General features: G+C 40.6%; 1 long non-coding RNA gene and 1 pseudogene across 1 annotated transcript; one reads left to right on the forward strand and one right to left on the reverse strand.

Annotated features, from left to right (window-relative positions):
* Positions 1-15,375: 15,375 nt before the first annotated feature.
* Positions 15,376-47,201, reverse strand: LOC134761530 (uncharacterized). Its single transcript, XR_010140231.1, has 3 exons — positions 47,126-47,201; positions 32,263-32,405; positions 15,376-15,563 (listed from the first exon to the last, which is right to left on the reverse strand). It is a non-coding gene; the product is annotated as an uncharacterized LOC134761530 (long non-coding RNA).
* On the forward strand, positions 29,386-32,165 carry LOC100440323 (leucine-rich repeat-containing protein 59-like; annotated as a pseudogene).
* Positions 47,202-67,541: the final 20,340 nt, after the last annotated feature.

A 67,541-nucleotide genomic window follows, 5' to 3' on the forward strand; every position in this document is an offset into this window, starting at 1 on the left:
CAAGACCAGCCTGGCCAACATGGTGAAACCCCATCTCTACAAAAATACAAAAATTAGCCGGGCGTGGTGGTGGGTGCCTGTAATCCCAGCTATTCGGGAGGCTAAAGCAGGGAGAACTGCTTGAACCCAGGAGGCAGAGGTTGCAGTGAGCCAAGATAGTGCTACTGCACTTCAGCCTGGGCAACAGAGCAAGACTCCATCTAAAAAAAATAAAAATAAAATAAAATAATAAGGTATTACCTCATCTATAAAATAGTACCTGTCTCTTAATATGGCTATGAAGATATAATGACATAAAATATTTAAAATGATTTAGAATAGTACCTGGCACTCAATGCATGTTAACCTTTATAATGTTCACAAAAACGGGTACAGGTTTGACACATATAAAGTTTCATAATATTGGTGGCTATAAGTCTTTTTTCCTATTATCTATAATTGGGCCATTCTAAACTCAGTAAAGTGTACATATATGTCAAAATGTTTTGACTTTTTGTAGACATTCATTTAATCAAAAGTGGGACTCTATAATATTATAAAATTGAGTAAAGTCTTTATGGAATGTTTATATTAATTTTTAGTTAAGACTCTGAAATGAGATACCTGAGATCATTTGTTTTTCAAACTTTATTTAGCAGCAGAACTTTTTTCAAATAAAATCTTATTCAGAAGATCAATATATAAATATATATCAACTGTATAAAGCCAATAAAAGTTTTTCAGTTGAACTGTAAACCCACAAGGCTAACACAATTTGGGCGTTTATTATGTGCTAGGTGCAATTCTAAAATTACACTAACCCCAGTATTGCCTCTGGGGCTTCTCTCTTGGAACCATAAAGTGCAATGAATACAGTTTAAAACCTGCTCCTTGGAAACTGTTAAGCTATTCAAGGACAAGAACCTATGACATGTGTTTTAACCAAGTATTTAGTATGTTATTGGGCACTTAATAGGTGTTGAAAAAATTTTGGTGGACTTGGGTAGCACAGAAAAAGCTAATGAAATCTTAATGACCCCACATGCTGATAAATCGTTGCTGCCTCATGCTCCAAACATACCACTTCCTCAGGGAAAAACCAGTTTTTTTCCAATTCCTAAGCAATGAGGTTTGGCATAAAGCTAGGCCAGAAATGTCAGTCCAGACTATTTCTTGGGGATATTTAGAGACACCTACTGAGTTAGTAGGAAATGTAAATTGTGCCTAAATTTATCAGGATTATTTCTCAGACACACAACTATAGTTCATCTCATCTCCAAAGTAGCCTCAGGACTCCAGAATTACTCCAAGGGCCTCTTCCTAAAATTGACTAGAAATTTTGCCAGCTCTCTAAAGAATAATACTGACTGTCCCAAAGATCTCTTGGTCAAAGTCTATATTCGTGATTTGGAATTTTCCCAAGCACCAGGAATTACGCTGTGAGCTAACATTTACGCAGACACTCTCCCAGTTACTTTCAGTTTTTGGTTTTGTTAGTTATCAAGTAAAGGAAATAGCAGGTAAGGAGAAAGTAGGCAGAGGCATCAGAGATAAGTTACACTAGGACATAGCCTTGGCTTGTGTGTCATCTTCTTTCTAAATGCCATATCTCCTCCATTACTGAATTTTAAGATCTGTCCTTGAAGACAGAGACTTGATCTATAGTTCTATTGCACTGCTCACACTATTAATGGTAATAATAATAAAATTAATTTTTATTGAGGCCTTATGAAGTGCTTAATATTGTGCTAAGGCCAGGCGTGGTGGCTCACACCTGTAATCCCAGTACTTTGGGAGGCCGAGAAGGGAAGATCCTTTGAGCCCAGGAGTTTGAGCTAACCAAGGCAACATGGTCAGACTCTGAGTCTACAAAAAATAAAAAATATTAGCTGGATGTGGTGGTATGCTCCTGTAGTCCCAGCTACTCAGGATGCTGAAGCACAAGAATCTCTTGGGCCCAGGTTGAGGTTGGTTGGGGCTGCAGTGAGTCATGACGGTCCCCCTGCACTCCAGCCTGGGTGACAGAGTGAGACTCTGTCTCAAAAAAGAAAAAAAAAATGTGCTAAAATACTTAAGCACTATCAAATGTGCAAGTATTCAATGAACATTTGGCAATTAAAAACTCTAAAATAAAATATCTTATGTAGAAATATTTCTGGGTAAGCAAACAAAACAAGTAGAAATAAAATGAGTTTTTATTTCTTCTTATACTAAAGGTAAAGAGAAAAACTTAAAATAGTGAATTTTCAGGATTATTTTTAGAGACTTGAAATGAGGGCAGGTCGGGCGAAATGGCTTACGCCTGTAATCCCAGCACTTTGGGAAGCTGAGGTGGGCAGATCACTTGAGGTCAGGAGTTCGAGACCAGCATGGCCAACACGGCAAAACCCTGTCTCTTCTAAAAATACAAAAATGAGCCGGACATGGTGGCAGAAGCCTGTAATCCCAGTTACTCAGGCAGCTGAGGCAGGAGAATCAGTTGAACCCAGGAGGCAGAGGTTGCAGTGAACTGAGATTGCCCCACTGCACAGCCTGGGCAACAGAGCAAGAGTCCGTCAAGAAAGAAAGAAAGAAAGGAAGGAAGGAAGGAAGGAAGGAAGGAAGGAAGGAAGGAAGGAAGGAGGGAAAGAAAGAAGGAAGGAAGGAAGGAGAGAAAGAGAGGAAGGAAGGAAGGAAGGGAGAGAGAGAGGAAGGAAGGAAGGAAGGAAAGAAGAAAGGAAGAGAGAAGGAAAGAAAGAGAAAAGAAAAGAAATGAGGGCAAGTTAGAAAGAAGAAATTGATCATAAAATCTTGTGCTAAAATAAGTCAATAAGGTGAGAACAATACAGAAGGTATCATAATCCCTATAAACCATTATACAAATCCTGAAAAAGTAAAAACGGTTTCTGAATTAAACTACCAGTGTTGAACACTCATATTAATAAAATATAAAGCAACACCATACATTACAGAGGTTATGGATTATCATGGAGATCTGTATAATTAATAATAATCTATTATTATTTGACATCTAATTTTAGAGACACCATTGAAGCTTTACAAAATGAACTCTAAATGCAATTTCATTTCAACCAAGGAAACTGATAATCAAGAATAGTTATATTATTTTCCTAAATTTATAAAACTTTTCTTCTAAGAAATGGATACACAATATTATGAAATTAGTTTAAAAAGAAAGATTGGCTGACATTTATTATATAAATGGTTGTTTCTCCTAATATCTAATTTTTACTCCTCTCTTACTTAACTAGATTTGTGACTGATGACATTGCTTTATGAATAGCATAAGCCCTGTTTTAACTAAGTGGATCATTGGGCTAGAAATAGAGATTCCTGTGCTGTATTTCTAGCTCTGAGTAGTTCTATGACCTTAGGCAAACTTCTCAACAGGAATCTCAAATTATCCTAATTAAAACTAAAATGTCATTTTCCACCCACTGTATGTATTGCATAAAGGTTGTGACATGATTATCCCTCTTTTTACAAATAATTGAGTTACTTCATATAGAGGTAAAATGCCATAAAATTTTTTCTACATTAATGTCGTATTTAATAATCTGAAATGATTTTGCCTTAATAAGATAGTAAGTGCAAACAGAATAGAGTTCTGATTATTCTTTAAAGTTAGCAATTATTGTTAGAATATATACTAGCTTTCATGTGTATATATATAATTCATTTATATTCAACTAAATCACCATGGCTATCTTGAACATTAGAGGCAAGAGGATTCATTATTATATTCACCAATATATTCAGTATTGGTGGCTGTTATTAAGGTCTTGTAATTAATATAAGGGGGCCAGTCAAGAAGAGTGGCCACTGGAATCACAAACACTGTACTTCCTCTCCCATGTTCTGCTTCATAACTATGATCAAGTCACAACATCTTAGCCTCAAGACATGAAGATAATAATACTGTCTTAATTTTGTTTCAGGAGAGCTAAATGAGCTGCTGGGTATAAACTATCTGGCACAGGGCCTGACACACCTGAGGTGCCAAAAAAAAAAAGTTAGTCTTTATTCTTTCAAGAAATCCTATGAGATCCTTGATCTTTTTGTTGTCACATATATCTGTAAAATATCCCCCCATTTCCTTGAGAACCTGTCGTTCAATCGGTATAAAGTTTCAGTTATGTTAGATGAAAAAGTGCTATATATCATAATGTATATAATATTGTAGTCTTCAAAATTCTTAAGCGAGTAGATATTCTTTAGAAAAAAACCCAAAGGGACACAATGAAACTTTGGGAGGTGTTGATTATATCTATTACCTTGATTATGGTAATGCTATTACCAGTGTTTGCATATGCACAAACTAATAAAATTGTACACATTAAATATGTGCAGCTTTTCATATATCAATTATACCTTAATAAAGCTTAATATAGCTTAATAAAGCTTTTCATATATCAATTATACCTTAATAAAGGTATATCAATTATACCTTAATAAAGCTGTAATCCCAACACTTTCAGAGGCAGTTCACTTGAGCTCAGGAATACAAGACCAGCCTGGGCAACATGGCCAAATCTCATTTCTACAAAATATACAAAAATTAGCCTTGTGTGGTGGTGTGGGCCTATAGTCCCAGCTACTCACGAGGCTGAGGTGGAAGGATTGCTTGAGCCTGGGAGGCAGAGGTTGCAGTGAGCCAAGGTCATGCCACTACACTCCAGCTTGGGCGACAGAGCCAGACCCCCTTTAAAAAAAAAAATTAAATTAAAAATGAAAACTTTAAAAATTTAAAAATGGAGACTTTTTAAAATAAAGAATAAAATAAAATATCCCCCTCTATTAGTTCATTTTCATACTGCTATAAAGAACTGCCCACAGGACACAGTGGGACACGCCTGTAATTCCAACACTTTGGGAGGCTGAGGCAGGTGGATCACCTATGTGGTCAGGAGTTCGAGATCAGCCTGAGCAGCATGGAGAAACCCTGTCTCTAATAAAAACACAAAAATTGCCAGGCATGCTAGTATGCACTTGTAATCCCAGCTACTCAGGAGGCTGAGGTAGGGGAATCTCTTGAACCCTTGAGGCAGAGGTTGCAGTGAGCTGAGATTGCGACACTGTACTCCAGCCTGGGAAACAGAGGGAGACTCCATTTCAAAAAATAAAAAATAAAAATAACTGCCCAAGACTGGGTAATTTATAAAGGAAAAAAGTTTAATTGACTCACAGTTCAGCATGGCTGGAGAGGTCTTAGGAAACTTACAATTATAGTGGAAGGCAAAGGGGAAGCGAGGCACCTTCTTCACAAGGCAGCAGGAAGGAGAAGTGCCAAGGGAAGGGGAAAGAGCCCCTGATAAAACCATCAAATCTTATAAGAACTCACTATCATGAGAACGGCATGGGCGAAAGCGCTCTCATGATCCAATTATTTCTACCTGGTCTCTCCCTTCACTCGTGGGAATTATGGGGATTATGAGGACCATAATTCAAGGTGAGGTTTGGGTGGGGACAGAAAGCCTAACCATATCAACCCCCATTTCTTGAGATAGCTAGAGTGACTTCCACTGCCTAAAAGTCAAGAGAGCTTCACCAATCATTATGCTTTGCTACTTCATGAAGTTCTAAATTGTTGATGCATTTTACTTTGCACATTTTCATTCCGTACTCCCATAGATGTTGAGTAAGTAGTGTTATGTGAACTCTCTTTCTTTAGATTCACCTGGGCATTTATTATTCTTTCATCTAATACCATCAAATACATGGAGAATGCATGCATTGGGAGGAGGCCATTCATTTGATCTAATAGATTAAATAAAATAAAACATCCAAAATGAAGCAAAAGGTCCTTATTCCCTGTTTTCCTGACCATTGAGAAGAAAGCTCATAAACCTAGATTATTTCATCTTTATCTCAGATTTCATCTTTCCCTTCCATTTCCAAGGGAGATGCTTTTCTTTTTCTTTTTGTTTTTTTCAGAATATTCAGCTAAGGGTTGGCTCCATGGCTCATCTATGAAAAAAAATTACTTAGAGGCAGCATGATTCATTGCTACTGTCTCAAATGCTCCTAAGACAAAGAATCTTCTGCCAACATGGGCATACATGTTTGAATTAAGCTTTCCCTATAGAAGTGAGCAGTTAATGGTCCAAGGAAACATCAGATGGCATTGAGGGCCAAACTGAGAAACAATGAATATGTAGATATATCTTTGATATCCTGTATCGCATCCTCCCTCAAGTAACTCAATCTTTCTTTGCACTCCTTACTCCCTTCAGGCTGCCACTAATAAATGAAATTTAAAATTCTTAGAGTAGCTGAATATGGGTTAAAATAAACTGAATCTGCTCATAAATAGAGTGGTTTATGTATTTTGTATACACAATTTATAAAATACGTAGTTTTTTTTGTTTGTTTGTTTTGTTTTTTTTGAGACGGAGTTTCATTCTTGTTGCCTGGGCTGGAGTGCAATGACTCACTGCAGTGAGTCCTGGCTCACTGCAACCTCCACCTCAGCAATTCTCCCGCCCCAGCCTCCCAAACAGCTGGGATTATAGGCACCTACCACCACGCCCGGCTAATTTTTGTATTTTTAGTAGAGACGGGGTTTCACCATGTTGGCCAACCTGGTCTTGAATTCCTGACCTCAAATGATCTGCCCACCTCGGCCTCCCAAAGTGCTGGGATTGCAGGCATGAGTCACCGCACCTGGCCTAAGTAGATATTTAAAAGAAATATATATATACACTTTAAAAGTGTATGTACTTACGTATATATGTACACACACACACACACTTTAACGGAAGTTGAACTTACGGAAAAGAAATAAAATACACAGTCCTTATAAAAAACAGATGTGAAACAACATGAAAATCCCTCTTCTTTAACCTGTTTTGTGATGCTGCACCTGGCACCCTGCAAACCACAGTTCTGCTTTGCCAGCTGACCCTTGAAGGCACTGAAGGGAGACTACAGGCTGGAGGAAGAAGAGACGTACTTCTTTTTGTCTTTTTCCCATTCCTATGAGAATCATCCTATTAATACTTCTTCCCCCCAGCTGCAGCAATTCCTTTCCATGGCTGCAGCTGAAACTTGTGTGCAATTTTTCTAACATTCACAAAACCAGGCTCATCACACCCACACCCCCACCCCACAACACACCAGCACCAGTGCCCTCAACTCTGAAGTTTGAGTTTCAGCTTTTCAGGGCCCTTCCTCTAAGTTTCTAAGTTTTACTAATTCTCCTATCTTCTCTTTATTCTCTCAGTCCTAAGGGTAATAGCTGCTTCCTATAGTTGCTACCTCCTTGATGACTAGAATTCACTTTTTACCCTTTCAGTTACCTGATTAATAACTTTACATTTTGTTACTAATTCTACTGATTCTGTCTGTTTAAATAGCAGATGTGATTTCTGTCTCCTATCTGGACCCTAACTATAAGATGGCTTAACACATACAAACTGATATCATATAAACCGAGTACACCAAGATTGCTTTAAAATAAAACTATGTAAAAGTGTGGCAGGGAAAAGAGTAAAGTAAATGTGTAGCTGTTAGAGGTTGTCAGATGAAGGGAGGAGGAAAATGCTGGTAGAAAGGAAAGGAGGACTCAGAGTACTTAGTGTGAAGACCCATCCATGTATAGATACAGTGACAGTGTGACTATAACTTGATGTTACACAGGTAAACCATAGAACTGAAGATTAATGATATATGCCAATAAGATTGAGAGAAGAATAAAGAGGACTATGCAACCAAATTAAATTATTTTGTAACACAACAGAATAATGTTTAGAGGTTATAAATTTTAAAATAATGAATAAGTGCATTACCATATTCAACTATATGGAGATAAACTCCCAAATAACTGGAAACACATGATTACAGTGTTCTTCTTTAAGAAACAATACTGGAGGTATGCAGAAGTGAGATAAGGGTAATTGCCTTTCCCATAAATGTTTCCATTTAATTTTTAGTATTTTATTAATTTGATTGTTTAAATTTTAAAAATGCAAAGAAAAAGATGTTGACTTCTGGAATTATGTAGTAGACACTTTCTCATATTCCTCACACTAATGTCAACTAAAAACCCTTAATATTATATATAAAACAAACAGGCCAGGTGCAGTGGCTCACACCTGTAATCCCAGCACTTTGGGAGGCCGAGGCAGGTGGATCACAAGGTCAAGAGATCGAGACCATCCTGGCCAACATGGTGAAACCCCATCTCTACTAAAAATACAAAAATTATCTGGGCATGTTGGTGTGCTCCTGTAGTCCCAGCTACTTGGGAGGCTGAGGCAGAAGAATCTCTTGAACCCGGGAGGCGGAGGTTGCAGTGAGCCCAGACTGTGCCACTGCACTCCAGCCTGGCAGCAGAGCAAGACTCCATCTCAAATAAAAAATAAAAATAAAAATAAAATGAAACAAATATAAAACTCTGGGAAGTAGAAAGAAGGCTGACTGGCTAGGAACCTCAGGACTCAAGGGGAAATACAGTGATGTCATCCCTGGATTTTCTTTTTGTCTCATGTATTCCAGATTTAGAGCTGAAGAAGTCAGTAACTGGGAAACACCAAAGTGTATAGACTAAAAAGCCCCCACAAAAGCCAGCTACTTCTAGCCAAAAGACCAGGAAAGCGGCAGCCTAGCAGGGCAGAAACCTTATAGACAATAGCTACTCTAAACAAACCCATAGAAAAAGCTGTGCCCCGCCCCCGCTGTGCCAGCAAAGAAAGCTAGACTTCCCTCTTCACAGCGTGAGGGGAATTTTGACTCCCAGCCTAGCAGTAATGAAGCAACCTTCCTTTCCCCACTGGGGTGGTGCCAGAGGATGCCCAGCAGAGTGTCAGGGCTTTCACTATCACCCACAGGTAATGAGGCCACCCTCGCCATGGTGTCAGTAGAAGCCAAGTGAGGAGCACTGACTTCTTCAGCTCTAAATCTGGGATACATGAGACAAAAAGAAAATCCAGGGATCTTATCACCCTATTTTCCTGAGTCCTGAGGTTCCTAGTCAGTCAGCCTTCTTATTTCTACCTTCCAGAGTTTTATGTTTGTTTTATATATAATGGTCAGGGTTTTTAGTTGTCACTAGTGTGAGGAATATGGAAAAGTATCTACTATAATAAAGCACTAAGGCGTCTGGTTGCAGCCCAAATCCTATGTGTGATTTTTTTCGGCACAACCATAAACGATTACGAAGGCTTTACCTAGCAGGCCTCAAGGAGGAAAGATGGTCTCCACACACCAGATTTGGTGCACAACCAGTACACTACAAACTCTGAAGGGAATTAGAGCCAAGGATTCAATCCTCCCTGACGAGCCATACTTTTATGTATATCTGCATTCTTAGCCCGGGCTCCTCCATTTTGAGGTCTCCTTACCAAGGAAGCTTGAAGACACTTTCCTGCACTCTGCCTTAAGTACTTGATAATTTTTCGGCCTGGCATGGTGGCTCACGCCTGTAATCCTAGCACTTTGGGAAGCCAAAGCGGGCAGATTGCCCCAGCTCAGGAGTTCGAGACCAGCCTGGTCAACATGGTGAAACCCGTCTCTACTAAAAATACAAAAATTAGCGGGCCGTGTTGGTGGACGCCTATAATCCCAGCTACTCAGGAGGCTGAGGCAGGGGAATTGCTTGAACCTGGGGGGCAGAGGTTGCAGTGATGGTGCCACTTCACTCTAGCCTGGGCGAAAGAGCAAAACTCCCTCTCAAAAAACAACAACAACAACAACAACAAAAAGCCGGGCATGGTGGCTCACACCTGTAATCCCAGCACTTTGGGAGGCCGAGGCAGGCAGATCACGAGGTCAGGAGATCGAGACCATGGCTAACACGGTGAAACCCCGTCCCTACTAAAAATACAAAAAAATTAGCTGGGCATGGTGGCGGGCACCTGTAGTCCCAGCTACTTGGGAGGCTGAGGCAGGAGAATGTCGTGAACCCGGGAGGCGGAGCTTGCAGTGAGCCGAGATTGCACCACTGCACTCCAGCCGAGGCGACAGAGCGAGACTGCGTCTCAAAAAAAAAAAAAAAAGTACTTGGTACTTTTTCACTCCTAGACCTTTCCCTTCTGCATCCCCCCGGCCCCCTGGGCCCATAAAGTACAGTAGCCTTTTGTTTGGCAGTGAGACAACACCACCTCTGTGCTGATCCACCTGGCCCTCAACTGATGTGCCATTCCATGGGGCAAAACAGCCAGAGGAGGCAGCACTTTCCCCTTAACCTCTTGCATATTACTAACACAGGAAGTGATTAAAAGGCTTGACTGTTACTTTCATTTTGGCTCTTTGCTTTAATTGGCTACTCTAACACCTGTAAGTTCAGCACTCTCCAGCTCAGCTGGGCCTCTGATAGGTACTAATACTCCTTCCAGTGTGGGACGTATCATTAGAGGCCTAGTTAGGAGCCAGAATTCACAGACTACCTGGCAGTAAAAAGGTGGTATCGCCTTCCTTTGCTGCAGTGTTATCAGCAAAAGCCAATTAAAACATAGGTTTAAATAAAATCCAGAGTCTCAAAACACAATATTCAACATGTCCAGGTTTCCATTGAAAATAACTCATCATACCAAGAACCAGGAAGATCTCAAAAGGAATGTAAAAAAAAGATGTCATAGATAATGAAACTACCTAACACAGATTGTAAAGCAGTTGTCATAAAAATGTTTCAATGAGCAATTGTGAACATGCTTGAACAAATTTTTTTTAATCTCAGCAAAGAAATCAAAAGTCTTGGTAAAGAAATAGAAGATAAAGAAAATGAAGAAAAATCAAATTAAAATTTTAGAATTAAAAAATACAGTAATTGAAACAAAAAGCTCAGTGGATGAACTCAACAGCAGAATGTGGCTTGGTGAGTCAGGTAAAAAAATGATTAAAAAGAAAACAACAGAATAAAGGGAACAAAGGAAAGAATAAGTAAACCGGAGGATAAAACAATAGAAATTATTCCGTCTGGCCAGGCACAGTGGCTCATGCCTGTAATCCCAGCATTTTGGGAGGCTGAAGCGGGTGGTTCACTTGAAGTCAGGAGTTTGAGACCAGCCTGGCCAACATGGCAAAAACCCACCTCTACTCTTAGTAGAGGTATTTGTATTCTTAATACAAAAATTAGCCAGGCGTGATGGCACACACCTGTAATCCCAGCTACTCGGGAGGCTGAGGCACAAGAATCACTTGAACCTGGGAGGTAGAGGTTTCAGTGAGCCAAGATCATCGTGCCACTGCACTCCAGCCTGGGCGACAGAGCAAGATTCTGTCTGAAAAAAAAAATTATTCAGTCGGGGCCAGGCGCGGTGGCTCATGCCTGTAATCCCAGCACTTTGGGAGGCCGAGGCAGGCAGATCACCAGGTCAAGAAATCGAGGCCATCCTGGCCAACATGGTGAAACCCCATCTCTACTAAAAATACAAAAGTTAGCTGGGTGTGGTGGCAAGTACCTGTAGTCCCAGCTACTCAGGAGGCTGAGGCAGAAGAATCGCTTAAACCCGGGAGACAGAGGTTGCAATGAGCCAAGATTGCGCCACTGCACCCCAGCCTGGCGACAGAGTGAGACTCCATCTCAAAAAAAGAAAGAAAGAAAAAAAAGAAATTATTCAATATGAACAATAGAGAGAAAGTAGGGAAGAAAATGAACAAGTCCTTAGGGACCTGTGAGACTATAACAAAAGTTCTAACATTCTTGTCCTCACAGTTCTGGAGGGAAAGAAAAAAGAAGGCGTGAATGAAAAAGTAGTTGAATAAATAAATAGTAGCTGAAAACTTCCCAACTTTGACAAAAAAGATATAAACATACAAATTCAAGAAGCTGAGTGAATCCCAAATGGTACAAACCCAAAGAAATCCACAGGAAGATATATATAATAGTCAAACTTCTGCAAATTAAAGACCAAAAAAAATTTTTGTTTTTTTGTTTTTGAGACAGGGTCTTGCTCTGTCTGTCACCCAGGCTGGAGTTCAGTGGCGCGATCTCAGCTCACTGCAACCTCTACCTCCTGGGTTCAAGCGATCCTCCCACCTCAACCTCCCTAGTAGTTGGGACTATAGGCATGTGCCACCACACCTGGCTAATTTTTGTATTTTTAGTAGAGACAGGGTTTCACCATGTTGGCCAGGCTGGTCTCAAACTCCTGACCTCAGGTTATCTGCCCACCTCGACCTCCCAAAGTGCTGGGATTACAGGTGTAAGCCACTGTGCCTGGCCCCCCAAAAAATCTTAAAACAGTAAGAGATGTAACAAAATATACCATTCTCATGTTCAATGTTGATAATGGGTAGGCTGTATATATGCAGTATATATGAGAATGGGTTATATGAAAACTCTGTGCTTTCTGCTTAATTTTGCTATGAACCTATAAATTATCTAAAAAATAAATTCTGTTAAAAAAAAGAGATACCCATTTACCTATAGGAGTAAACAATTTGCATGATGACATTAGTAGACTGAGATAAGTTATGTATATATAACATATTACCTTTCTCTCAAAGGTCTATACAAAGAGATACACACGAAAATACTATATATACAGAAAAGTAAAACTTAGAAATAAAAATAAGAAATAAATACTATAGATAATCAAAATAAAATTCTAAAAATTGTTCAAGTAACCCCCAGGAAGACAGGGAAAAGAAAAATAGAGAAACAAAAAACAGAAAATACAAACAGAAAATCAAAAAACAAAATGGCAGACTTCACTCCTAATGTATCAATAGTTATATTAAATGTAATTGGTTTAAATACCCCAATTAAAAGACAGAGATTGGCATAGTGGATTAAGAAAACATAAACCAACTATATCCTATTTATAAGAATAAATAGTTTCAAAGGAAAATGATAGAAAAAATAGCATGCTAGCATTAATCAAAAGAAGAGTGGCTAAACTAATATCATTTAAAGTAGGCTTCAATCGGATACAGTGGCTCACTCCTGTAATCCCAACACTTTGGGAGGTCAAGGTGGGAGGATTGCTTGATTTTAGGAGTTGAAGACCAGCTTGAGCAACACAATGAGATCCTGTCTCTACAAAAAATGAAAAATGAGCCAGGAGCAGTGGTGCCCATCCGTAGTCCCAGCTACTCAGTAGGCTGAGGTGAGGGGATTGCTCCAGCCAGGAGGTCGAGCAGCAGTGACCTGTGATTGTGTCACTGCACTCCAGCCTGGGTGACAGAGTGAGACCCTGTCTCAAAAAAATAATAATAATCTGGGCGAAGTGGCTCACGCCTGTAAAATCCCAGCACTGCAGGAGGCAGGCAGATTTCATGAGTCCAGGAGTTTGAGATGTGCCTATGCACATGGCAAAACTCTGTCTCTACCAAAAAAAAAAAAAAAATAGCTGAGCATGTAGTCCTAGCTACACAGGAGGCTGAGGTGGGAGGATCACCTGAACCCCAGAGGCAGAGGTTGCAGTCAACCAAGATTGCACCACTGTACTCCATTCTGGGTGACAAAGCGAGACCCTGTATAAAAAGTAAAAAATAAAATAAAAATAAATTATGTAATAATAAAAAAGTAATCCACCAAGAAGAAATAATCCCAAATGTGCATATATCAAACAACAAAGTAGCAAAATACTTGAAGAAAAAAACTGATAGAACTGACCAGGCATGATGGCTCACACCTACAATCCCAGCACTTTGGGAGACCGAGTGAGGCAGATCATTTGGTGTTAGGAGTTCGAGACCATCCTGGCCAACATGGTGAAACCCCATCTCTACTAAAAATACAAAAAAATTAGCCGGGCATGGTGGCACATGCCTGTAATCCCAGCTACTCAGGAAGCCAAGGCAGGAGAATCACTTGAACCTGGGAGGCGGAGGTTGCAATGAGCCAAGATCATGCCACTACACTGCAGCCTGGGCAACAGAGCAAAACTGTGTGTCAAAAGCAAAAAGAAAGAAAGAAAGAAAAACTGAGTAAAATTCTAGCAATACTGACAAAGAAAATAAGAAAGAAGGCACATATTACCAATTTCAGAAATAGGGGATATCACTACAGACATCAAAACTATAATAGGGAGCACTACAAACAACTGTATACATATAAATTTGAAATCTAGATAAAATGAATAAATTCCTCAAAAATAAAATAAATTAACTACCAAAACTCATCCAATATGAAAAGGATCATTTGAGTCTCCCTATAACTATTAAGGAAATTGAATTCATAATTTTAAGACTCTCATAAAAAGAAATCTCCAGGCCTGGATATTTTCACTGGAGAATTCTACCAAATATTTCAAGAAGAATTTACACTGATTCTACACAATATCTTCCAGAAAATCAAAGAGTAAGGAACCCTTCCCAGTTTATTTTATAATGCTAGTATTATCCTGAAACCAAAACCAGACACACACACACACACATACAAAACAATGAAATCTATAAACTAGTACTTGCAGAATACATATCCAAGAAAGGACTAATATCTAGAATATAAAAAGAGCTCTCAAAATTCACCAGTAAAGGCCAGGCACAGTGGCTCACACTTATAATTCCAGAACTTTAGAATGAGGATTTCTTGAGGCCATGAGTTGAAGACCACCTAGGCAATATAGTGAAACCCATCTCTACAAAAAGTTTAAAAATTAGCTAGGCATGGTGCTGCGTGCCTGTAGTCCTAGTTATTTAGGAGGCTGAGGTGGGAAGATCACTTGAGTGCAGGAGTTCAAGGCTGCAGTGAGCTATGATGTGCCACTGCACTCCAGCCTGAGCAAAAGAGTTAGGCCCTATCTCCATAAAAAAGAAAAAGAAAAAAAAAATTCACCAGTAGAAAAATAAACAATCCAATTCCAGAATGGAAAAAAGACATAAGACATTCTACTGATGGCTATAAGCACATGAAAAGATGTTCAACATGATTACCAATCAGGGAATTACAGATTAAAGCACAATGAGATATCACTGCATACCTATCAGAATGGCTACAACAAAAAATCATGACACTAAATGCCAGCAAGAATATGGAGAAACTGTATCACTCACAGATGGCTATTGAGAATGTTAAATGGTACAGTCTCTGCAGAAGTAGTTTGACAGTTTCTTAAAAAGCTAAACATGCAACTACTGTACAATCCAGCAACTGTATCCCTAGGCACTTATCCCAAAGACATAAAGACCAATGTTCATGCAAAAACCTGCACATGAATGCTTATAGTAGCTTTAATTCATTATAGCTAAAATCTGGAAACAATCCAGCTACCTTTACTGGGTGAATGGATTAAACAAACTGGTACGTTCATGCCATGGAATACTACTCTGAAATAAAAAAAAGAATGGACATTCATACATGCCACAACTTAAATGAATCTCCAGATAATACTACTTAGTGGGGAAAAAAGCTAATCCCAAAAGGTTACATACTGATTCCATTCATATAACATTCTTGAAATGAAAAAACTATAGAAATGGAGAATAAATCAGTTGTTGAAGTTAGGGAGGAGGGGAAGGGAAAAGGGAAGTAGGTATCGACATAAAAGGCAACACAAGAGATCCTGGTGGTGATAGAAATATACTGGATCTTGGTGGGTGGCTGATGGCTGTAACCCAGCACTTTGGGAGGCTGGGGCAGGAGGATTGCTTCAGTCCAGAAATTCAAGACAAGCCTGGGCAACATAGTGAGACCCCACCTGTACAAAAATAAAAACAATAAAAAGAAATATACTGTATCTTGACTATATTAATGCCAATATCTCAGTTGTATTATATCTCAGTTATATTTTATATATATATATACTCAGTTATATTATATATATATATATACTCAGTTATATTATATATATATATATACTCAGTTATATTACAGTTTTGCAAGGCATTACCATTGGAGGAAACTGGGTAAAGGGTACACAAGATCTGTCTCTTATTATTCCTTACAACTGCAGGTGAATCTAAAATTACTCAATATTAAAAATGGAATTTAAAAACTTTTTTTTTAATGCAAGGGAAAGGACCACAATTCTCAGCAACTTGACATGATAAGAAAATACTTGAAAAGGTGGCAGTGCCTTCAGGTCATTGACTGTGATAGCACACATTTTTCCAAATTACGAAGAGTGGTTGTTTCACATCGTATTTCATAAAAGATCTTAACTTCCTAGCATCCAAGTTTTATGATCCTTAGAGATTTGCTTCTCCCTTTGGAATTCTGCAATTCTAATGTAAATTAAATTTAAGCTGATCCAACTGGGAGTTGCTAAACTCCATAAACGCAATTATAGTCTAAAGAGATGCTATAAAATTGATATTAGAACTAGGCAACCCTCAACTACTTCCCGCCCTCTACCAACTTCATATACACACACAAACGAAGTGTTTGCCATTTTTCCTTGTGCCTGAGTGTAACCCAGGTAACTGTAGGCTGCATAAAGTTATTTAGTTTTATTTATTTATTTATTTATTTATTTATTTTTGAGACAGAGTCTCACTCTGTTGCCCAGACTAGAGTGTGATGGCACAATCCCAGCTCACTGCAACCTCCACCTCCCAGGTTCAAGTAATTCTCATGTCTCAGCCTCCTGAGTAACTGGGACTACAGGCGTGGTGACAATATGCCTGGCTAATTTTTGTATTTCAGTAAATACAGGATTTTGCCATGTTAGCCAGGCTGGTCTTGAACTCTTAGCCTCAAGTAATCAACCCGCCTTTGCCTCCCAAAGCACTGGGATTACAGGTGTGAGCCACCACACTTGGCCCAGGTATTGGTTTTAAATTTTCCTTTATTAAGTGTATGTCAAGAACAAACTATTATCTTGACATTCTGAATGACTGTGGCATAAAACAGCTCATAAAATCAATGTGTCCTGTCTTTTCATCCTTGATATCTTGGACACAACTAATGTCCTTTTATATTCATATGGCGATTCAGGACAATCAAATAAATAATTAACTAATGACTGACACCCAGAAATTTACAGACATTTCCCTTTTTTCTTTTTTTTTTTTTCTGAGACAGAGTTTCCGTTCTTGTTGCCCAGGAGTACAATGGCGCAATCTCGGCTCACTGCAACCACCACCTCCCAGGTTCAGCAGTTCTCCTGCCTCAGCCTCCCAAGTAGCTGGGATTACAGCCATGTGCCACCACACCTGGCTAATTTTGTATTTTTAGTAGACCATGTTGGCCAGGCTGGTCTTGATCTCTTGACCTCAGGTGATCCACCCACATCATCCTCCCAAAGTGCTGGGATTACAGGCATGAGCCACCATGCCCGGCCTCCCTTTTTTTCATAGTTACTTTTTCCACCCAAGATAATAAACATCACCGTCATTGTTATACTTCAAACTTGTATTTTTCCTTACTCAGGTGCTGGAAAACTAAAAATATAAGCCGAGGCAGATTATAGGGGTAAAAATAGGCTATTCCTGATCTGCCCTCACAATATAAAGTGTCTCAGTACAGATTCTCAATATTTTAATGTGCTAATTTGAAATGTTTGGAAAACAAATATAGCATAAAAATAGTTCACAGTAGTTTGCCAGTCAAATCAGTTCTCTTCAGTTTATACTCTCTAAGCCTTTTCCCAGCAATTCAGAGGTTTTTTGGTGACTAAATTATTATAAATCTGTTTTCTCTTTGTGGGTAGCTTAGTTAAAATAAGATTATGAACAGGGACTCTGTCTTCTTGTGACCAGAGAACTATTATCATAATCAAATTACCAAAATGTTAAATATACTCTGGCTCCCTCAAAACTCTGCTCACATCTAAGAATCAATCTAAGATAATCAGTTTACATAAAATTGTAGCCAACACTAGAAACCCATTTTCTTCAAGTTATTGATTTAAAAAAAAAAAATCTATTAACAGGCACCTAATTATCTATATATCCCAGTATTCAAAAAAAACACAATAAATCTAGTATAATTATTTTAATTCAATATATAAATTATGCTGTTTTTATCACAAAAGTAAATTGTCATTAAAAAATAAAACAGCTATATTTGTGATTTTCCTCATGCTGAGAGCAACATTCCGGTTGCTGTAGGTGTTTATTTTCTTCTAACCAAACACTACTATTAATAACACCTCATAAAAATAAAATGTTTGCACAACAAAGCAGGTTCCCCAACCTACCTTCTTCCCTAATAAAATGCTGCTTGTGTTCCAGTTTGCATCCTCCTCCTTATTTAAGTAAAGCTACTTTTAGTTTTGTGGCTGGAATATAAGGTATTTATTTTCAGAACTGGACAAATGAATGAATACAGGCATAATTATTTATTATTTATTTATTTTTGAGATGGGGTCTCACTCTGTCACCCAGGCTGGAGTGCAATGGCATGATCTTGGCTCACTGCAACCTCCGCCTCCTGGGTTCAAGCAACTCTCCTGCCTCAGCCTCCCGAGTAGCTGGGACTATAGGCATGCACCACCATGCCCAGCTAATTTTGTATTTTTAGTAGAGATGGGGTTTCACCACATTGGCCAGGCTGGTCTCGAACTCCTGACCTCAAGTGATCCACCCGCCTTGGCCTCCCAACATGTTGGGATAACAGGCATGAGCCACCGCACCTGACCAGGCATAATTCTTTTAAATGAGCAGGACATTCCAGCACAGCCTTCACAACAACTTCTAGATAGACAATCCTGTGACCCAGAACTAGCTTGCAAATTAGCTGCTCCCATTTCTTCATTTACATCCAAAGAAATGTCCTCAAAGATTCATGGCTTATAGAGAAATCAAGATCCCTGATGTTTCAGCTCTCATAAGATGAAATTTTCTCTAAGAAACTATGATGGAGAAAATTGTTCATTAAGAAAATTATAGCAGCTGGGCATGGTGGTGCACACCTATAGTCCCAGCTACTCAGGAGGCTGAGGTATTCCTGAGCTACCCAGGAGTTTGAGGCCAGCCTGGGCAGCATAGCAAGACCCCATCTCTTAAAAAGAAAAAATTACAGCAAATTCTTGACCTTGAAACCAACTCTTTGCTAGACATTACATGAGGCTCCAGCAGTTAAGCAGTCAGAGAAAAGCATGGTCCCATTAGCACAAAGTCTGCAGTCTAACTGAAGACAATTAACAAGTAGGTATTACAAGTGGGAAAAGTGTGACAAAATTAGTAACAATAAGGTATTTGGATGTAAGTCTCACTTTTTTAAATATTGGGACTATATGAACCCAGATGCCATATTTTTACTTCTTTCATTGAGAAAATCCTTTCCTCTCACTATTTTGGCTATTTTTTAATAAGAGATTTTATTGTATCTCCTCAGACCAAATATAAACAATATCTATGAAAGAACTATGTTATATTATATATGAATTGGACCAGCCAAAAGTATATAGACTCAAAAAAATCAAGAAATCTGGGCCAGGAATGGTGGCTCACGCCTGTAATCCCAGCACTTTGGGAGGCTGAGGAAGGCGAATCACGTGAGGTCAGGAGGTCGAGACAAGCCTGGCCAACATTGTGAAACCCCATCTCTACTAAAAACACAAAAATTAGCCGAGTATGGTGGCGGGCGCCTGTAATCCCAGCTACTCAGGCGGCTGAGGCAGGAGAATCGCTTGAACCCAGTAGGTAGAGGTAGTGGTTGCAGTGAGCTGAGATTGTGCCACTGAACTCCATCGACAGAGCAAGACTCCATCTCAAAAAAAAAAAAAAAATCTGAAGACAGGGATTACAGGAGCTGACTCAGCTGCTCAACAAGGCCACTAGAGACCCAAGCTCCTCCTATCATTCTGCTCCAACACACTTGGCATGTTGTCCTTTGCCTTCATGCCTATTGCCTCATGATCGCAATATAGTTGCTGTTCAGGTCATCACATCCTCATTCATGGACAGAAGGAAAGGAGGAATAAAGGGAACTGTTCATCCATACCTGACAGCTTTCAACAGCAAAGCCAAAATTTCCCAGAAATGCCTACAACAGACTTCTCCCTCCATCTTATTGATCAGAATGATGTCAGATGGTGAGCTTCTTTGCCTTATGGCTTCTGGTCAGGTCAAACAAGAGACGTGAAAAGAGATTAGAGGATGTGTGTTGAGTGAAATCAGGGAATTTCTTCCTTGTTCCTTCCCATTGTCCCATTTCAGCAGAATTCTGGGACTGGTCATGTCCTCCATCACTACAGCTTCTTCTTCTAGACACCTTTCTCCAAAGCTCCAGCCTCTCTGGGCTCTGGTAACATTCCATCTCTTGCTTTGTCAGGCCTTGGGGTGGGAACAGCTGGTCTCTGGGTGCTTCATTGATATCTTTAACCCTGCCACATCTCCATAAGTGGATTCATCATTAAAATCTTTTATTTTATTTTATTTATTTTAGACAGAATCTTGCTCTGTCTCTCAAGCTGAAGTGAAGTGGTACAATCTTGGCTCACTGCAACCTCCGTCTCGTAGGTTCAAGCAATTCTTCTGCCTCAGACTCCTGAGTGGCTGGGATTACAGGCACGCACCACCACACCTGGTCAATTGTTGTATTTTTAGTAGAGATGGGATTTCACCATGTGGCTAGGCTGGTCTCAAACTCCTGGCCTCAAGTGATTCGCCTGCCATGGCCTCCGAAAGTGTTGGGATTACAGGCATGAACCACTGCATCCAGCCTAAAATCGTTTAAATTTATCATCGGAGTGAAATTGTGTTCCCTGCCAAGAGTCCAACAAATACATAAAGAATTTTAACTGCAAAGGAGTTAGAAAATCAGACAACAGGGGAGCCATGTCAATGTGAACGAATTATGATCCACTGCCTGAGGTCAGACACATTGCCATCCTGAACAAATGTATGATTAAGTTAAAGATATGGATATTTGGTGGGTGCCTTACCATTGTCTACCACATATGATTTATAATTAAGAGCCGTTTAAAAAGCAACCTGAATGATCATGTATTATTCATTTTGTTATTGCCTTCAACTAACTCAGTGCCTGGCAAAATATGTCTACTAGTCAGTAAATAATACCTTACTCTTCTAAAACTGTGTAGTCTACAAAATGCTTTGATGTACATTATCCCATTTGATCTTCACAAATAACCCTGTGAGCCCTGTGAGTAAGGCAACCCCAGCATTTTCATCCCCATTTTACAGATTCATAACCCCAGCATTTTCATCCCCATTTTACAGATTCATTTTCATCCCCATTTTACAGATTTCATCCCCATTTTACAGATTCATTTTACAGATTCATTTTACAGAAGTTGAGAGACAATAACCACCTTGCCTTGAGTCACCAAATTATTAAGTAGTAGAACTAGAAAGTAAAGCCAGGTTTTCTGACTCCAAATTCAGTCCATTCAAAGCCAAGCCTTGGCCAATGTACCTGACTGGGTTCAGTACACAAAGCCAAAACCTGAGTGTTGGGTGGGGCCAGGCAGAAGAGAAAGAGCATTGTATTTCACAGTACCTCTGATCCCCAGATGTTGACATCTATCAGCAGAGAGAATGGAGGACTTCTACGCATTTACCATTGAAGAAACAAATTCTGCTTCCAACTGCAGCAGTTCAGAGCATGAGTTTTGAAGTTGTATAAACATGAAGTGGAATTCTAGCTTTACCACTTACTAGTTGTATGACCTTGGCAAATTACTTAATCCCCATGAGCTTTATTTTTCCATTCTGTAAAATATAGATATGAAGTATCTCTCTTATGAAATTGCCAAAAGTTTTAAATTAGATCATTTATGTTAAGTGATTAGTTTTAACTAATTAAATGTAACATCTTACATTCCTGATTATTATGACTGTAAATTATCTTGGATTCTGCAACAAACTTTCAGAAGTTTTGAATTTCATTAAGAAACAGCATTGGCCGGGCGCAGTGGCTCACGCCTATAATCCCAACACTTTGGGAGGCTGAGGCAGGTGAATCACTTGAGGTCAGGATTTCAAGACCAGCCAGCCCGACATGGTATAAACCCGACTCTACTGAAAAAAAAAAAAAAAATGCAAAAATTAGCTGGGCATGGTGGTGGGCACCTATGGTCCCAGCTACTCGGGAGGCTGAGGCAGGAGAATCGCTTGAACCCAGGAGGGGGAGGTTGCAGTGAGCGAAGATCATGCCACTGCACTCCAGCCTGGGTGACAGAGCAAAACTCCATCAAAAAAAAAAAAAGAAAGAAAGAAAGAAAAGAAACAGCATTAATGCAGCACACAGAATGCCAGTAAGTTTATCAAACAACTCCCAGATAGAAATAAACTTCAAAAGTTACCTGCAATTTCCAATTTCCATGCCTTCTGTTCATTCACAAGATTCTGGTAACTAACATTTATATAGGGCTGCTATGTGTCAGGTGTCAGAAACAAATTTTTCTAGGCTGGGCATGGTGGCTCATGCCTGTAATCCCAGCACTTGGGGAGGCAGAGGCGGGTGGATCACCAGATCAGGAGATTGAGACCATCCTGGCTAACATAGTGAAACCCCAACTCTACTAAAAATGTCAAAAAATTAGCCAGGGGTGGTGGTGGGCGCCTGTAGTCCCAGCTATTCGGGAGGCTGGGGCAGGAGAATGGCGTGAACCCGGGAGACGGAGCTTGCAGTGAGCTGAGATCGCACCACTGCACTGGAGCCTGGGCAACAGAGCAAAACTCCATCTCAAAAAAAAAAAAAGAAAAAGAAATAAATTTTTCTCCACAGAGTTTTCTAGAAAAATTTTACTGGAACTTAGGTTAAAGAACAGCCTTAAACCCAAAAGATTACTGAATAGATAGTAAAAGATTTACCTCCCCAGAGGTATGTGTTTACACTTCTAGGAAAAGATGAGACCCAAAGCCATAATGACATTCCAGGAGTTGTAAACCTAAAGACATTTGTCTTATCTTCCCTTGGAGACGGGTACTTAACATTTTAAAAGATAAAAATCTATGCTCTTTACCCTTCTATTCCCAAAGAGAACTTCTTTATTGTAAGGAGCAAAAGTATCTCTCCCTTTCTCAAATAATGAAGGGACATCTCTTTCCTTTATAAGCTCCAAGATTCATACTTCTAGGGCTTCTCTCCTATGGTAAAACCCAAACACCCCCATGTATAAGCCTGTCCATCTGGCTCTTTTATCATCACAGAAGGGGGAAAGTTGGGGGGGTGGTAAATAACAAATAAAATTATTGCTCTAAATAATAATAATCAGCCTCTGTCCCAGAAACTTCTTGTCTACTTTCAGGATAATACAAATAGAGTAATCAAATACTTAGCAACAGACAATATCTTAAGGGTTTTAGATGAATTAACTCATTTATTTCTTATAGCTATACTATGTTAATTACTTCTATTTTTCTTCTTTTAAGACAGGGACACTGAAGCACAGAGATACCAAGTTGCCTAAAGTCTCCCAACTAATAAATAGCAGAGGCAGGATTTGAACCCAGGAAGTCTCACTCCAAAATCTGTGCTCTAAATATGATTGCATGCTGCCTGTAACCAGTAATCTTTCTCATTGAATATCTGATTCACAGTGAACTAGTATTCAGTGTGTCTCATAACTAGAAGTCTCTTATTCAATCACATCCAACTACTACTTTTGCCAATTGAAATAATTTTATAAGGAACTTCTGCCTAGTTGTAGATATACACAGACATTTAAGGCTTAATATAAAACACTCTCTATTCAGAGTAATTCTACCAGTTCTGCTTAGAATAAGTACATATAGACCATGAGTATTCATGTGTTGATGGCCATAGATGAACAGATAATTTGAGAATCCCCTTTTCTGCTACTTTAAGATAAAATTGTCTCTGATATTTAAACAGCTTTAAGTATTTTGAGTAAAAAAGTTGTATACTTTCCCATCCAGCTCTCCCTGTGGAGGAATCTCTGTGTATCCAGTCATGGGACTAGCAGGTACCAAATGGAACAACTGAGGAGAGTTCAATAAAACTTTTTTTTACAAAGGAGTAGGCAGTGTTAAGAGAAATAAAGGCTGGAGCAGTTCCCTGGGACCAAGAACAACTGGGAACCATTACCACACCTTAGTCTGAAAGGTCAGAGAGAGTTACTAGAATCCACCAAGAAAAGCTGTAGTTGTCACGTTGTCACAGAAGGCTGCCCCCTCAGAAGTTGTGACCTGGCTGGGCACAGTGGCTCACATCTGTAATCCCAGCATTTTGGGAGGCCAAGGTGGGCAAATCACCTGAGGTCAGGAGTCCGAGCCCAGCCTGGCCAACATGGTGAAACTCCATCCCTACTAAAAATACAAAAAATTAGCCAGACATGGTGGTGGGCGCCTATAAGCCCAGCTACTCTGGAGGCTGAGGCAGGAGAATTGCTTGAACCCAGGAGGTGGAGGTTGCAGTGAGCTGAGATCGCGCTACTGCACTCTAGCCTAAGCAACAGAACAAGACTCCATCTCAAAAAAAAAAAAAAAAAAAAAAAGTTGTGACCTTTGGGCCAGGTGCCGTGGCCCACGTCTGTAATCTCAGCACTTTGTGAGGCCAAAGCCATCAGATCACCTGAGGTCAGGAGTTCGAGAACAGCCTGGCCAACATGGTGAAACCCTGTCTCTACTAAAAATTCAAAAAAAAAAAAAAAAAAGAGAAAGAAAGAAAGAAGTTGTGACCTTTAGCAGAGAGACAAAACTAATGAGTGGCAACCCAACAAAAAGGAAGCTGGAGCAGTAAATACCCAAAACCCATTCCCCTCTCATGATCAGATCTCCACAGGTGCCTCCCATTGGCCAAGCCCAACCTGAAACCAGAGGGGAAGGGAGCCTTTGGGAAAGTTCATAGAAGTCAGCCTCTCAGGAAAACAAAGCACAGTAAAGAAAGAGGAAAAGTACATCATGAGAAAGAAACAGAAAATATCAAGCACCCTCTGGGTTAAAAGAGTTCCATAGGAGCTTTTCCCTGTTCTCTCTTCTTTGCCAAAGAAACTTTTCTCCTTAAAAAAGCAGTTTTCGCATTCATTAGCTATATGTATTCAGGAGCAAGATGTACACAATTAAGGGTTTCTCTGCTATCAGCAGCAATAACAAAATTATCATGTGCCTCGAGCCATTTTATCAAGGACAGAAAGCCCTGACCCACCACGGAGATGCCATCTGAGTCAGAGGACATTGGCTGTGCAGGTGCAGATACAAAAAGATAAGTGTGGCATCAAAGGAACACAGCCTGAGGCCAGCCAAGATTGGACAACAAAATGAGATTTATAGAGAAACTTAACTCTTTTCAGATCAACCTTGTTCAGCCAAAGAGAAGATTCCATTAAGGCTTAAGGACAGAGAAAATTGAACTTTACTGAGCACCAATTCTGTCAAGTTTTGCATGTGTTAATCCATTTTAAGACAAACTATAAAACTTCTATATAAAAGCTAGTTGTTATTTTTGTATCCTTGGCACATGTGATAAAAGATGTTTGATGAATACTAATGGTGCTAAGTAAAGTTACAGAAAGAACTGAATGGTCGCATCTCTCAGCTTCCACCTTCGCCCCTCACCCACCCACCCACAAGGTCTGTTATCCATACAACAGATGAAATAATTCTTTTAAAATATGTCAGATCATGTGACTTCTCTGCTTAAAAATATCTAATAATTCCTTATTTTATTTTCAATAAAATCCAAATCCTACCAGCTCAACAAAGCCTTATCAGAATTTTCCAAACCATGAATCATGGCTCATTTATGGGTCATGAAATTAATTTAATGGGTCACACTCAGTATCTTAAAAATAAAATAGAATTGAATATTTAATATTGAATTGAATAAAAAATATTAGAATGCATAGCAAATAAAAATAGTAAATGTTTCTCGAAAGTTTTCTTTCAGTTTTAAGAATATGTATGTGATTATAGTATAAAAAAGTATTTGAGTCATCATCCAAATTTAAAAAAAAAAAAAAGGAAAACCACTATTCCCACTTCCTAGCTTCATCACTAATCTCTGTCCTCTGGCTCACTCTGCTCCAGCCATACTGTTCTTTTTTGTGTTTTTTTAAATCCTTGACTGGAGCATTTTCCTCCAAAACCCACAAAGTTCACACCTTACTTTCTTTAAGTTCAAATGTCATATTCCCTGGAAGAACGTTGCTGACCACCTCATGTAAAGTAGCCCTACCACCATCTTCAGTCTCTTTTTTCCTTATATCACTTTATTTTTCTTCAGAGCTTTTATTAGCAAATGAAATACTATGTACTTCTGTCTCTCTACTAAACTGTAAACTTTATGAGAGCAGCCCGGCTAATTTTTGTATTTTTATAGGGACGGGTTTTCACCATGTTGGCCAGCCTGGTTTCAATCTCCCGACCTCAGGTGATCCACCCACCTCACCTCTTAAAGTGCTGGGATTATAGGCATGAGCCACTGCGCCTGGCCAAAATGTTTCTTTTCTAAAACAATCATATAGCATTGGTTATTAACAACACATTACCTCAAAACCAACTGTTTTCAAAATAAATGAATGGGTTCACTTCATTTGCAAGTACTGTGGCTGTGGTGACCAGGAAGCCTCCACCCCCAGCTTTGCTACATGTTTACCCTCCTACATTGCCTTCATAGAACCCTGCCTGTCCTTGAAAACAACAAGGCAATTGCCACCATTCCCCAGACAGCAAGGCTCAGAATTAACACAAAGGTAGAGAGTGAATCGTCCCAGATTAAGAACACACTCATTGGGTTTGGACACGCAAGAATTCCACAGAGTTTTGAAGAATAAAAAGATATTCTTAGAGACCGGGCAGAGTGGCTCACGCCTGTAATCCCAACACTTTGGGAGGCTGAGGCAGGTGGATTGCTTTAGCTCAGGAGTTTGAGACCAGCCTGAGCTAAATGGTGAAACCCCATTTCTACCAAAAATACAAAAAAATAGCTGGGCATGGTGGTATGCACCTGTAATCCCAGCTACTCAGGAGGCTGAGGCAGGAGAATCGCTTGAACTCAGGAGGTGCAGGTTGCAGTGGGCCAAGATCGCACCACTGCACTCCAGCCTGGGCAACAGAGCAAGGCTCCATCAAAAAAGAAGAAAGAAAGAAAAGGGAAGGGAGGGGAAGGGAAGGGGAGGGGAGGGGAAGGGAGGGAAGGGAGAAGGAAAAGAAAGAAAGCAGGAGAAAGAAAGAAAGAGAGAAGGAAGGGAGGGAGGGAGGGAGACAGAAAGAGAGGAAAGGGAAAGGAAAAGGAAGGAAAGGAAAGGAACTGCACCAAAATACCATTTTTTTCCCGCCAAATTGTCGGAGATCTAAACATTTGCTACCTCATTATTCATGACTGAGCCTGATACGTGTCTCCCTGCAGACTGGAGCTTCTTGCTCTCTATTGCTTTGCACTCCCCACAGTACACAATGCATAATAGGATCCTAATAAATATTTCTTTCTTTCTGGTTTTATTGTTTTTTGTTTTGTTTTTGTTTTTTTGAGACAGAGTCTCACTCTCTTGCCCAGGATGGGCCACCGTGCCGGCCTTAATAAATGTTTCTTGAATTGAGTCTAGTGAAGAAAAGGAACTCAAAGCCCTGTTAATTGTAGAAGCCATAGCAGGATTCTATAATGATTGCTGGAGTCAAAATGTATTTGTTGAAATTCCAGAAATCCTAAAAGCATTTTTCCTCTCATAAGAATTAGTACAGGCTGGGCACGGTGGTTCACGCCTATAATCCCAGTACTTTGGGAGGCTGAGGTGGGCGGATTTCAGGTCAGGAGTTCGAGACCAGCCTAGCCAACACAGTGAAACCCCGTCTCTACTAAAAATGAGCCAGGTGTGGTGGCGGGCACCTGTAATCCCAGCTACTCGGGAGGCTGAGGCAGGAAAATCCCTTGAACTCCAGAGGCAGAGGTTGCAGTGAGTCGAGATCACGCCACTGCACTCCATCCTGGGTGACAGAGTGAGACTCTCTCAAAAAAAAAAAAAAAGTACAATAACCCACTCATCTCCCCCAAATTTAGTCTCTCTCCCTACTCTAATCTCTGTCCACACTGCCATGAAAATTACTTTTTGAAATCTCACAGTTCATTAGGTCTACATTGTACCAAAGACTATTTGGCATTGCTTACACGGTATGAGTATATATGTATATAATTCAAAAGAAACTATTTTTGGCCAGGCGCGGTGGCTCACGCCTGTAATCCCCACACTTTGGGAGGCCAAGGTGGGTGGATCACTTGAGGTCAAGAGTTTGAGACCAGCCTGACCTACACGGTGAAACTGTCTCTACAAAAAACACAAAAATTAGCCAGGCGTGGTGGCACGAGCCCATAATCCCAGCTACTGGGAGGTGGAGGTTGCAGTGATCCCAGATCGTGCCACTGCACTCCGGCCTGGGCAACAGAGCGTGATTGTCTCAAAAAAAAAAAAAAAACAACTTTTTTTTTAAATTTCATGCCTGTAGAATAAAGTCTGAAGTATAGGACAGGAGGTCATTTTACATTCTTGTTCCAAACAGTCTTTCCAGGCACATCTCCTGCCACTGCCTTCCAACCACTCTTGTCCTCCACCTTTTCTCAATTCTAATTCCCCCAATCTATTTTCTTTCCCAGACTAAATATGCATGTTCACTTCTCTAATTCTTTGGAATTCCCTCTGGTAGAAAAGCTCTCCCTTTAAGTCTCACCCCAACTGCACCATTTGTCAAAGCTCTACTCTTCTTTAAGGTCCAATTCAGATATCGAACCTTCTCTCTATATACACATATTCCAATGTGGTCAGAATTTATTATCCATTCTTTTATGTTTCTATAGCCCTTCATTTATACATCTCTTCTAGCTTTGAAATCTCTGCCTTTTTGTTCATTGTGCTTATTTTTCATTTATTCAACATTCATTCAAAAAATATTTATTGTCTACTATATTCCAGGTACTGGTATCTGTTTTAAAAAGACAATAGGTTCCTCCACCACTAAAACAGTCTTCTAAGTCCTCATGGAGTTCAGATTCTACTTGTAAGTTCTGAGTTTTTTGGATGTCAGTATTGATAGGGACAGCAGATAGCCAAGGGTCCCTGGGGAAACCCTGGCTGCCTTCAAGCCTAAAACCAGACTGCTGGTCCCAGATGAAGCCTGCCGTTTCCTGACTGATTCTCCCTGCATAATGCCCACCTACACCCTGGGAGGACGGGGTGGAGCCTCGTGAAGTTCAGGCCGTTTGTAGGTGGAGGAGCCTGGTCTCCTCAGTTCCTGTGTGGTGACTGGGTATTCAATCTGTGAGGCAGGAAACCTGCTATCAGGACTCTTTCTCACTTTGCTGAGAATTCCCTTTCCTTTTTTTCTCTTCACCAAATAATCCCTGTAATGTGTCTGTCTGCCTAAATTTTCCTGATTGTGTGTCAAGAACCCGGTTTTTCTACAATAGTATCACCTTCCCCAGTACCAAACAATTTCCTTCCTGTATAGAGCAGGCACTCTACAGCTATGACTGCCTGTTTCTCCTTTCCCTAGATATGTTTCTCTGCAATTAACAAGGTGTAGGCATCGGCGGTGACGGAGGGCTCAGGTGTGGTGGGTTGGGTGGGGGCCTGCTGAACTGACCAGTGGCATTTCAGCTCCTTTACCCCCGCCCATCGAAACCTTGGAGCCAGGTTCCCTCGGCCGACCATCACCATGACCAAGGCAGACAGCGAGGGCAGAAACCTCCACCACCACCTGGACAGCAACAAACAGGACCTGAGCCTCAGCGACCTGAATGAAGACCCAGTCAAGGAGCTGGCTGCCCTTCCAAAGACCACCACACTGGATCTGTCTTGTAATAAATGACTATTCTGCTGGGCGCAGTGGCTCACGCCTGTAATCCCAGCACTTTGAGAGGCCAAGGCGGACGCATCACCTGAGGTCAGAAGTTCAAGATCAGCCTGACCAACATGGAGAAACCCCGTCTCTACTAAAATACTAAAAAAATTAGCCAGGCGTGGTGGCGCATGCCTGTAATTCCAGCTACTCAGGAGGCTGAGGCAGGAGAATCGCTCAAACCTGGGAGGCGGAGGTTGCAGTGAGCCGAGGTTGCGCATTGCACTCCAGCCTGGGCAACAAGAGTGAAACTCAATCTCAAAAAAATAATGACTGTTCTCCCGTTGGATTTCTGTGGCCTCACACACCTGGCGAAGCTAGACCTTAGAAAGAACAAGCCACAGCACGCACCAGCAGACTTGGGCCATTTGGTCAACCTCCAGCACCTGGCTCTCCTCAACAACAGGCTAGTCACATTGTCTGTCAGCTTTGCACAGCTGAAGAACCTGAAGTGGCTGGACCTGAAGGAGAACCTCTGGATCCCAGCCTGGCCAAGGTGGCAGGTGACTGCTTGGGTGAGAAGCCATGGAAACAGCATGCAAACAAGGCATCACAGCACATGAAGGCTGTGCAGGCAGACCACCAGTAGGAGAGGCAGCGAGGTTGGAAGTAGAACGAGAGGCAGAGAAGTATGAGGCAAAGCAGCGAGCTAAGGAAGCTCAGGAGAGGAAATGCGGAAGCAGTAGAAGGCAGAAGAGAAGGAGTGCTGGAGAAAGCAGTATGATGCCCTCAAAGCAGCCAAGCGGGAGCAGATGAACCCTCCCACGGAAACAAATTAGGCCCCCAAATCTAAGTCCGAATCCTGCCCCCGCAAGCCGTGCCCCCGGAAGCACACTCATTTCTGGGCTATGCTAAAACTACTGCTGCTGCTGCTGCTGTTTTGTGCGGCGGGAGGGCTGGTTGCTTGTTGGGTGACACAGCTACAGCAGCTGCCCCTCTGTGTCCGGAATAATGGGTTCTTGGTCTTGCTGACTTCAAGAATGAAGCCATGGACCCTCACAGTGAGTGTTAAAGTTCTTAAAGATGGTGTGTCCGGAGTTTGTGCCTTCAGATGTTCAGATGCATCCAGAGTTTCTTCCTTCTGGTGGGTTTGTGGTCTCACTGACTTAAGAAATGAAGCGCAGACCTTCGCTGTGAGTGTTACAGCTCTTAAAGACAGCGCATCTGGAGTTGTTCATTCCTCCGGTCTGCAGTTGTTCGTCCCTCCCAATGCGTTTGTTCGTAGTCTCACTGGCTTCAGGAGTGAAGCTGCAGACCTTCACGGTGAGTGTTACAGCTCATAAAGGCAGCATAGACCCAAAGAGTGAGCAGCAGCAAGATTTATTGCAAAAAGCAAAAGAACAAACCTTCCACAGCACAGAAGGGGACCTGAGCTGGTTGCTGCTGCTGGCTTGGGCAGCCTGCTTTTATTCCCTTATCTGGCCCCACCCACATCCTGATGATTCGTCCATTTTACAGAGAGCTGATTGGTCCATTTTACAGAGAGTTGATTGGTCCGTTTTGACAGGGTGCTGATTGGTCCATTTACAATCCCTGAGCTAGACACAGAGTGCTGATTGGGGCATTTACAATCCTCTAGCTAGACATAAAAGTTCTCCAAGTCCCCACTAGATTAGCTAGACACAGAGCACTGACTGGTACCTTTACAAACCTTGAGCTAGACACAGAGTGCTGATTGGTGTGTTTACAAACCTTGAGCTAGACACAGAGTGCTGATTGGTACATTTACAATCCTTTAGCTAGACATAAAAGTTCTCCAAGTCCCCACCAGATTAGCTAGACACAGAGTGCTGATTGGTGCATCCACGAACCCCAAGCTAGACACAGAGTGCAGATTGGTACATGTACAATCCTCCAGCTAGACATAAAAGTTGTCCAAGTCCCCACCCAACTCAGGAGCCCAGCTGGCTTCACCTAGTGGATCCCGTGCCAGGGCCGCGGGCAGAGCTGCCCACCAGTCATGCACCCACACTCCTCAACCCTTGGTGATGGGACCGGGCCCTGCGGAGCAGGGGGCAGTGCCCATCAGGGAGGCTCAGGCTGCGTGGGAGCCCACTGCGTGGGGGCTCAGGCATGGTGGGCTGCAGGTCCCGAGCCCTGCCCCGCGGGGAGGCGACTGAGGCCCGGCAAGAATTCGAGTGCAGCGTGGGCAGGCCAGCAGTGCTGGGGGACCTGGTGCCCCCTCTGCAGTTGCTGGCCCGGATGCTAAGCCCCTCATTGCCCAGGGCCAGTGGCACTGGCAGGCTGCTCCGAGTGCGGGGCCTCCGAGCCCGTGCCCACCCAGAACTGGTGCTGGCCCACGAGCACACAGCCACGGTTTCCACCCGCACCTCTCCCTCCACACCTCCCTGCAAGTAGAGGAAGCTGGCTCCAGCCTCAGCCAGCCCAGAGAGGGGCTCCCACAGTGCAGCGGCAGGCTGAAGTGCTCCTCAAGCACAGCCAGAGCAGACGCCAAGGCCGAGGAGGCACCGAGAGCAAGTGAGGGCTGCTAGCACATTGTCACCTCTCACCTTTGCACCAGCATGAACACCATCTACGACAATGTGGTCCAGGGTCTGCACCGCCATGAGATCCTCCAGACCAACTCTCAGCAGTGAGCTTGTCCCCAGCACCTGCTGCCTCCCAGCCTTGGAGCTTGGATTCCTATGGAATTGGGCTCTGCTGGACACAAACTGTTTTTAGCATCAGACCTACCTGCCATCATCAAATGGCTGCTGATTGGTACTTGAGACCTCCTCTTTGTAGGACTTCTTCGTTCCTTAGTCAGTGTTTCCGGGTGGAATGAGGAGAAATGGGAGGTGGTAGGGGACAGTTACCTGCATGCCTAAAGGAATAGGCTTGGGGGTGGGGAGAAAGAAAACACAGCCATTTCTAGTTGTTACACAAAGCTATGTAAAGGCTCGTTTCTACTAAATGGTCAGCTGTCACCACAAAAAAAAAAAGTGTCATGATACCTTTATGAAACATGCCATAGGGTATGGGAATTATCTAACTATTTTGAAGGAATCTAAGTAATTAAACAAAAAATGCCACTGTCCTAACTAATAGCAGTTAACCAACTCATAATAGTAGTCACCCAGAGAATTTTTTATCATCTAGAAATAATGGCTTGTTTCATTACTGGATGATGATGCCTCTTGAGTCTTTATTATGCACCAGGCACTGTCTGAGAGCTTTCAGTATTCACTCATTTAATCTTCTCAACAACTCTAAGTAGTATGTTATCTCTTTAAAAAAAAAAAAAATAGATATGGAAACACGGGTTAAATTCCTTGCCCAAGGTAACAAAACTGGTAAGGGATGGAGCTGGCATTTGAACTCAGGGAGGCTAGCTTCAAATTCTGTGTTCTCCACTACATATTAATGATGTAGACAGTGAAAATCTTTCCCAATGTGTGATAGACTAAAATCATTGATAGATGATTACTAATGCAAGAAGACTGTTACACAAGTGGTTGTAATTTCTGTTGGGCTCTTTATATGTAAGGAATAGAGATGTATTCTGTTTATTCAAAGTAGTGTAACATGAGGAAGGATACCGATATAAGTTAACACATACATGGAACTCAGGGAAAGCAGGAATCACTTAGAATCTTCCTCACAGAGCCAGAAACTAGAAGGCCATTCAGATTTTTAAACTTCCCTAGGGACCTGAGAAGCAGGACTTTATGAATTTTTCTTACTCTAACATTCCACTGTTAACATATCTGCTGTCTGACCCCTTCTCTTACTGTTATCAACTAGTTTTCTTTTCATTCTTCCCAGTTAAATCCCTGAGAAGAATCTGGTTGAATCAGCACAAAAATACTTAGATGGAGCCTTTTTTCCCAGGCCCACTCCTGAAGAACTAGCATGCCATGGCTGACTGTGCTTGAGTCCAATTCCCTCTCTATCCAACCAACGAAAGGCTGGAAGGAGGGAAAGGACAAGGTCACTTTGCCCAAAACAGTTGAGCTGATGCAAGGTCTGGGCATGGGTAGCTTCCATGGAAAAGTGCCATTTGCGGGGCACTCTTGTATGAGAATCTCATAGCCTGGCGTGGTGGCTTTTGCTTGAATCCCAGCACTTTGGAAGGCCGAGGTGGGCGGATCACCTGAGGTCAGGAGTTCGAGACCAGCCTGACCAACGTGGTGAAACTCCATCTCTACTAAAAATGCAAAAATTAGCTGGGTGTGGTGGCAGGTGCCTGTAATCCCAGCTACTCAGGAGGCTGAGGCAGGAGAATCACTTGAACCTGGGAGGCAGAGGTTGCAATGAGCAGAGATCACGTCATTGCACTCCATCCAGGGTGACAGAGGGAGACTCCGTCTCAAAAAAATAAAAATAATCTCATGCTGCTCACGCCTGTAATCTCAGCACTTTGGGAGGCCGAGGCGGGCGGATCACTTGAGGTCAGGAGCTCGCAACCAGCCTGGCCAACATGGCGAAACCCCATCTCTAATAAAAATACAAAAAAATAGCCAGTGTGGTGGCAGGCACTTGTAGTCCCAGCTACTTGGGAGGCTGAGGCACAAGAATCGCTTGAACCTGGAAGGTGGAGGTTGCAGTGAGCAGAGATCCTGCCACTGCACTCCAGCCTGGGTGACAGAACAAGACCCTGTCTCAAAAAATAAAATTAAAAATAAAAAAAAAGAATCTCATGCCTTGTATAAGAATTAAGAATGTGTGGTCATTACCTTCGATATCAGCATAGATTTAGAGACTTTTGTTTATAATAAAATACTTAATATGTTTGGAAGCTTTATAAACTCTCATCTGAATTACTACAATTGCCTGCCAACTGTGTTCTTCTTTCCACCCTAGGTTCCTTATCATCTATTCTCCATTCATAACACAGCCATAGTGATCCTTCTGAAGTATCTCAGACATCTCAACCCCCACCGCCCCATAACCTCTCCATCATCACACTCCAAGTAAAAGCATCTTGACAATGGCCTACAAAGTGTACATGATCAGCCGGGTGTGGTGGCTCACACCTGTAATCCCAGCACTTTGGAAGGCTGAGGCAGGCAGATCACTTGAGGTCAGGAGTTCGAGACCAGCCCAGCCAATACGATGAAACCCCATGTCTACTAAAAATACAAAAATTAGCCGGGCCGTGGTGGCACATTCCTGTAGTCCCAACTACTCAGGAGGCTGAGGCAGGAGAATCATTTGAACCTGGGAGGCAGAGTTTGCAATGAGCAGAGATCAGCCACTGCACTCCAACCTGGGCGACAGAGACTGTGTCTCAAAAAAAAAAAAAAAAAAAAAACAGTGTACACGATGGCATGCCCTCTCACCTCACTGACTGGACTGCCTCCCCATCACTCTGCCCAGGAAATGGGACTTCTCACAGTTTCTCAAACATACCAAGCACATTCCCACCCCTAGAGCTTAATCTATCTCCAGCTACCCTGCCATAATATTTAAGAACTTCACACCCAATATCATTTATTAATTTATTATGCTTATTTTCTGCCTCCTTCTGCTAGAATATAAGTTTCATGAGGTCAAGGATTTTGTTTACTAATGTAACCTCTTCAGTAGAACAGCAACGAGCACGTAGTATGCACCCAATACAATGTTTGTTGAGTGAATAAATTTGCCATCAATTATGTAAGGCATTATCATTCTATTTCCTAACCTATGAGTTTTGAAAGATTTCTAACACGACCTTGAGCTTTTCAATTCATGCTGGCTGTTAAGTTGATGTGAGTTGGCGGTCTTAGTTGACCCAAGAAAAATTCAGTATAGTTGAAAAAAGTAAGTACGGCCGGGAGCAGTGACTCATGCCTGTAATCCCAGCACTTTGGGAGGCTGAGGCAGGCGGATCACCTGATGTTGGGAGTTTGAGACCAGCCTGCCCAACTTGGAGAAATCCTGTCTCTACTAAAAATACAAAATTAGCCAGGCGTGGCAGCGGGAGCCTGTAATCCCAGCTACTCAGGAGGCTGAGGCAGGAGAATCACTTGAACCCAGGAGGCGGAGGTTGCAGTGAGCTGAGATCATGCCATTGCACTCCAGCCTGGGCAAAAGGAGTGAAACTCCGTCTCAAAAAAATAAAAAATAAAAAAGTTAACTTCAACAAGAATCACTTTCGCATTGGATAGCAGTTAACAGCAAAGCAAGTTTGTTTGTTCGTTTTTGGAAATCTTGCTAAACTAATGGAGACTCTGCTGTCAATGTGCTTAATGATAGCAGCCTTTCTGTTTTTATAAACAGTTGTGGAATGGAATATCTGCTAAATGTGAGGGCTGGCATGTCTCTACCTCAATAAAGTTCTGGCTTTTTTGACATCTATTGTGACCACTCAGGGGCCTTTTTAATTTATGTTTAGAGTCTCAGCTGCATGTTTAGGTTGGGTTGCCAGAAGTCTGACTGCCAAATAAGCAGTGTTGCTATATTTAGAAATGAAATAGTATACAAAACAGAATATCTGGTGTTGCTACCTTACTTGGCTCTATGTTACTGGGATTAACTTGGGATTTTTAAAAGTTAGTAATATGTATATGAAATAACTATTTTGAATATCTTACTAAAGATGAAAACTTATGTCTAGCAAGATTTACTGTCCAGGTAAATACAATCTTTATAGTGTTCTTAAATCTATTTCCCTGTTAATCTATGCTAATGACTATAAGGAGTCAAAATAACTGTTAGCATCCTATTATTTTTCAGAATATTCTTGGCACAATCTTGGAATTTCTATTACTTTGGAAACTATAAATATAATAAATATTACAATAACTTTTATGTCAAAATCTTTCATTTATTTGTGCCTCTAACTTTTGGGCAGTCTTCATGAAACTCCCTATTTGAGTTAGTTTGTAGATGCTAATTTCAGGTATGGAATGCTATGAAACATGTTATTGATAATTAAATGATGGCACTTCTCCATAACTCAAAGTAGGAAATCCAATAAGTTGTCCAACAAAATTTAGATGCCATCCTACAAGAAACTCAAAGAGCCTAGTGAATTATATTTGTCAGCAATACTCATCTGATTCTCATAGTTCCATAAAAGAATGCTTCTTTCATTAAAATATTATTTTGTATAGCTGTGCCTCATAAAATAATAATATTTCATCTCAGAATTAGGTGCTTTTAAATTAAGAACAAAACAATCTCTCCTTCAAGTTACAAAGTACTTGGCAAAGCTTCTGGATAAAAGACACCGTGCTAATATAGAACATTACTATCTCACTATGTTATTTTACAATGTCCTAAGTAAATTTTTGTGATACAAGGAAAATATAAAACAAAAAAGGCTCACCATGTACAAAGAGGACAACTGGACATCTTATACTTTTATATCAGAGAATCAGCTATTCAGATTGGTCTGAAAAGCTAAAATTTAGTTTATACCTAAATCTCCCATGAGTTCATCCTTATTTACTAAACGTCATATGAAAGATTAAGTATTTTAAGCATGAGTCATAGGGACAACTTTCTAGGTCATTTCAAATGAAATCTATGAAAAATTAACAAGCTATCACGGAGGGTGTCTCAGGGATCCTACTCTGCCCCTCCCTCTCTCTGGAAAGGGAGGGAGGGAGAGAAGACAGGCAGGCCCAACCCCTAAGTATTATACACCCTCGATCATTAAAACAAAAAAAGAAAAGTTAACAAATTTGGTCCAGTTACATGGCATATTAAATCCACATTTTTTTATTTTTTTGTTGTTGTTTTTGTTGTTTTTTTCTTATTCTTTTTGTTTTTTTCTACTTTTTTTTCATTTTTGTTAAAATTCACATTTTTATCTTGACTTCTACCCCAAATACAGTCTGCCTTCTGTGTCATGGATTTCACATTTACAGATTCAACCAACCATGGACCAAAAATACTCAGAAAAAAATAAATAAATGACTCAGAGGTTAAAAGAGTGTTTAACAAGATAAAATAGAAAAGAAAAAATAATAATATAACAACAAAAAATACAAATTTTTAAGTACAGTATAACAACTATTTGTATACCATTTTACACTGTATTTGATATTATAAGTAATCTAGAGATGAGTTAAAGTATATTGGAAGGATGTAACTGGGTTATATGCAAATACTACGCCATTTTATATAAGGAACTTGAGTTCTGGGGATTTTAGTATCTGCCAGAGGCAGGATTGCGGATAGGTCCTGGAACCAATGCCCCGCAGACACAGAGAGACAATTGTACCTATAAAATGACAGTTATGAAATTTTAAATAAATAAACCCACCAGGACAGCAGAGAAAGAGAGAGCCAACATAAAAGCAAAGGAGGAAAAGCATAAAAGAAAAGAAAAAGAGAGTCTGGGCGCGGTGGCTCCTGCACTTTGAGAGGCCGAGGCGGGCAGATCACAAGGTCAAGAGATCAAGACCATCCTGGCCAACATGGTAAAACCCTGTCTCTACTAAAAATAGAAAAACTAGCCAGGCGTCGTGGTGGGTGCCTGTAGTCCCAGCTACTCGGGAGGCTGAGGCAGGAGAATCACTTGAACCTAGGAGGCAGAGGTTGCAGTGAGCCGAGATCACACCACTGCACTCCAGCCTGGCAACAGAGCGAGACTCCATCAAAAAAAAAAAAAGAAAAGAAAGAAATAATCTGGGATAATGGTGACTGGAAATTCAAAATGGCAATTGTTCAAAATTCCTAGAAAACAACCAGTCCAAACTGGATCAAGAAGATAAAAGAAAGGGTATCCCCCCAGAGAAAGAAAACAAAAATGAGTATCTGATGTGTGAGGCTATTCAGAAAAGATTTTTCAGTCGTAGGTACAGTTTGAGGATAAAATAGTGGTTGGATCCTAAGAAACAACAGGAACAAAACACTAGCACTGAACAATACTAAATAGAATACACAACTAGTTGAACAAGTAATGTAAGCCACTATGTGGCTTAGCTGAAAATAATGAGCTGGCGCATAATAACATAAACGCAATTATTTATCAAATGAAAACATACCCTTTTTAGGGAACATGTGAGACATGGAGAAGCATGTATCTGAATGTGTATGTGAGAGAGAGAGTCTGAGAAAAAGAACAAAGTCCTCATGTTCCTTAGTAGAAAACCAATTAATAATGTCTAAAATTGAAAAATGGCCGGGCATGGTGGCTCACGCCTGTAACCCCAGCACTTTGGGAGGCTGAGGCGGGTGGATCACATGAGGTCAGGAGTTCTAGACCGGCCTGGCCAACATGGTGAAACCCCATCTCTACTAAAAAATGCAAAAAAAAAAAAAAATTAGCCAGGCATGGTGGTGAGCACATGTAATCCCAGCTACTCAGGAGGCTGAGGCAGGAGAATCACTTGAACCTGGGAGGCAAAGGTTGCAGTGAGCAGAGATTGCACCACTGCACTCCAGCCTAGGCAACAGAGTGAGACTCCATCTCAAAAATAAATAATAAATAAATAAATAAAATTTAAAAATAAGCAAGGTATGGTGTCAGGCCCTGTAATCCCAGCTACTCAGGAGGCTGAGTCAGGAGAATCCCTTGAATCCGGAGGCAGAGGTTGCAGTGAACCAAGATTGCACCACTGAACTCAAGCCTGGGCAACAAGAGCAAAACTAAACTCTACCTCAAAAAAAAAAAAAAGAAAAGAAAAATAATTTTTTTAAAAACGTTAGTAAACATGTTATCTACAAACATAAAGGTAAATAAAAAAGCAAAAAACAAAAACAAAACAGCTAAAAATTGAAAAAGATTGTAATGGTTTTTTTTTTTTTAGACTGAGTCTTGCTCTGTGGCCCAGACTGGAGTGTAGCGGGGCAGTCTTGACTCACTGCAACCTCCACCTCCTGGGTTCAAGTGATTCTCTTGCCTCAGCCACCTGAGTAGCTGGGACTGCAGGCGCACACCATCACACCTGGCCAATTTTTTGTATTTTTGGTAGAGATAAGGTTTTGCCATGTTGCCCAGGCTGGTCTCGAACTCCTGAGCTCAGACAATCCCCCTGGCCTTGGCCTCCCAAAGTGCTAGGATTACAGGTGTGAGCCACCACACCCGGCTGTAATGGTTTTCAAGAAAGCAAAAATCAAAAGGGACAGGGCACTGCTTTTTTATGTCTAGTAATACTATTTTAAATGTTTTCATTGATTAAAATAAATTTAAAATTAAAATACAGCTAAATGAAAAAAAGACAGCTAAATGAAAAAAAGCATACACTGTTGGTGGGAGTGTAAATTAGTTCAACCATTGTGGAAGACAGTGTGATGATTCCTCAAAGATCTAAAAATAGAAATACCATTGGACCCAGCAATCCCATTACTGGATATACACTCAAAGGAATACAAATCATTCTATTATAAAGACACATACACGTGTATATTCATTGCAGCACTATTCACAATAGCAAAGAGGACATTAAATCAACCTAAATGCCCATCAAAGATAGACTGGGTAGAGAAAATGTGGTACATATACACCATGGAGCACTATGCAGCCATATAAAAGAATGAGATCATGTCCTTTGCAGGGACATGGGTGGAGCTAGAGGCCATTATCCTTAGCGAACTAACGCAGGAACAGAAAACCAAATACCACACAGTCGTAGCTCTCACTTGTAAGTGGGAGCTAAATGATGAGAACACATGGAAACATAGAGGGGAACAGCACACACTGGGGCCTATTAGAGGGTGGAGGGTAGGAGGAGGGAGAGGATCAGGAAAAATAACTAATGGGTACAAGGCTTAATAACTGGGTGATGAAATAATCTGTACAACAAACCCCCATGACACAAGTTTACCTATGTAACAAACCTGCACGTGTACCCCTGAATGTAAAATAAAAATTAATTTAAAAAAAAAAGAAAAAAGTAACATAAAAAAATGCGTACATATATCTTATGCATCAATTGAGATAGTCATACAATTTTTCCTCTGTTGATGTGGTGTATTATTTTGATGGATTTAAAATTTTTAAACTAAATTTAAATTCCTAGAATAAACTCACTTGGACATGATTTATTACTTTTTATATATCACTGAATTTAATTCTGCAATACTTCGGATTCCATTGATTAGAAGGAAAAAAATACTCTGTTAAGAATTTTTGCATCTTTGTTTATGAGAAATATTAGAATTTTGTTTTCTTGTCTTTCTTTTTTATTTTTAAGGTCTTCATTAGAGTAATGCTGGTCCCATAAAGTGAGTTGGGACATGATCTCTCCTTTTTTATTTTCTGGAAGAGTTTGTGGAGAATTAGTATTTTTTCTTTAAATCAAATGTTTGGTAGGTTTCACCAAACTGTCTGGGCCTGGAGTTTTCTTTGTTGGTTTTTCGTTTGTTTGTTTATTATTCTTTATTTTAGAGACAGGATTGTCCTCTGTCACCTAGACTGGAGTACAGTGGCGCAATCATAGCTCACTGCAACCTCAAGCTCCTGGGCTGAAGCAATACTCCTGCCTCAGCCTCTGGAGTTGCTGGGATTACAGGCATGAGCCACCACACCCAGCAACCTGGGGTTTCTTTGCAGAAAAATTTTTCACTGTGATTTTTATGGATTTTATTAGGCTATTCAGATTTTCTATCTCTTCCTGAGTAAACTCTGGTAATTTGTGACTTCAAAGGAATTTGCAAAGCTCATCTGTTTTCAAATATATTGAAAAAAATTCATAATATAATATTTCTTTTTTTTTAAGTATTTGTAGGAAATGTAACGATGTCCCTGATTTTATTCCTAATATTGGTATGTTATCTTTCTCTCTCTCTCTCTCTGTCTCTCTCTTTTCTGTCAGTCTGGCTACAAGTTTATCAGTTGTATTGATCTTTGCAAAGAAGTAGTGTTGCATTCCATTTTTTTCTCTTTTTTCTGCTTTCTATCTTATTGGTTTCATCTCTTATTTTTATTACTTTCTTCTTTATGCCTACTTTAGCCTTAATTTGCCCCTTTTTTTTCTAGTATGTTAAGATTGAAGCTTGGATGATTAATGTGAGATCTTTCTTCTTTTTGAATATATGCATTTAATGTTATAACTTTCCAACCAAGTGCTGTTTGGGTCACACTCACAAATCCTAATAGGTTTTGTTTTCATTTGGTTTCATTCAAAATATTTTATAATTTTAACTATGGTATCTTCTTTGACTCATATTTTATTAAAAGCATAGTGTTTAGTTTTTTAATACTTGGAGATTTTTAATATATCTTTCTGTAATTAATTTCTATTTCTATTTTCTTTTGGCCAGAGAACATACATTGCATTATTTTATCTCAATTCAGTTAAGTTTAATGAGGTTTGTATGGCCTGGAATATGGTCTATCTTGGTGAATGTTACATTTGCACTTGAAAAGAATATGTACTCTGCTGCTGTTACATGGAGTTTTCTGTAAATAAACAGATCATGTTGGTTGTCTTCTATGTCCTTTCTAATTTTCTCTCTACGTGTTCTATTAGTTACTAAAAAAAAAAAAAAAACAGAGTTGATATATACAACTACAATTGTAGATTTATATATTTCTCCTTTCAGTTCTCTAAGTGTTTTACTTCAGGTATTTAGAAGCTCTGTTTTTAGTGCATACATTTAGGATTGCTAGGTCTTCTTCAATTGACCTCTTTATTGTAATGTAATGTTCTTCATTATCCCTGGTAATATTTTTTATCGTAATGTCAACTCTGATTTTAATAGAACCACCCTGCTTTTTTGTTGTTTGCATGGTATATTGTTTTCTGTTCTTTTACTTTGAACAAACATATGTCTTTATAATTTTTTTTTTTTGAGACAGAGTCTCGCTCTGTTGCCCAGGCTGGAGTGCAGTGGCGCTATCTCGGCTCACTGCAAGCTCCGCCTCCCAGGTTCATGCCATTCTCCTGCCTCAGCCTCCAGAGTAGCTGGGACTACAGGCGCCCGCCACCACGCCCGGCCAATTTTTTGTATTTTGTTTAGTAGAGACAGGGTTTCACTGTGTTAGCCAGGATGGTCTCGGTCTCCTGACCTCGTGATCCACCCACCTCCGCCTCGCAAAGTACTGGGATTACAGGCGTGAGCCACCGCGCCAGGCCGTCATTATAATTAATCCTCAAAACAATTCAATAAACTAGGTACTGTTATTATCCCCAATTTACATGTAGGAAAACTGATACAGAGCATTCAATACTGCCCCTTGCTGCCTCTCCATTCAGCCTGTTTCCAGAGCTTTTAGTGTTCTCCTGATGCTACTTCTCAAATACGTTGAGATTTTAATATTTTTAGTGTCTTTTTTTTTTCATTTACCATCTAATGTAAATTAAATACTCAAAATAATGTGTGTTTTTTCCTATCACCGTTATGGGACCACAGTAAGGCTATTAGCATTTTGCATGAGGGAAGTTTAAATACAGATTGAAACATTTTTAATTTCCTTGGATAGGAGGTACTGGAGAAAAAATAAATTCTTACCACATTTCTATGGACACCAATATTAAACCCCAGTTCTTTTTTGATTCCCAGTTGACTAATTTCAGCTTAAGTAAACTAGTAATTTAGTTGTTGACAGATAAGAGGCTTGAGGCCAGCTCTATACTAGAAGTTTTTACATTTTCTTTTTTTTTTTTTTTTTTTGAGACAGAGTCCTGTTCTGTCACAAGAGCTGGAGTGCAGTGGCGCGATCTCAGCTCACTGCAACCTCCACCTCCCGGGTTCAAGCAGTTCTCTGCCTCAGCTTCCCAAGTAGCTGAGATTACAGGCACCCGCCACCATGCCCGGCTAATTTTTGTATTTTCAGTAGAGATGGGGTTTCACCACCTTGGCCAAGCTGGTCTTGAACTCTTGACCTCGTGATCCATCTGCCTCAGCCTCCCGAAGTGCTGGGATTACAGGCGTGAGCCACTGCGCCCGGCCCTACCTTTTCTTTTTTTCCTTTTCTTTTTTTTTTTTTTTTTTTTTTTGAGACAGAGTCTTGGTCTGTCACCCAGGCTGGAGTGTAATGGCAATCTCTGCTCGCTGCAACCTCCACGTCCTGAGTTCAAGTGATTCTCCTGCCTCAGCCTCCCAAGTAGCTGGGATCACAGGCACCCGCCACCATGCCCGGCTAATTTTTATATTTTTGGTAGAGACAGGGTTTTACCACGTTGGCCGGGCTGGTCTTGAACTCATGACCTCAGGTGATCCAGCCACCTTAGCCTCCCAAAGTGCTGGGATTACAGGCGTGAGCCACCACGCCTGGCCAAGTTTTTACATTTTCTATAAGGAAGTTAGCCACAACATCCCACCAATAGCACCAACTGGATCTCAGTTACAAGGAAAAAACAAATAGCTCAGCGCATTCTGAACTATGTGAGACATGCAAACTTTATCCCATTCAGAAAGACAGGAATATGGGACTTCACTCTCCCTATCCTCCCACACCAGCACCCATGCCCAAGGGCAATTCCTGAAAGGGATTTTGTTTCTGACCAAACTGCCTCACCCATTATCTTCAGGTACCTGGGATTTGTGATACAAAGAACAATGTATAGCCAATCAATAGCTTAAGCTATTTTAATATAAATTCTCGTAAAACAACTTAGAAATCACCTCTTCTTTTTTCATTTAAAAACTCATTTGTGAGTGGGGCGACATTGCACTCCAGCCTGGGCAACAAGAGTGAAACTCCATCTCAAAATAAAAATAAAATTAAATAAAAACTCATCTGTGGCCCAGAGGCACGGTGGCTCAGCATTATAATCCCAGCACTTTGGGAGGCTGAGGCAGGAGGATCACTAGAGCCCAGGAGTTTACACTGGACAACACAGCGAGACCCTGTCTCAAAAAGAAAAAAAAATTAACTTTAGATTATTAAAAACAAGGGCCAGGTGCAGTGGCTCACGCCTGTAATCCCAGCACTTTGGGAGGCTAAGGTGGGTGGATCACAAGATCAGGAGTTCAGGACCAGCCTGGCCAATATAGTGAAACCCCATCTCTACTAAAAATACAAAAAAATTAGCCAGGTATGATGGCGGGCGCCTGTAATCCCAGCTACTTGGGAGGCTGAGGCAGGAGAATCCCTTGAATCCGGGAGGTAAAGGTTGCAGTGAGCCAAGATCACGCCACTGTACTCCAGCCCTGGGGACAGTGCGAGACTCCATCTAAAAAAAAAAGTAAAAGTTAAAAAATTAAAACTCACTTGTAACTTCTGCTAATTGGAGCATATCTTCAGGGCACCTTGAGTCTATACTCCCAGGTTGCAGACCTCAAACTTGACAGAAATATATGTATATATATTGGTAGAGAAGAGGGTCTCCCTATGTTGCCCAGACTGGTCTCAAACTCCTAGACTCAAGCGCCCCTCGGCCTCCCAAAGTACTGGGATTACAGCCATGAGCCACCACACAAACGATCTTCTTATTTGCCTCAGTTTTTTTGTTCAGGCTGACAGTTATTAGTTCATGTCACAGAAGAGAGTAAACCTGTAAGTTGTGCTCCCTGGAATATACCACACTGCCCCTCATACTCAATAGAGCCTCCTCATTCTGCAGCAGCTCCTTAGAGCTTGGGCTATGGGTCTGTCACCAGACATAGCCTCTGTTCCTAACAGACTGAAAATTCTGGCACTGGCCAAAGAACAAGAGGCTTAGGAGCTATTTTACAGCACCCCCTTCATCAAAGCAGAGAAGGGAAGAAAGCAGAGAAGGGAAGAAATTCTTGGCCACTAGATCAGGCCCCAAGCACATTGTTGCAGGCTTCTCTGAATGAGTTACTCGAGGAATTCTGTAGGCTTTATCCTGAGCAAAAGTTTCCAACAAAATAGTTCAGAGTTCCTGAACCTCTACCCATTTCATCATACTGCTTCTCCACCTTAACATGGAGAAAACAACCTTATTCAAAAGTCAAAATGCCTGACCTCATTAAGGAATGCTGCTCACCTGGAGCATTCCCCTCATTCTCACCCTCATCATTTAGAGACCACTGATATTTTAAATGCCTAACAAGTGGTTACTTAGTCCACACTACACCAAATATTGGTTTGACTGATTTTCTTTCATACTAAGTTATTTTGTCATCTTGTAGATATATTTCTACTTTCTAAAACTATAGTTTGGACCGGGCGTGGTGGCTCACACCCGTTATCCACCACTTTGGGAGTCTGAGGCGGGCGGATCACTTGAGGTCAGGAGTTCGAGACCAGCCTGGCCAACATGGTGAAACTCCATCTCTAATAAAAATACAAAACTTAGCCAGTCGTGGTGGCACATGCCTGTAGTCCCAGCTACTCAGGAGGCTGAGGCACAAGAATCACTTTAACCCAGGAGGTGGAGGCTGCAGTGAGCCAAGATTGCACCACTGCACTCCAACCTGGGCAACAAAACCAGACCCTGCCTCAAAAAATAATAAATTAAATTAAAATATAGTCTGGCAATCCAATAATCCAGATATTTTTCTATCTGGAATTTAGGTTTTTAAATTCAAATCAGGCCAGGCATGGTGGCTCACGCCTATAATCCCAGAACTTTGGGAGGCCCAGGCAGGCGGATTACTTGAAGTCAGGAGTACAAGACCAGAGTGGCCAACGTGGTGAAACCCCGTCTCTCCTAAAAATACAAAAAATTAGCCAGGCATGGTAGTGGGTGCCTGTAACCCCAGTTACTCAGGAGGCTGAGGCAGGAGAATCACTTGAAGCCAGGAGGCACAGATTGCAGTGAGCCAAGATTGCACCACTGCACTCCAGCCTGGGCTACAAAACGAGACTCCATTTCAAATTAATTAATTAATTAATTGATTAAAATAAATTCAAATCAGATTTAACTAATACTTTCACATATTTACCGTCTACAAGGCACTAGGTTGGAAACCTTTATTTAATGTCATAGTAGCACAAGGTCAAGCTATTATTTTCACAATTCTTTCTCCAGTGATTATAATTTCATTTATTTTTATTTATTTATTTATTTATTTATTTTTAGACAGAGTTTCCCTCTTGTTACCCAGGCTGGAGTGCAATGGCACAATCTCAGCTCACCGCAACCTCCACCTCTGGGGTTCAAGCGATTCTCCTGCCTCAGCCTCCCGAGTAGCTGGGATTACAGGCATGTGCCCCCACGCCCGGCTAATTTTGTATTTTTAATAGAGACGGGGGTTTCTCTACGTTAGTCAGGCTGGTCTCAAATTCCCAACCTCAGGTGATCCACCCACCTCGGCCTCCCAAAGTGCTGGAATTGCAGGCGTAAGCCACCGTGCCAGGCTAGCCTTTCATTTTATAAAGTGACCATATATATTAGCATTGGAAACAAATGCTGTGCCTATAATTTTCTAGATTTTTTTCACTTCAGTTTCTACAAATATGACATTGTTACTATGTTTATATATACCTTCCTTCAGAACAAAAGGTAAACAGTAATTCTCCACTGTATGTTAAAAAAAGAACTGAGTTGAAAGCCTGAAGACCTCGGTCCTAGGACCCAGCTAAGGTTGGAGGACTGTGTGAAAGTTACTCAAACATTCTTGGTCTTGGTTTCATTGCCTATGACATTAAAAGATTAGACTGGGTTCTTGCTAGGGACCTCTCTAATTCTAGGAGTCTAAAAAGCCTTCAGAGAGAGAATGTACTTTGGAAACAACTAACCAGGTATATGTTTTTTGAAGTGTTAATGATTGCTAGGTTGTGACACTGAAATCAGCAAAACACGAATCAAATATTTACACATACCTTCCATGCAGTGTATTTTCCATCATGGGACGGTATTGGGCAATGGAAAATTTCTCAAATACTTTCACTTGAAGAGACAAATTAGGCTCAGTTTTTTGTTACCATTATGTAAAGTTTGTAATAATGCTATGTGAAACCCTCTGTTTATTCATAGATGAAAATACCATGTTGAGAATTATTCAGCAAGTTGCTCTCAGACTAAGATGCTTATGACTTGCTTTAGAGTGTTTTCCTTTACATAAGATTTTATCTGAAAGACCAAGTCTGTTGTTGTATTATTAACAATTGTAATTCAAAATGTCAACAATGTTTCCATTAATTATAGGCATTGTTCCTTAAAGCTGGCCTAAAATGGAAGTCAGAAATCAGGGCTCATATTCTTAACTCAGACACTAACTTATAAGACGGTAAAATGTCAAACCATTTTGGTTCTCTCAAAAGATTTTTTTTATGCCATTTAACTGAATACCCCAATTCTGTCTATGAACTAGGAGAGACCATATTAATGGTTTTCCATGCATTAATACAAAAAGCTTTGGAAAATACGCCACAAGCTTACATGTTTACTGAAGTATATTATAAATCAATTATTGTACTTTTTTGAATTTTAAATTTTCTATTTAAATTTTCAAACTATTCATTATAGGATCTCACTATGTTGACTAAATTGGTCTTGAACTCCTGCCCTCAAGCAATCCTCCAACCTCCGCCTCCCAAAGTGCTAGAATGAAAGGTGTGAGCCACCATACCCCCCAGCCGCCCCGAACAAATCTATTCATTCTTTCAGTATGAAGTCTATATGTATATTGCCCATGTTTTGAAGTAGACCTTCCTTTCACTTATTCAGTAGTAATCTTTTTGAAGCTTTACTGGAGGCCTAGGCAGGCAGATCACTGGAGGTCAGGAGTTCGAGAACAGCCTGGCCAACATGATAAAATCCTGTCTCTACTAAAAATACAAAAATTAGCCAGGTGTGGTTGTGGGTTCCTGTAATCCCAGCTACTCAGGAGGCTGAGGCAGGAGAATCGCTTGAACCCAGGAGGCACATCATGCCATTACACTCCAGCCTGGGTGACAAGAGCAAAACTCCATCTCAAAAAATAGAAATAAATTTAAAAAAGAAGCTTTTCTGATCACCTAATAATGCTAAAGTTTCCTAGGAATTTGATGACCAACTTCACGTGCTCCATGTCCACACCCTTCATTGTGCAACAAACTGCTCATATCTCCTTCTGGGCCTTTTCCACATCAAAATCCCAGTCTTTCAAATCTGCCTTAAATGGAAGATTTCCATTCCCTTTTTTTTTTTTTTTTTTCTTTGTATTTTTAGTAGAGACGGAGTTTCAACATGCTGGCCAGCCTGGTCTCGAACTCCTGACCTCGTGATTCACCTGCCTCAGCCTCCCAAAGTCCTGGGAATACAGGCATGAGCCACCACACCTGGCCCCATTCCCTAGCTTTTATTACCCTTCTACTTCTGACCTTCATTCACTTATTTTTAGCTTTATTGTCTTCCCTGAGTGTGATGCCCAAAAACACACCATAGTTTTCTGAGTGAAAGAAAACTGTGCTTTCTTTCATGAGTCTAATAACTTTCCTAACAGTAGCCAATATTTCACTTGTCTTGTACTAAATTAATACATTGAAAAACTAAAAGAAAATTTCTATCTTTGAATTTAAATTGACATCCTTTACTCCTTTACCTTGAAATCATACTTTCTATCATTCATTACTGGATGCTGACCACTGCATTTGCCCGTGCTGAATATTATTTGCCACTTCCTTGTTCATTTCTATTATTAGGAGGAATTTTCTTAGTTCCTTCCCTGCTACTATTACTTAAGTGAAAACTGTGTTTCCCAGAACAAACCAGCCCAAGGGGAAAAAAATAATAATCACAATGACAATCAGGCTTGCGGATTTTTCCTGTTCTGTCCCAGCATGCCCGGTGGAAAACTGAACCTCCCAAAAATTAGAAGTGTGTTCTTCTGAATATTCTTTTGGCTGTTCTCTTCTGTTCTAGTTCACTAAGGTGATGACTCCTGTTGCCCTTGACACCCAAAACAGTAGCCAATAGACAACATCTACTGAGGAAGTCTCCCACATGTCAAAATATGTATAGTACCACAGGCATCAAAGTCTACACTGAATGTTTGGCATGAGGGGGCCAAGCGTCCCTCAGGAGGGCGTCTATCTTCTGTAGCTACTGAGGCCACTGCCATGCCATCTTGTATCATAAATGTCTCTGCTGCTCAGTTTTTTGGTTTTTTTTTTCCCCCAAGATGGAGTCTTACTCTGTCGCCCGGGCTGGAGTAGAGTGGTGCAATCTCGGTTCACTGCAACCTCCACCTCCAGGGTTCAAGCCTCCCGAGTAGCTGCGATTACAAGCGTGCACCACCATACTGGGCTAATTTTTATATTACTAGTAGAGATGGGGGTTTCACCGTGTTGGCCATGCTGGTCTCGAAATCCTGATCTCAAGTGATCCACCCACCTCAGCCTTCCACGGTGCTGGGATTACAGGCATGAGCCATCATGCCCAGCCTTGTCTGTGCTCTGTTGGTTTTCTCTTGTTCTCCGTCTGTACTCCCTCATCCTGAGATTTAGTCCTGAATCCAAGGAGCCTGAGCTAAAGGGTAATTTCTCGCTCAAACACTGGCTGACTGTCTTCAAACCAAGCCCTTGCACATCAACACTGTGAACTTTTTCTTCCCACATGACAGGTTATTTCCTATGAAGTTTCTTGTTTCCAGAAGTTGTTCTACATTTACATGATCTAATTTAATTCTGATGACCACCCGCAGAAGAGATATGCTGCAGTTTTACAGATGGAAAAACAAAGGCATCAAGAAATTACATTAACTACTCTACATTGGACAGTTGGCAAAGGACAGATCCCAAATCAACCTGGTCTTCAGACCCCACGGCCCTGAAATATAGCTTCTCTACTTTCTGTTAATTTGTATTCCAAATGTGTTGCTTCCTAAACATCGTATTATACTGCATCAATGTCAGGAAACTAGAAGCTTGCTCTAAAAGACATGCCCAGACCTTTTTGAATTCTAGTATCAACACAGTTCTGGCTCCAACTCTAATTCTTATCATCTAAATATGAACATAAATTCTGCATATACTAGTATAGTCCCCTGAGCTTCATTTTTTTTCTCCTGTATGCAATTGGCTAATAATTATTTTCTAGGGTGGAAAAGAATCTGGTACTACTAGGATTTTTCCTTCCTTTCTTCTGCAAGCTTCAGAATTCTTTCTCTTCCAGGTCTTTTCCAAAAGTCATAACTAAGCGTTCTCTGATTCTCCGAGGCAAAGCCTGAACTCTCTTACTCTATAAACGTATCATCTTATAAAAACTTCTCTCAACCCACGTATCACACTGCTTTAGAATATTACAGGCCTGTCTTGCCCAGTGGGCTGTGAAGTACTTGAGAACAAGGATTGTATCTGATTTGGGTATCTGACACCTAGTGTCAGGAAATAATAAGGACTACTAGGAAAACCCATGACTAATACTCACTGTTTACAAACATATGGCTGGGTGTGGTGGCTCACACCTGTAATCCCAGCACTTTGGGAGGCCAAGGCAGGTGGATCACCTGAAGTCAGGAGTTCGAGACCAGCCTGGGCAACATGGTGAAACCCCATCTCTACTAAAAATACAAAAAAAATCAGTTGGACATAGTGATGCATGCTTATAGTCCCAGCTATTTGGGAGGCTGAGGTGGGAGAATCACTTGAAACTGAGACAGAGGTTGCAGTGAGCTGAGATCGCACCACTGCACAAAACAAATATATTCCTAGATTTTGGTTTTTGTTCTCTAAGCCTTATTACCTAAGAAGTTTATTTCAAACTTTTCACTCACATGTCTCTAACAACCAAGGAGTGTTTCCAGAGTGTCACAAGGCCTACCTCTACAGCATACTTGCCATAAGTTCAAATTTGATATCTTAATTATTTATCTCAATCTTGCTTCTGTCTACATAATCCAATGTGTCCAAGATCATGATAGATAGGATAAACTGGAACAGAATGCAGATAAATACATTTCTTGTTTTAATAAATATGGATTTATGTTCAGGTGTGTCTTAGGAGAAAATATGACCAGTTGACCAAACTATTGATTTCATGGATATTTTTTCACAAATAAGAATTATAAAGGGAAAACTTGAATAGCTAGATATTTGAAAAACATTACTGTAATGATTTCTTTCTCTTCTGATAGGAGAGACAGCATGAGTGGTAGAAACACAGACTGAAGCTAGACACTTGAGTTTAAATTATGGATCCTCTACTGCTAGTTGTGTAACGTTGGCAGATATCTTAACCTCTCTGTATCTCTGTTTTCCCATCTTTCAGAGAGACATAACAACTGTGCCTACCTCATAGAGTTGTTGTGAGGATTAAATGAGTGAATATATGTTAAGCATCTAGGATAGTACCTGACACGTATAAAGAACTATCTAAGTATATGCTGATATTATTATCTTTATTTATTATTATTATTTAAAAGAATGTTTTATATTTACGGCAGAATACAGTTGAGGGTCCAGTAAGGTGTGCCACAGAAATCTTGTCACTTCATTTTGTCTCATCTGTCACTGTTGTACATTGCTACATATATCTAGGAATGCTAAAATATTCGTATTTGAGAAGCAAATTCCTATAGATTGTTATAAATACATATGATGTTCAAGTTCCTCTTTACTACAATATAAAAGTAATATTTTATTTGTTTGCTTTTAATACTTTATGGTCTTGCAAGGCCTTGTACGTTATGTGTGACTGCTGACTCTCTGTAAGAACTCTGGCATATTTATGAGGCATGATATTATTTGGGAAACCATGTTGCTGGGAAAAAGCAGGTCGTGCTTCTAGGTACTCAACCAAACTAGGCTTTGATGTAGAGTCTTTAATTGTGTAAATAGCACAATTTAGGTAATGACATATGTGTTGAAAACCTGAACTTTAATAGTGCTTTGTAGTATAACAAAGTGTTTTGAATATATCATCTAATTTAATACTTGAACAAACCTGATATATCAATTTTGCAGACGAAAAAACTTTGTCTCAGAACTACTAGTAAGGCACCAACAAACACTAATCCAAAAATGGACAGTACCAAATTTCCAATAAAAGTGTGCCCTTATCTTATCTTTTACAGATAAATGATAATTTGAATTTCCTTCAAAATAATCTAGTTAGGGAAGGGAGCATAGATGAAAAAAATTGACAATGAACTGATCATTACTGAAGCTGGGTTATGGATATTTGTGTTCCATTTTTCTATTCTGTCTACTTTAGTCCATTTTTTAAACTTTCCCTAATTAAAAAAAAATAAGTTTAAAAAAAAATGTGAGACTATGAATCTTGGCTGTGTTCTTTATCATGTGTCATTGGGCAGGCCTGTGCCCAGTTTCCTCATCTATAAAACGGTAATAACAATCCCTCCCTCATAGGGAAGTTGTGAGAATTAGATGACCTATCGCATGTAACTGTTGCATGCAGCAATTGCGTGGAGTATTTTTCTGATTCCCAGTTGTTTGCTTTCTCTATTACAGGCTAATATCTATTTTGAACAAAATATTAATAAACTCATTCATTCCTTCAAGAAATAATGTGCAAGTCATGTTCTAAGCATTGACAGTACAGAGATAAAATAAGTAAAGTACCTAGCCTCACTTAGCTTAAAATCTAGTATGGAAAAAAAAATATATATATGTATATAATGTATTAAATATTAATGGAGAAAAATATATCAGGATAGAAGGAATGAAGATAAATTAAAAGAGGACATTTAATTTATATAGGATGATCAGAGAAGTGGCCAATGGTATGCACACAATCATCACTAAAATTTAAATTACATAAACTTTAAATTTTATAAAAAGAAACATACAAATATTTAAAACTCCCTGGCCAGGCGTGGTGGCTCATGCCTGTAATCCCAGCATTTTGGGAGGCCGAGGCAGGTGGATCACTTGAGGTCAGGAGTTTGAGACCAGCCTGGCCAAAATGGTGAAACCCCGTCTATTGAAACAACAAAAAAGTAGCTAGGCATGGTGGTGGGTGCCTCTGATCCCAGCTACTCGAGAAGCTGAGGCAGGAGAATCGCTTGAACCTGGGATGCGGAGGTTGCAGTGAGCTGAGATCACACCATTGCACTATAGCCTGGGTGACAAGAGCGAGATTCTGTCTCAAAAAAAAAAAAAAAAAAAAAATTCCTAATTATTTTACTACCTTTTACTATTACCCATCCCATGTTCTTGTGGTTATTCAAGTCCTATCTATCTGTATGGTGGAAATACTATATAATTGTGTGCTACTACTGCGCGTCTATTTCCTTTTCGTTGTTGTTGCTCTTTGTTTTGAGATGGAGTTTCGCTTTTGTTGCCCAAGCCAGAGTACAATGGCTCCATCTCGGCTCGCTGCAACCTCCACCTCCCAGGTTCAAGCAATTCTCCTGCCTCAGCCTCCTGAGTAGCTGGGATTACAGGCGCATGCCACCACACCTGGCTAGTTTTTTGTATTTTTATTAGAAACGGGGTTTCACCATGTTAGCCAGGCTGGTCTCGAACTCCTGACCTCAGATGATCCACCTGCCTCGGCCTCCCAAAGTGTTGGGATTACAGGGGTGAGCTACCATGCCTGGCCTTTTTCTTTTTCTTTTTTTTTCTCTTTTTTTTTTTTTTTTTTTTTTGAGATGGAGTCTTGCTCTGTCGCCCAGGCTAGAGTGCAGTGGTATGATCTGCACTCACTGCAACCTCCACCTCCTGGGTTCAAGTGATTCTCCTGTCTCAGCCTCCTGAGTAGCTGGGATTACAGGCACCCACCACCACACCCAGCTAATTCTTTGTATTTTTAGTAGAGATGGAGTTTCGCCATGTTGGCCAGGCTGGTCTCGAACTCCTGACCTCAAGTGATACGCCCACCCTGGCCTCCCAAAGTGTTGGGATTACAGGCATGAGCCACCATGCTCGGCCTGCACATCTATTTCCAACTCCACCTTCAGTGACATCATTTTAGTAGCTTGAAGGTGGCCATGGTGAGAGTATTTTCTACTAGGAAATTCAGTGAATACAAAAATCAGGCCTTAGTTTATTGTTTACTGATGGTCAATTTGAACTTAAGGAACTGATGAATAAAATGCCAACAATGAGATTAAATTTAAGTTTGTATTACAATGTATATACTAGCATATTTTTTTCAGAGAACCAATTATTAAACTTTCACCAACACACCACAGGATAAACCTCTTTCATAAAGTTATATTGATTAGTAAACTGAAAAAGAGACTCAAAGGTGAGAATGAGCTTTGCGGATATTCTGGAGAAGAAGAGATTCTGTTCCATCCAGAAGAAACAGCAAGCAGCAAGCACTCTGGCCAGTGTGGCTGGAAACAAGTGAAAAATGAGAAACGATTTGGGTCACAAGCTAGATCATATTGTGCCTATGAATCATTATCAGGATTGCCTTGTTTGTTTGTTTGTGACAGTGTCTCACTTTGTTGCCCAGGCTGGAGTGCCACAGCACCATCATAGTTTACTGCCAACTCAAATTCCTGGGCTTAAGCAATTCTCCCACCTCTGCCTCCCTTGCTAGATTGCCCAGGCCAGTCTTGAACTCCTGGCCTCAAGAGATCCTTCTGCCTTGGCCTCCCAAAGCACTGGAATTATAGGCATTAGCCACCATGCCCAGCCAAGACTGCCTCTTAATCATCTGGGAGAGATGGGGAAACCCCTAGAGAGTTTTTATTTTTATTTTTACTTTTATTTGTGGAGACAGGGTCTCACTTTGTCACTCAAGCTGGAATGCAGTGGTGCAATCATAACTCACTATAACTTCCAACACCTGGGCTCAAGTCATCCTCCCGCCTCAGCCTCCCAAGTAGCTAGGACTACAGGTGTATGCCACCATGCCTGGGGATTTTGAACAGAAAAGTAATCTGAATGACTTACATTTTAATGGATGCTCTGGCTACCGTGGAGAATAGGCTGCAGGGGAGAAACACAGCACCAGAAAAACCATTTAGTCAGCAATAATCCAAGAGTTGTGATGATAGTGGCTTCCACCTTTGTGGTAAGGAAAATGTTAAAAATTGTCAATTTTTAAGTATATTTTGATGGAAGAGCCAGCAGGGCCTGTTGACAGAGTGGAAATTGGAGATAAGAGAAAGTAAAGTCAAGTATGACTCCAAAGTTTTGGAGCCAAGCAATTGGAAGGATAGAGTTAGTATCTACCAAGCTGGAAAAGACCAAGATGGCATTTACCAAGACTATGGGAAGAGTAGAATAGGAGAGAAGAATTTGGAGTTCAGACATGTAAAGTATGAGATGTCTATTAGACATCCAATGAGAATATTGAATTGACAGTTGGATATTGGTATGAGGAGTTCAGGGGAAAGGTTTGGGTTTTATATATACATATAAAACTTAAGAACTTAAGAAACTGATTAATAAAATAATATATAAATCAGCATATATAAAACCAGTGTTTAAAGCCATGAGACTGGCTGAGTCTCACTGAGGAGTAAGTTGACATAGAAAAAAATTCAGGTCCGAGGACTGAGCCCTGCAGCACTCCACCATTAAAGGGTCTAGGAAATGAAAGAGACCAGCAAAAAGGAGACTGAGAAGATGTGCCTATAAAAGATAAGAATTTGTACGTATCAGGAATTCATCTGAATTGTTCTTTATTTCTTTGTAATCTGTTTCTTCCCTACAAAGACTTTGAGGCAGTAAACAATTAAAAAAAAAAGTTAATAAAAGTGAAATACAAAAAAAAATCTGAGTCACAGAAGACTAAAAATATGGGAACTACAAGATCAACGTGGTTACTATAAACTTCATGTTTGCCTCTGAGTTTCCTAGAACTCAGAGCAAAAATAAAACACAATCAGTGTATTTGCTAGTGCTGCAATAACAAAATACCATAGTCTGGGTGGCTTAAAAAACAGATTTATTTTCTCACAGTTCTGGGGGCCAGAATTTCAAGATCAAGGTGTCACCAGGTTTGGTTTCTCTTAAGGCCTGTCTCCTTGGCTTACCAATGGGGCACCTTCTCCCTGTGACTGCACATGGACGTTTCTCTGTGTGAACAAGCCTGGTGTCTCTTCCTCTTCTTATAAGGATAGCAGGATACCACTCCTATTGGATTAGGACTCTAACCCTGTGGTCTCATTTAATCTTTTTGTTTGTTTGTTTTTGAGATGGAGTCTCGCTCTGTTGCCCAGGCTGCAGTGTGGTGGCATGATCTCGGCTCACTGCAACCTCAGCCTCCTAGGTTCAAGTGATCCTCCTGCCTCAGACCCCTGAGTAGCTGGGATTACAGGAACGCACCACCATGCCTGGCTAATTTTTGTATTTTTAGTAGAAACGGCGTCTCACCATGTTGGCCAAGCTGGTTTCAAACTCCTGACCTCAAATGATCCACCCGCCTCAGCCTCACTAAGTGCTGGAATTACAGGCGTGAGGCACCAGGCCCGGTCTTAATTATCTCTTTAATTATCTCTTAATTATCTCCAAATATATTCACATTGGAAGTTAAGAATTCAATACATGACTTTTTTGAGAGGACAAAATTCAATCTGTAACAAAGCAGTGATACTGTTATTTACTTATTTTTAAATTTTTATTTGTTTATTTATTTGAGACAGAGTTTCACTCTTGCCACCCAGGCTGGAGTGGAATGGTGCAATCTTGGCTTACTGCAACCTCCCTCCTTGGTTCAAGCGATTCTCCTGCCTCAGCCTCCTGAGTAGCTGGGATTACAGGCCCCCACCACCATGCCCAGCTAATTTTTGTATTTTTAGTAGAGACAGGGTTTCACCATGTTAGCCAGGCTGGTCTCGAACTCCTGACCTCAAGTGATATGCCTGCCTTGGCTTCCCATAGTGCTGGGATTACAGGCGTGAGCCACTGCGCCCAGCCTATTTATGTATTTATTTTGAGACAGAATCTTGCTCTGTTGTCCAGGCTGGAATGCAGTGGCAAGCTCTCAGTTCACTGCAGCCTCTGCCCCCTGGGTACAAGCGATTCTGTTGCCTCAGCCTCCCAAGTAGCTGGGATTACAGGCACGTGCCACCACACCTGGCTAATTTTTGTATTTTTAGTAGAGACAGAGTTTCATTATGTTGGTCAGGCTGGCCTCGAACTCCTGACCTCAGGTGATCTGCCCGCCTCAGCCTCCCAAAGTGCTAGGATTACAGGCATGAGTCACTGCACCCGGCCATGTTTTTAGTTAGTTAGTTAGTTTTGGGGGGTTTTTTTGAGATGGTGTCTCGCTCTATTGCCCAGGCTGGAGTGCAATGGCACGGTCTCGGCTCACTGCAACCTCTGTCTCCTGGGTTCAAGCAATTCTCCTGCCTCAGCCCCCCAAGTAGCTGGGATTACAGGCTTGCGTCACCACGCCTGGCTAATTTTTGTATTTTTAGTAGAGATGGGGTTTCACCATGTTGGACAGGCTGGTCTCGAACTCCTGACCTCAAGTGATCCACCCACCGCAGCCTTCCAAAGTGCTGGGATTACTGGGGTGAGCCACTGCACCCGTCCTTTATTTTTTAATTCTAAAAAATATCCTCAAGTAGGACCATATTTTATAAATGTTATATTTACCCTCTTTAAGTCATTGCTATTATAGGATGTTTGCTTTGCCCCAATATTACTTTTAATGAATTTATTACATGTACATATGGGTCCAGAAGGAATGTTCCTGAGCTGAGCCCAGGAGCCAGAAACTTGGTATGCCTCAGTCTACTATCTTCAGAAGTGCAAATGTTCTCTGTAAGAAATAAAGGCTGTTGTTTTTCTATTTTGATTGCTTCTTTATGCTTTGATGCTGAGGGGTAATCAGGCAGGAAATGTTCTGCATAATCCTTTCTAAAAGCCAAGTCAGATATTGGAAGGCAATGCTGTAAGCATCACCATTAAAAATAAAAGTAAAGATCAAAGGCCTAGAAAAATGTCAGTGGACCAGGACCACCAATATTCAAGACATGGTGGGGTGGGGAGTTAAAAGATATTTTAAGAAGATTGCATATTGAAAATATGACTTAATTATAGTGATAAAAATTTTTGTAAGATCAAACAGAATTATTGCTTTTGTTGGAATTTGTCATACTGGAAAATGTAAAAGTTAACCTAGGGCTCTGATTACACAGTATTTCCTTATATTTGATTTCCAAGCATAAAACAATACTGAAAAAAAAAGTTAAGTTGCATTTATTGTTTTGTTTTGTTTTGTTTTTTTGAAACGGAGTTTCGATCTTATTGCCCAGGCTGGAGTACAATGGTACAATTTTGGCCTCTGCCTCCCAGGTTCAAGCGATTCTCCTGCCTCAGCCTCCTGAGGAGCTGAGATTACAGGCATGCGCCATCACACCCAGCTAATTTTGTATTTTTAGTAGAGACGGGGTTTCTCCATGTTGGTCAGGCTGGTCTTGAACTCCCAACCTCAGGTGATCCACCTACCTTCGCCTCCCAAAGTGCTGGGATTACAGGCGTGAGCCACTGCGCCTGGCCACATTTATTGTTTTAAATTATAATTAGTATTTGTAATTTCATCTAATAAAGCGTTTGTGGTGAAAGAAAGAAAAGAGAGACAGAGGGAGGGAGAGAGGGAGGGAGAGAGGGAGGAGACAGAGAAAGAGAAAGGAAGGAAGGAAGGAAGGCAGGCAGGCAGGCAGGCAGGCAGGCGGGCACAAAGACTTATGGTCGGGCACAGTAGCTCACACCTGTAATCCCAGCATTTTGGGAGGCCAAGGTGGGCAGATCACCTGAGGTCAGGAGTTCAAGACCAGCCTGACAAACATGGCAAAACCCCGTCTCTACTAAAAAAAAAAAATTACAAAAATTAGCCTGGCATGGTGATGTGCACCTGTAGTCTCAGCTACTCAGGAGGCTGAGGGAGGAGAATTGCTTGAACCCAGGCGGCGGAGGTTGCAGTGAGCAGAGATCGCACCACTGCACTCCAGCCTGGGTGACAGAGCAAGACTGTCTCAATTCAAAAAAAATTTAAAAAAAAAAGAAAGAAAAGAAAATATGACTTATTTATATGCTCTGGGAGATACATAAATATATATTTTTTTATTTTAACCTGAAAAAATAAATGTGTAATGATTCTAGAGGCATGTGACTCTTCATGGTTTACTAGGGCATTTTTTATCTGCACCCATTTCCTTGCTCTGATAAGGAATATACCTTAAAAATTGAAAAGGGGCTTGTTTGTTCTTGGTTGGGGAGCCGCCAGAGATGGACATATAATATAGTCTATGTCTGCTTTGAGGTCATCCTTAGTAGGGGCACAAGAAGAACACCAAAGAACATTCCTAAGGGATCTTGTAACTGGTAGCACTTCAAGACAGAAATAAGTGTAAGTACGGTGAAGAGAAAATTCTATGAGAAGGGTACTCATCTGAAGTTATTGACTGAATACCAAAACCTTAAATGCAGCTCAGATTCAGTCTTTCTTTTTTTTTTTTTTTTTGAGACAGAGTTTTGCTCTTGTTGCCCAGGCTGCAGTGCAATGGCACAATCTCAGCTCACTGCAACCTCCGTCTCCCGGGTTCAAGTGATTCTCCTACCTCAGCCTCCCAAGTAGCTGGGATTACATGGGATTACAGGCATGCACCACCATACCCGGCTATTTTTTTTTTTTTTGGTTGCTTTTATTTTTATTTTTTTAGTAGAGACAGGGTTTTGCCATGTTAGTCAAGCTGGTCTCAAACTCCTGACCTCAGGTGATCCACCCACCTCAGCCTCCCAAAGTGCTGAGATTACAGGCATGAGCCACTGTGCCTGGCCCAGATTCAGCCTTTTCAATCCAGGTGGCAATGTATAATAATGGGAAGAGATCTCTACTTAGGAACTGTTGAAGATTACACAATAGTTAGCTAAATATCAGTAAACCAGGCCAGGAGCAGTGGCTCATGCCTGTAATCCCAACGTTTTGGGAGGCCGAGATGGGTGGATCACTTGAGGTCAGCAGTTCGAGAGCAGCCTGGCCAACATGGTGAAACCTTGTGTCTACTAAAAATACAAAAATTAGCCAGGTATGGTGGCAGGTGCCTGTAATCCCAGCTACTTGGGATGCTAGGCAGGAGAATCGATTGAACTGGGGAGGTGGAAGTTGCAGTGAGCTGAGATCACCGCCACTGCACTCCAGCCTGGGTGACAAGAATAAGACTTTGTCAAAAAAAAAAAAAAAAATCAGTAAACCAATATAATGGAATGAGGATTTACATTCATTTTACTACCTGCTATAGATTGAATTATGGCCTCCCAAAATTCATATGTTGAAGCCCTAACCCCCAGTGCAATGGTATTTGGAGCTGGGCCTCTGGGGGGTAATTAAGGTGAGATGAGGTCATGAGGGTGGGGACCCTCAGGATGGGATTAGTGCCATTACAATAAGACAAAAAGAGATCGAAATCACATTCTCTGTCTACCATGTGAGGACCCAGCAAGAAGGTGGCTGTCTACAAGCAAGAAGAGAGCCCTCACCAGAAATCTCACTTCTGTTTTATCCAGGATTATTTTCTTTCTTTCTCTCTAATCCTCACCCTAACTTTATTTCTTGCCTCTGCAGCTACAGATTTAGCAATCTTTCTGATTTGCCTCCTTGTATTTTGTATCTTTAAATTCCTTTGTTTTTTGATAGTGCACACACTTGCTGATTCTTGTGTCTAATGAGAAGGCTTATTTTATTTCCCTGCCCAAAGCATCCCCATCCCAAACTCTGGCCCTTCGGCCTACATTTGGTTGAATCGGGACTGGTCCTGTCTTGGTTGAAAGTTTATTCAAAATTAGAAATGCAGGTAGAAGTGGGTGAAGAAATGTTATCAAGATTCCAAAGTTCCTTTAAAGGTGGAGAAATAGCAAGATAAATAAATAAATGAAGATTCTGAGGTTCTTCAAGACAAAGTGGACTGGATTTTAGTGATTCTTGAAGTGCTTCAACATTGAGTGCCTAGGAAAAGCACTCAAAAGCCACTCTCATGTATGAACAGAATCTACTATCTCTATGAGCTCCCCAGAGAGAGTCAATCTCTGGAATAGCTGGGCTTTCTGATACTAGTGCAAGACTACATAGGTATCTACAACCACTGTTTTGGGACAATCCTCTTATTCCACCAAACATTGAAGGCACAAAGACAGCTCCCTCCTTAAAAATTATGCCCAATTCGGGCCGGGCGCGGTGGCTCACGCCTGTAATCCTAGCACTTTGGGAGGCCGAGATGGGTAGATCATGAGGTCAGGAGATCAAGACCATCCTGGCTAACACAGTGAAACCCCGTCTCTACTAAAAATACAAAAAATTAGCCAGGCGTGGTGGCGGGCACCTGTAGTCCCAGCTACTCGGGAGGCTGAGGCAAGAGAATAGCGTGAACCCGGGAGACGGAGCTTTCAGTGAGCCGAGATCATTCCACTGCACTCGAGCCTGGGCAACAGAGCGAGACTCTGTCTCAAAAAAATAAAATAAAAATAAAAATAAATAAATAAAAAATAAATTAAATAAAAAATATTTTGCCCAATTCAAGGCCACGTTTTAAAAGTTTTGGCAATTTCTTTTAATTGTTTTGGCAATTAGGCAATTTAAAAGTTTTTGGCAATTAGGCAATTTAAAAGTTTTGGCAAATTAGGATGGAGTGAAAAATAAGATCTCCCAGTTCAGCCTGGGCAGAAGTCCACCAATTAACTGAGCTCAAGGAAAGGAAGTGGTTTGACATACTGTCCTGGACTCAATTCAGGGAAGATCCCAGGAGATAGCTTCATTAAAAAATCTTTCAGTAGGCCAGGCGCAGTGGCTCACACCTGTAATCCCAGCACTTTGGGAGACTGAGGTGGGCTGATTGCCTGAGCTCAGGGGTTCCAGACCAGCCTGGACAAAATGGCAAAACCCCGTCTCTACTAAAAACACAAAAAATTAGCCGGGCATGGTGGTGCATGCCTATAATCCCAGCTACTAGGGATGCTGAGGCACTAGAATAGCCTGAACCCAGGAGGCAGAGGTTGCAGTGAGCCAAGATCATGCCACTGCACTCCAGCCTGGGTAACAGAGCGACACTCTGTCTAAAAAAAAAAAAAAAAAAAAAAAATCTACTCGTGTTTAAATTCAGTTTTTAACCAACGTCTCAGCCACACCAGTCCTGCTTTCCCACCCCTAGTCCACAACCTACACATAAATAATTGTCTGGAGGAAGTATATTTTAATAGATTCTATATCAGTTTTTACTCCTTCATTGTTACGAAACAGATGAATAACCCTTGGCAGATATACTTGAGAGAAGACTCTGCTCTCTTCCTGACTGGGGTCCAAGTAGTCCTAATCTCATCTATCCGCATCTGTATATTCCATATTGGATTTGTCTCACACATGTCCTTCTTGAGATGTTACTTCAGTGTTAGGGCCAAATTCTCTGTCTAGAAAATTGTCCTTGGTTATACCTGCTCAATGTTTGCTATTAATAATGATATACATCATAATCATTTAAAAAGCCCAAAACTATAACAACCCTTTAGATTAAAGATACATGCTCCATTGGCAGCCCTCAAGCCATTTATTGTCACAATGTGCTGAGTTTAACTCACTCATCTGTTTATAAATTGACTTGGTTGCCAATATTTGGAATCAGAAGATGTTTATCCCAAATCTAGCTTTCCATGGGAAATCAGATAATGTGGGAGAACTTGGCGCATATTATGACATTCACACATGACACACAGGTAGAACTGGGTGACAATGTCCTTTTTAGAAGCTGCCTGTACTCTTCAGTTCAACCCAGTAACTACCACTTTCTGTTTTTCTCTAACATGCAAACCAAGTATGGATTGCCATTTATCACTATATGTGGACAGCTGACTTTCTTAGAACACAGAAATACTTCTTTGCATTCATGTTTGTGTAGAAAGTGGGAAAACGGGACAGGCGCAGTGGTTCATGCCTGTAATCTCAGCACTTTGGGAGGCCAAGGTGGGCGGATCACGAGGTCAGGAGAACGAGACCATCCTGGCTAACATGGTGAAACCCCGTCTCTACTAAAAATACAAAAAAATTAGCTGGGCGTGGTGGCAGGCGCCTGTAGTCCCAGCTACTCAGGAGGCTGAGGCAGGAGAATGGCATGAACCTGGGAGGTGGAGCTTGCAGTGAGACAACATCACGCCACTGCACTCCAGCCTGGGCCACAGAGCAAGACTCCATCTCAAAAAAAAAAAGAAAGTGGGAAATTAGGCCAGGCGCGGTGGCTCACGCCTGTAATCCCAGTACTTTGGGAGGCTGAGGCAGGAGGATCACCTGAGGTCAGGAGATTAAAACCAACCTGGCCAACATGGTGAAACCTCGTCTCTACTAAAGATAAAAAAATTAGCTGGGCGTGGTGGCGGATGCCTGTAATCCCAGCTACTTGAGAGGTGGAGGCAGGAGAATCGCTTGAACCTGGGAGGCGGAGGTTGCAGTGATTTGAGATTGCACTCCAGCCTGGGCGACAGAGTAAGACTCCATCTCAAAAAAAAAAAAAAAGAAAGAAAATGAGAAAATGAAAGGTTGACTTCCCAGCAGATTTTGTGCAAAATGAGACAATGAATACTTCTTTGTGGAAATAATAATTATTCCTACAAGTTTAATATGCAAATGAAGTGTGTCTCCATTGTAGACGTTCAACTAAAAACAGTGTTATAAAACAAACCACTGTAAGAACAATGACCTCTATAAGGACAAAACAAGTGTAAGAACTGAGGTATCAAAAAGGATTTGTTTTAGGATGCAGAAATGCTGCTATAAAATGCGTTTACAAACTTACTGTCTTCATTCATATACCTCATCATATACCTCATAGTCCCCACACCCTAACACCCCATGCCAACCCCATTGGCATGCTGCTGCAGTGACTTTTGAGTTTGCAACTTCTGCTTTAAATGAATAGATCTGCCAAAAAAAAAAAAGACACCCAGTTGCCCTCCATTACCACCCATAGAGACCCAACATACTTGACATACAAAGATATCATACCAACCCAACATGGTATGTTTCTGGTTAATAGTTATTACAAATCATGGGAAAGTGATATGTGTGTACTTTGAGATGATTAATAAAATTCAGTGACCTAATGGTGAAACAAAGAATGAGGCATTTACACAATTGAATATTTCAAACAGGTTGGTATAAATTTTGTCTCTTATCCTAGGCCAGTAAAGAGATATTCGAAATAAGGCCTGAAATATGCTTCAAACTTCATATAGAGTATACCAGATAGTGGGCAGGGACTGACTGATATACCAAAAACACATTTCTAATATTTGGGCTAATAGTGGTTAACAACCACAAACACTAAGTTTAAAAAAGAAGAAGCAGCACATCAACAACAACTGTTGTTGCTAAAGTAAGAAAATGTTTTGGGCAGATCAGAATTTAGTCACACACCAGTTTTGATGCCAGCAGGTCATGCTCAGAACAGTCTGCCCTGGAACCTACTGGGACTGCTGAAATTCTGGCAGGCCTAAGGAGTGCTAAAATCAAAGGCAGCCCTTCAGAGGAAGAGGGAAAAGGCAGGGTGTCTAGTAGCAAAGTTCAAGCAGGCAGAGCACTGACCCCTTCCGTCTAACGTCATTCAGATCAAGAGCCGAGTGGAGATAAAGGACATTATTATGTAGGTTTTTTGTTTTATTTTGGTTTGGTTTGTTTTGTTTTGTTTTGTTTTGTTTTTTGGTTTTTGGTTTTTTTTTACTGATAGATGTAATGAAGCCATAAGAGAGAGGCTTAAGGAGATTCTTCACTAAGCAACAAAATCATTAAAAGTTCACCTTGGTGGGATAGTGCTACCTCATAATTACATGACTTGTTTATTGCAAGTTTTCAGATTGTGTTCTCCTATCTTTGCAAATCTAACAACCTCAGCATACAAAGCTTGATGTGACAGAAGTTGTCAGAGCAGTTGAAAAAACCAGGACTGTTCGATTAACTCTTGTGGCATAACAAATTACCCCAAAATTTAATAGCTTAAAACAACCATTTCATTGTGCTTACAATGTGAGGTGTTAGTAGTTCAGGAAGAGCTCAATTGAGCAATTCTCCTTAGAGATCCCCCTACAGTTGCAGTCAGATGTTAGCTGGAACTGCGATCATTTGAAAGCTCAGCTGGACTGGATGTCAAAGATACATGGCAGTTGGTGCTGGCTTTCAGCTGGGAGCTCAACTGGAGCTATTAACTCAAGCACCTACATGCTGTTTCTCCATGTGGCTGGGTCTTCTCACTGAGTAGCTGCTAGACTCCAAAACATAGTATCTCAAGAGGGGAGAGTCTAAAGAGCACAGGAAGCAAACATTCTAAGAGACCAAGAATAAGCTGCAAGGAGACCCAGCCTTGGAAGTCACTCAGTGATATTGGCACTGAACTTTATTCATCAAGGAAATCGCTATGACTAGCCTAGATTCAATGAAGAGAAATTAGATTCTATCGTCTAGGAAAGAAGTCTTATAAAATTTGCCATTGTTTTTAGTTCATCATAAACACTTTTTCATCATTCTGCTGCTTCTACCTTTCTTACGTTATTCTTCCCATCTAAATTTGGAAATAAGCATCCTTTACTCTGAAGCTATGGCTTTTAATTGAAACCCTTCCTAATAGTCAAGCCTAGACAGATGGAAAATAAGTTCTCTTTTTAAATTTGTTTCTAACATTTGCCCTACTGTTTTTCTGATACCAAAACTGTTGGAAGCAGCATTTCTCATCTACAGTTTGTGATAGGAATGCTATTTTAGAGTTAAAATTTAATATACAGAATTTCAGTTAATCTTCCTTGAAGAAATAATACAAAACAAAGTTTCATAAGCTTAAAAGTCAGAAAAGACAGACAATAGACTTTGCTTTGTTATATGATGTTCTAGAACAGTTAGTTTTATGTCATCCATTCTTAGTTAATTATAAATTACCTTTATAAAATAAAACTCATAATATCACATTTAATCATTCTTCTTTTGTTCTATGTAAAAACATGTATCTGATCTCTCAAACTTTACAAAGTAAAAGGATGTTCTTATATTTCCCAAAATGATGAAATTGCTGTATCTTCTTTTCTCGTGGCTAATAAAGCATTTAAAGTTCACATATCCAAATCAGATCGTTTATTGAAAGGAAATAGGGTTTAACATAGAAATGGAGAGTTTCTTTGAAATATGCCATGGGGGCCTTGTCCTAGTCTATGAAGCTTCAAAAATGTTTTTCATCACATAAATCATGTAAGATCCAGTTTTGGTTTCATCCTTTTTTTTTTTTCTTTTTCTTTTTCTTCTTCTTCGTCTTTTTTTTTTTTTTTTTTTTTTGTAGAGATGGAGTCTCACTCTGTTGGCCAGACTAGTCTCAAACTCCTGGCCTCAAGAAATCCTCCTTCTCTGGCCTTTCAAAGTGCTGGGATTACAGATTACAGGTATGAGTCATCACACCCAGCCTTCATCCCTTTTTGTTTGCAGAGGAGGAGGGTAATGTTTTCTAGAATCCAACAGTGGCTGTTTCTTTGGTTTCATCAATAGAATTTTCCTTTCTCTGTGATACTGTCATATTCCTCCTCCTCTCCCTACTCATCTTCTTCTTTTTTCTCCTCATCCTCCTCCTAGTTCTCGTATTCTTTTTCCTTCTTTAGTATTCTGTATTCTTGAACTGAACTTATATCAAAGGAAAAAACAAAATAAAAGAGGAATAACTGAACATAAAGTTTTATATATCTTATACTGTAAAGATTTATGGAATCAAATATATAGCTATTCACTGAACCTACCTAAATTTGAAGAGTTCCAGTTTAGTTGACAGTCTAATTTAAGTTAAACCAAAAAGGCTATTAGAGCAAAGAGGGAGGATTTTAAGAGGTTAGTAAATTATTAAGCCAAAAAATGTTTAAAATATATATATGGGTAATAGACAAATCCACCGTGACAGAAAGTACCTTAGTGGTTGCCAAGGACTGGGGGAAGCACAGTGGGGAGTGACTGCTAATGGATACATGGTTTCTTTTTGGGGGTGATGAAAATGTTCTGGTAACTAAGTACAACTCTTCATGTATTGCTTTCCCTAATACTCCTGTGGGCCCTAGGACGTTCTGAAAAAAAATCTAAATTTCCATCATCCACCCTAAATAAGTTGAGTTACATCACCCAGGTGGGGTTGTGAGAGGTAAGCTGGAAAGAAGTATTCTGAGGAACAAAGAGCCAAAAATAATCCCGAGCTGAAAATGCTGCCTCACCACCCCCATGTACGGCTCATTCGAATCATATAGACGATCATCAGTTCATCCTACTCTAAAGATTCAAGAATTTAAACTTATTTCCTCAAAGAAAACTGCAAAAATCAAAGACAAGCTTGAGTAAACAATTAAGGTGTTTATTGGTTTATGAACTAGAAATCCAAAAGGTAGGGTGTGC

Source organism: Pongo abelii, chromosome 5, assembly GCF_028885655.2.
Source record: "Pongo abelii isolate AG06213 chromosome 5, NHGRI_mPonAbe1-v2.0_pri, whole genome shotgun sequence".
NCBI lineage: Eukaryota > Metazoa > Chordata > Mammalia > Primates > Hominidae > Pongo > Pongo abelii.